The sequence below is a fragment of the Uloborus diversus genome, chromosome 6, assembly GCF_026930045.1.
Source record: "Uloborus diversus isolate 005 chromosome 6, Udiv.v.3.1, whole genome shotgun sequence".
In the NCBI taxonomy this organism is placed as follows: domain Eukaryota; kingdom Metazoa; phylum Arthropoda; class Arachnida; order Araneae; family Uloboridae; genus Uloborus; species Uloborus diversus.
Window position 1 is genome coordinate 48448372 of NC_072736.1, and position 72089 is coordinate 48520460.

Consider the following 72089-nt stretch of genomic DNA (forward strand, 5'->3'; position numbering starts at 1 on the left):
GCGTGGGGCTATTAGTCAAACGGAAAACAGGTTACGCATTTTGCTGTGACTGATGAATCTTTGGAAAAGTATATAAAAAGGATGCGTTTGGACTCTGTTGAGGTTGAGATTTTTTAAATATAAAGGTAAAAAGTGGAAATGTTGCGCTGCATATATTTTCCGGGACTGGGATCAAATCCCGCTCCCCTATGCACAAACAGCTTGCCACATCTCTGACCTCATAAAACTCTCTTCGCCAGGATGCATCCGTCGGTGGTGACTTCTCACACCCAAGCGGGATGGCGATTCTTGAGTCATGCGCCCTAAGTAAAGAGTTATTATTTATTAATGTTTTAAAATGATGATATTGTTGTCGGCATTGAAAAAAGGCAGTTTCAAAAATTTAGTTGGTGAAATGATACAATGAAGAATAATAGGGAAAAAAGAAAACTAATCCCTTAATTTAAAATACTATTGAAATACTACCGATTGTTTACCGCTTATGATTTGCCGGGGCAGAGGTGCAAACCTCGCCCGACCATTCACAAACAGCTTGCTACATCTCTGAGCTCATAAAACTCTCTTCGCCAGGATGCAACCGTTGCTGGTGACTTCTCACACCCAAGCGGGGTGGTGATTCTTGAGTCATGCGCCGTAAGTAAAGAGTTCTTAATTATTAATGTTCTAAAATGATGATCTCGTTTTCGGCATTGAAGAAAGGTCGTTTCAAAATTTTAGTTGGTGAAATGTTACATTGAAGAATAATAGGGAAAAGGAAAACTAATCCCTGAATATGAAATGCTCTTGAAATGCTACTGGTTGTTTACCTGTTATGATATCCCTGCGCAGTCAACGCTTTCAGAAAAGGCCACAATGAACAATTTTGATCATGTTAAAAAATCTTTCAAGGTTTGTTTTGCCAATCACCAATGTGGCACAAGAATAACCAATATTTCCGGTACTGAAATTCTGAAGGTGTTATAGATTATGATGAAAGTTATTATTCATGATAAAAAATTAAACAATTTTGCAGAGTGAGTGATCAGACTGTCATATTGTTTATAAATTAAGTATGTCAGGAAGCATTCAATAATTAGCACTAAATTTCATACGATGTAGATTGTTCTTTTATGTTTTAGTCGGTAGAGTGAAGTAGCAAAAAAGTCTTGCCCTCTTGCAACTCAATTTGCGGGATCAAAACAGGACCAAGTTCAAATATTTCCAAAATGCTAATAATCTTTATCATTTACATCGCATAATTATTTGGCATGCCAAGGATTATATCAGCACGTTGACTGTGAAACCACAGTACAGAATGGTTGCCGTGGAATGCAACAGCTCGGCAACAGGCTTGTAGCCCACACGCAACATACAACAACCATTTGGTTACACATATGTGCTAAATGATTTAAGTAATAGCTGCTTACTCATGATTACTGACCATTCCTTGCTGGCACGAACTATCATCAAGTAATAAAATGCATTTTCTCACCACAAAACATTCTCCTAAGCTGGCAATACCCACAACGTTAAGTGGGATCCAAACCAGTAGGATATCCTCGAAGAAATTACATCTTTCTTTTTTTCTTTTCGAACCAGTAGCATTACACTCAGTTCTTCAGCAATTTTGAATTTTGAAATATCAAAAAATTCAATGTAAAAATATGATAGATAAGCCCAGTAGTTTAGAATGCTATAAAGGAATTTTGAATTACTACACCATTGAAATAGTTTTATAATCGACACATACATAAGAAAAATCTTAAATTCAAAAGCAGAAAAGAAGGATCAGCAGTCGGGGCCCGTTGAAATTTTACGGAGTTCTTTGCTTTTTCAAAAAAAAAAAAAGGCCTGGACTGTTTATCCTTATTTTCTGCATTTAAATGTATGATTTGTCTTATGTGTGTATCGATTATTAAACTGTTTCAATGGTGTAGTTATTCAGTAGTACTTTATAACATTTTAAACTTCCGGGCTTATTTTTTCCCTTTTTTTAGTTTTTCCTCAGTCGTTTTTTTTTTCAATATTTAATTTTTACTCTACACTGTTTAGTTAATTGTCATTAACTTAGTTATTATGATTATAAGACGGTAAATTTCGCAACCTTGTCATTTCATTGAGATCTTTTATATCGTTATTAGTCCTTCTACGGAGCTAATTTGACTCAAAGCTAGAAATGCTTGACCTTTAGCAAAAGTGCGCGAACTTCAGTCAATCACATATCGTTCCAAAGTTGTTCCTTGGAGCTTGTGTACAGTTACACTCCAGCACAATATCAATGGCAACATTGTTGGTTCTATTTTACGCTGACCACGAAGTGCATCGAATTCTGTTGCTGATGGTTCATTCAGACTCGAAATTTAGGAACATTGTTTTTAACTGCTTTGTCATCAAACTCCATATAAACAGCCTGTATAACTCATGATGACGAGAGCTCGGAAACGTCGTTAGTCAAATCTTTCTCGTAAATTTAAAATGTCCATCAAGAAAGTACACGTCGCGAAACTCAGTCCCCTTAATCACGACAAAAATAAAATCAAAATTCACTTAATTATAATAGTCTTTCACCCGCGATAAAGAAAAAAGTGTTGCATAGCAGTGCGGAAAGAATGGTTGACTATCGAAAAAGTCTTTAATCTAAAATAACCAAATTGATAATATAGCAACGATTTGTTGTTACGGTGAATTTTGATTGCTGTCGTGTAAAATTGTCTTGCCACATTATACGAAATCGATTGACGCAAGAATAATCAAAATTGGCCAAGTCGTTTTGTCTGTACGACGCCACATATCAACATACATACATACAACATACATACATACATATACTCATAAACACATTACCCTTGGCTGCGTCACGCACGCACAGTCGGCAGCAATGGAATTACATCTTTTAACACATGTACATGAGAACGCAAAGTATTTTTTTTTTACAAAATTGGTTTACATTTTCACTCGAAAAAGAAAATTTATTTCAATTGTAGTTTTTCTTAGGTATTGACATTTTTATTTGACAGTGACAAGTTTCTGAAGTTCCGTTACTGTGATTAAGAGGCGTGGACATTCCTTTTCTGCAGAAAACTCTCAAGTAACGTAAACAAGCACATGCACAAACACGTTTATACGTCTTTTTTTAATACACTCATATTTCTGAAAATGGCAACAACATGAAAGACTCACTGGAAAAGAATACAATTTATTGCACATGTTATTCATAATACAACAAATGAACGGTCATAATTACTGATCAGTGAAATAAAAATAACAGGCGTAAATTATTATCGAATGTAGCTACTTGAAAATAGCATCCGATATGGCTTCAATCTGAAGCCTAAGTTCATCCGTAACAACTTCTAGATGAAACACATGGGTGAGTCTCCGGCCAACGCAATCCAAGAAATGGTCGATGGGCGTCATATCCGGAGAACGGGCTGGTCAAGGAAGTAGCGTAACCTGTCGTGCACCAAAGAACACTTGTACGTTACGTACGACATGTGGACGTGCATTGTCCTGCTGGATCACTGCACCAGGAGTGCTTTGAAAAAGGGTAGTACCTCCGGCGTCACAGCGTACCTGAATTAGCTCTCACTATTAAGGTTACCCGTTATTCGATCGGGATGGGAATGCCCTTGATATTGAATAGCGCTCCAGACGATGACGCCTGGCGTTATGCCGGTATAAATTCGGATTACGCACTCTGGGTGGTAACGTTCCTATTTGTACCGTAGGACGCGTACACGTCTATCGTTATAACGCAGATTAAATCTGGGCTAATCCGAGAAGACAACCTTTTGCTATTCTGCACGCCATTAGGCATGTTGGTGTGCCCATCGGAGCTCGAAGTAACGATGGTTGAGGGTGAAGGGAAGTCTGTGTAGGGAAATCCTTGCATATAAGCCCTGAAGTAGCAGACGTTGACGAATCGTGGATGCAGCAAGTGTGATACCAGTAGCCATACTCCAACGATGTGTTAGCGTACAAGAGGACGCTATACGATCCATCACAGCTAGGTGGGTGAGGTGTCGATAATTCCATGGCGTCTTTGGGCTGCGTGTGCTGGGGTGAGCCTTTCGGCTAATTTCATCGTCCTCTGTCCATCTTTTACAAATGCGCAACACAGTTGATGCATTAAGTCCCGTGCGAGCACTGATTTCACCATATGTAAGTTCACCCTCACGCATGCCGATCATGCGGCCCCATTTGAACTGCGTTACTCTTTCGTATCACGCTCTGTGCTCTGGACGAGGCATATTGAGTACTAGAGAAAACTCTACCATCGGCATTTAATCATACATTGATTTTGAATAACCTTTACAGCCCTCTATATACAAATTCTACGCTGCAGTTCAGAGGACGTTTCTCGGTCCACGCATGCGCGACGACTCTAAATTCTAATCATTGGCATATCTTATCCTGCTCTACATTTTCTGTGAATTTCGGTTCCTTTGCATAATTCCGTCTTGATGTTACAGTTTTCACAAACATAAGTGTATGTATTTAGATAATAAAAAATATGTGTATTTAAAGCCCGTTCGATTGTTGAGTTATTTTTCTTTAATCGATGTTTTACACATCCTTTTACCTGAACCATTTTAATTACTGCATTTTTGTTTTTAATATTTTCACTAAACCGTTTTCTTCAACAACTTTTTTTTTCCTTGGACGATAGGTGCACATTTTTTCAAACACTGGTTTTATACATTTTGTTCTTAAATATGCAAGTTCATTGCAGTAAAGTCTGTCCGGTATTATTAGCATTATTTTTTCCCTTTCTTTCATTTGAACAGATATTATGCAACTTATAAGATATTACTTACGGACATTAACTTTTGCAGAAATTGTTGCATTTTGTTTGTGCTGTTACCTTATTTAGATTTTTGTATGCATAAAAAACACAAATGGACAACTGTTATCGATTTTAGAAGTACTGAGTAAAAATATATATAAATATCTAATGCTGACAGATGTAGTTATGCTTAGAAAGATGGATGATAATCTTTGAACTAGTCTTTAGGAGACGCTATACATCAGAACATTCTTTCCTTATTCGTCTCTAACTCATTTCTGATGCATCACTCTTCATGAAGTGTATGAATAAATAGCGTCAATAGTTTTCACAATGCAGCTCATAAAGTAAAAAAATTAAATATTTGCAGTGTTTTTCCAACGTAAAAAAACAATAATAATATGTTTCATTCAATGTTTCAGAAGTAATTTACATAATTATTTCCAACGAAGATAAAAGATACGTTAATTATTAAACAGGATTTTTTTCTTTTTTACACACATATAATTTATCTGAAATTTAAATAGTTGAATAAGTTATTGTAAAAATTAATCAATGTGTGTAAATATGTATCAGCCATGACGTTTACGAAAAAAAAGAAATAAATTAGAGGTACGAACTTTCGGGCACCTAAAGAAGTCACAAAAGTATTTTTTTTTTCCTTTGGTGTGTGTTTGTTGCTTGTCACTATGAACCAGTGGGCAGATTCTGTTTTACTCAATTCTTTCTGAAAAACATTATCATAAATCTCCTTTTTTTGCCTCCTCATAAACTATCGTCTCGTCCTCCCAAATCAGAAATACTCTGCTTTCAACACATTTGCGCATCATGCTATTAATATTTGTTCTACATCAGATTTTCTTAAAGCTGATCTTAGCTATCTTAAAGATGTGGCAATTGATAGAGAATATCCACCTACTTTGATTAATTCTATTTATAAAAAACTTTTAAAAGAATCCTGAAGTTTTGTTTTTAACAAAGCTTTTATTACAAAGAACTTGGTTGTTTTGCCATTATTTAAATCTGTAGGCTATTAATTTGCTAAGATTCTTAAATGTTTCCAATTCCAAGAAGTGTTTTCTCCTATGAAAAAACCTTTCTCTTCAAGATTCCGTTCATCCTCTTAATTTTTTGAAGTATATTAAATTTCTTACAAGTGCAAAAATGCCTCAACTCATCAGATCTTGATTTTTTTTAGAATCTCTCCTAATCTTGAGGAATACTTCTAACTTAAGATTTGACCTCAAATACATTTCGTCTTTTTCTGCTGTTTGAATTCCATTTCGATTAACTGTCTTTTTTTTAGTATTTCTCCGATTAATTTTTATCCTGCACATATTTTTTTCATTTTCCATTTGTTTTATGTATTCTGCTTATTTTATTTTAAACTTAGTTCCGTTTTTGGAAGGCAGTTGGTATATTTTCTCTTTCTTTTATTTGTATTTATTCTTCTTTTTCCAAAATTTTCGTTTTATTAATTTCCCGAAGTTTTTTTTATTTTTCATTCTGTCTTTATCCTTGTTTTGAGCTTTACGGTTACTGAAAATGTGTTTTGTTGTAGCTTTAGACGCCTAACCTTCCGTCAATCAAACTACTTCTTGGTCAGGTTTCGTACCTTAAGAGTTCACAGTACATTTTAAACATTTTTTTTTTTTTTGGTTTAGGCAAATCCTATTTTTTGTTGAAATCATAACATGTTTACTTTTTTTGTAATTAATAATTTATTTAAAAAAATTAAAATATTGCATACTTTTTTAAAAATTCAAAAAAATTAGGAAATTTTCAACTTTTTAAAATTCCTAAGGTTGTTTTTAATTTAAAATTAAAAAAAGCTTTTTGCTAAACGATCACAACCATCATCCCTAAAAATCTGTGCATTCATTTGCTTTTGTTTTTATTATTTAAATTTTCTGTGATTAATTATGTAAAAAATTGTTTTTTTTATTCAAAAATGTTTTGTTTTTCAAGGTATAACATGTTCTAAACAATTGAGTAATTTATGAAATGCTTATCCAATGCACAGTTTTGTGAAATATAGTATCCTAATTGCAAAAAATATTACTTTAAAGCTGTATCTTTATTAGAAAAAAATCCTTAGGAATTCTTATGACATGGAAACACAACAAAACGATCATCGAGAAAATCAATTTAAAGTTTTTCTTTTGCGTAAGAACACATAGCGAGCATGACCTAAAATTACTCATAAGTTTTTAAATATTTGAACTAAAGCAATAAAATTTCTCCGCTGTGTTTGGACTAGAGTTTAGTTTTGAAATAAGCAAAGATTTTTTTTGATCGCTTGATCATTTTTGAGATACTGTAACCCTTTAAACAATCAGTGTAAATTATTGCCTCAATTCGTTAAACTATTAAATTCTTTAAACAACTTGTATTTGAAATCGAGTTTGGGACCTAAAACTAGAAAAAAAAAACTGTATTAAAAATTTCAGGAGAATGTAAAACATTCATTTTTCTATCAAAGTTTCAGATTTATTCCAAACTTTCTTCATTAAACATTAATAGATATCTCTTTTTTCTATTACTTTTCTGTTACTTTTATCAAAACTACTGTCATTCATAAAAAAAAACAGATTTAAATTTATTGGTTTCATTTTTCTACTGACGTTTAAATTTTCTTTTTCAAAAAAAAAAAAAAAAAAGCTAAATGTTTCATCAAAACAAAAATACACGGTTGATTTATCAGCTTTAAAGAAATTACTTCTGCTTTTTAGCTTTATACACTGGAGTGATGCTCGACTTCGTTCTGTCTTCTGCAATAGTTGTTTAGTTTATATTTTAATCAAATTATTTTATTGTCTGTTCCAGTTTATCTCAAACTTGTGCGATTTCATTCTGCTGATGTGTTGGTTTACAAGAAAAGCAAAGAAACGGAAGGATTATGATGACTTTATCACTTTTGAAAATTGGTTTTCTTTTGTCTTTACTTCCTCGGAAATCCTTTGCATTTGATGTGATTTTTCCGCATTCCATAAGTCTTTCAAGTTTTATCGTGCTCGCAAATACGATTATTTTTCATTGTGTTTTTTTTTCCTTCAGCTTCAAGGATTTTTTTTTAAACCTTAAATTTAGTTCGTAACAATAATGTTTCAATAAAGTATATAAAGTGTAATACAAATAAAATATATCTCTTTATTTGCCTACTTGGTTTAAAATCAGTCCTATGAATATATATTCATGACACACCTATGCCCATTTATGTACTTCACGTTTATGCAACGTTACGTTCACGTGATGTCTGACGTATAGTACTAGAGTAATTTTATCAGTTTGAATGCAACACTTATTTTGCGGTAAAATTTGGACTAATTACTAAAAGTACATAGACACTTATATCGAGTATATTTTTTTTTCTCAGAATGTTTCATCGATTCGCTTTTTTAGGTTTTAAACTTATACATTTGGATGGCGTTTAAAATATTTACTGTGGTAGTTGACATTTATTTTGTCTTCTAATTAGCGTTTAAAAAACATTTATGGATGAAAAGCCTTTATGTTGCATTTTAAACATAAATACTAATTTATCAACGGAGGTGTAAAACTTGGACCGAGTTAAAATTTAACAGCATTTAAAATTTGTATGCAAAATGTACACTGAAAGCTGTTTAACTGCAGTTTACGGCAAATATAGTGTTTATTAATGAGCAATGCGAATAACCGTATCAAAGAAGGATGTTTCTGCATTAAAAAAAAAATTATTATTGTTCTTTTAACAGTAATAATGTATCATAAATACATACATGATTGGGCAGAACAAAATATTTAATCAAGCATAAAGAAGAGAATATTTTGTTTTTCAATAACCCAATAAGTAATGGAAGGAAAGATAAAAAAAAAAAGATCTTATGTAAGTTAAATTCCCAGTTAATGTTTGTAATACAGCAGGCAGCTACAAATGTAAACTATGCCTATTTTCATTTTTAAGTAATTTATTTCTACAGAATTGATGTGATTGTGTTAAGTGATAATTATAAAATATAGTTGTCATGTATCGAGTTGAAATTTTACTCGCTCATAGAAATACAGCCTTGCTTTAACAAATAATCATCCTAATTTAAACATACATGCTTTTACAAACATAGACATCGTTTTGTTTTTTGAACATGTTTCAAACTCTGTTTTTTAAGTTGTTTATGGCTATTTTCAAAACAATTGCTTTTTAATAAAATGTTTTGAGTAAATAAGTTGAATTCTAAATTTTTCTTACTTTGTGAAGTAATCCATGTATTCAAATGATTATTTCAGTTGCTTGATAGTATTTTCTTTAAAAAAAATTGGTACAAACTTCCGTTTTTTATCAGTTCACTATTGGCTGAATATCGTCGTTTATTAATCAATAATTAAATACCTTTGTGCTGAGGAAAAACACGAAACATCCAACGTTGTTCAGCACAAATAAACAGATAACAGAAAACGCTTGTTTCGAAGTTTCCAGGAACCAATTTTTCAATTCAAAGTTCTGATTTTTTAGATGCTCACGCCTTCTTTTACTGGATGTCTTTACATCTAGAAGCTCTCACCTTTGAATTGAAAAAGGGTTCCTGGAAATCCCAAAACACGTGTATTCTGGAATCTGTTTATTTGTGCTAAACAGCGTTGGATATTTCCTGTTTATCGTCGCTTAGGTGTCTACTCTATTTTTTACTTTTAAATTTTCAAATTTTCCTCAGAAACTGTTTATTTTTTCAAATTATCTGGTTTTAAGAATTTTTCTATTAGTTAAACATCTCTATGAACTTGTCCAAAGTTAAACCCTCTTTCGTTTTACCCTAGTTACGAAACTATTCCGTATTAAATATGTTTTAACACATGAAATATATTTTTGCTGTATCTACTTGTCTATTTTAGACATATGCTTTTCCATTCTAAAAAATAAATAAATAAAAAACAATAAATAAAGAAATAAAGGGAAATAATTAACTTATTATTATTTTTTAATAATCCTAATTGTCTATACCAAGGGATCACGTTTCTGTTTACTATTTTCACTTTAAAAAATTATTTTTGAGAAATAATGGTTTAAGCGAAAGTATGAGCTAGTTGTGTTTAGCATTTTCCTTCCAATTCTAAAATTAATTCCGGTATACTACATTTATTTCTTTTGAGAAAGACAATGAAAAAAGCATCTTTAATTGAGTTTTTCTTGTTTGATAATATTTTTGAAGAAAAAATAGTTGAAGTAAATTAACCCCAGAGGCAAAGAAATAGGACACGAGTTTGGTATTTTGTGGATTTTTTAAAGCAATTGGTGTGTTACTTATTTTTTTATTTATGTGAAACTCTGAAGAAAATAAGGTTGAAGTTTCTTAGAAAGAGATTAAAATATCTTAGAGTTTCTAACTGTTGTAATTGCCACTTTTATTGGTCGTATAACTTGGAAAGAAATTAAACAGACCACTGGGATATAGCTTACGTCAGACTAGATGGGAAAACATCGAAAATACATTTTAGGAAAATTAGTTTCTGTACTACGAGAAATGTCTTGGGACAAATATATTCAAATATTTATAAAGATATGAGTTTTAAGGATTTTAAAGTTGAGAAAGTAATTATTTTTCCCAAGATCGATGCAAAATTGTTAACGCTCAAAACATCATTTCTTGTTCCCTACGGATGAAAAAAAGTTAGCAAATAAAATAAATATAGTATATATGTATGTATGTATGTATGTATGCATGTGTTTGTGGGTGTGAGTTTAGCTAACCATTATGCGTCTTATGTAAAAGGATGTATCAGTTTTGTGTAGCATAATAAAAAAAAAAGGCTCAAAACCGTCAAAACTGTGATTTGAAAATAGAGTATGTTTTATTATGCCAATGAGAAAACGCATTATGTTACATTATGTTACCTTTCAGGCGTCAGTAACGGTACAAACGCTTTTGTTACTTTGCTTTTAAAAAGCCTATCGAATCCCAAAGCATTTTTACTGGACTCATGGAGAGAAGTATTCATATGCGATTTTAAATGTTAAATATTTACAAGAAAGTGAACTTTATATAAGGACTATTAAGAGCTTTCCCATCCTTTTTTAGGCATTTATTTTAATACATATTCTTAATTAAAAAGAACATGAATTTATAGCTGCATTCCAGTTTTAATTCTTTGAAAAAGAAATGTTTATTTTAAAGTCATGTTTAGTAGAAAATTACTCCCTTTCTTGACGGATCAAATAATGTAAATGGGTCATCTTCTATACATATAATAAAATAAGATGTTTGTGTGTGTGTGTGTGGCGCGCATCCCGGGAAAACGGTAAGGCCTAGAAAGATGAAATTTGGTGTACAGGTGTAGTTTTTGCTGAAATTGTGCACCTCGGGCTTCGATTTTTGATATTTTAATTAGAAAAAAAGTTATTTCATGTTTTATGGGATTTTTAGCACTTTTTAGTACTTTCAACCTCACAGACCCCGAAACAATCGCGCCAGACAAATAGTTTTTATACTATAGGGTCGGAAATTTAATTTTAAATATGATGAACAAAAAAATTTTGAAAATAGAGCAATTTTTGTATTTTTTATAAATTTTTGAAAAAACCTTTATTTTGCATTTTTTTCTGGGTTTTATATTTTTCTAATATCATCCTGCGAGAAGTATCAAAGCCTCATTTCTAAAATTTAAGTTGGTAATAGTAAAAACATTTCGCCCTCTTCAAAAAAAAATAGTTCTTAAAAATACGCAATAGTTTTTTTTTTACAATTTTTTTAATGCTGAACACATCATGTCTTTCCACGCATCAGTCGAAAAAAGCGTTCTTCAATCTTCTATGGCTCTGACGTCACTACTTGGATTTCGATTCGATATTTACGACGGAATCTTAATCGCAAACAATGTTAACTGGCGGTGTATTTAATGTTAATCCTTTTTTTTTCTATATAGCTTACTTCTAATTTTATGACGTAATGACCACGTGTTTTTTCCGGCAGCGCTTGCTTTTTTTCTTTCCTTTTTTTTATATTTAGGGATTGCATTTATTTCTTTTTTCATTCTCCCCCCCCCCCAAGCTGGACGTTTTGTTGCATCTATATTACGTTACATTTCATAGTTGTGCGCATTTAAGTCACTAAAAACAGCGAGATTTTTCTTTCTTTGTCTCTTACTTTACTTTGTTACTTTTGGCCCACTACGGGGAATTTTGGAGATAACTTTTTTTTTGTTTTGCTCTACTTAAATAAAAAAGCGGTTTTTTGAGTGATCTTTGTTTTTATTAGGAAATGAGCTGGGAGGTTAAAATAAATACAGATGGATAAGAAATTTTAGAGATAGATCGTAAAGGTAGATAGCCGCCGAAGGCGTCAATCTTGGCGTAAAAATGTGAATGGCACAAAAAAAGATAGAGATGGATTGATTAATACTGCAGCCAAATTTATTTAAACAGCCGCCAAAGGCGGCAAACTTGAATTAAAATGGTAAATGACAAGTTAGCCAAACAGCCGCCGTAGGTGGCTGCTTGCATAGAAAGGTGAATAGCGTAAGAAGGCGAAACAGCTGGTCGCCGCAGGCGGCTAGTTCCATATAAAATCATCAAATTTTCAGAAATTTTCGTGCCGCACCATTTTGGTTTTGATGAATATTGGATGGTAATATGTACCAATATTCTGTATCTCCAAACTGTTATTCTTTTTCTTGGAAAAGTTTTATTCCTGAGATATAGCTTTTTTTTTTGCTCCGCGAATTTGGCATTTTTGATTCTTTTTTCAAAAAACTCTAGTATTTTTTTTAATCAGTAGGAGGATCAAACACATCTTATTTTAATGGTAAATGAATTAATTTTTATTTGTATATAAAAATTAAATATTTAAGTTAAGCCTAATCAGAAATTTTCAGTTGTCAAATCATGGTTGAAAAAATGCGTTTTCGTTATTTTGAGCCAAAAAAAGTCGATGAGGGACTTTCAGCCGGAATCTAATTGTTTTTTCATGTTGTAGTTAGTTATACATACTAGAAGTGCAGAAAAATTAGGTTGATACTAGTAGTCCTTCAGGACGAAATAAGTGCTTAAGTTTAAGAAAAAATGAAAAATTTGCATTTTCACTGCGCAAAAACGAGATGCTTGTTAGATATTTAAAATTTGAAAATGCTAGAATAAGAAGGTGTTACACATTGCCCTTTAAAACGAAACGAAAAATGTCTCTTTTATTAATTTGTAGAAGAGATATAAATCCTTAAATTAATTATTTGTTGTTCGTAAAAAAATTATGTTTTGTAAATACCTATAGTTAATGAAAATAGAAAGCTATGTATTTTTTAAACATTACGTTTTGCAAATATATTTGAATAAAACATGGTTATATGGTTTTTTCAAAGGTATTTATCCAGTCTACTTCTCATCTTTTAAGTAATGTGCAAAAGTTATTGTTGTATTACTTTACTGGCTTATATCTCTTCTATGTCCTAGAAAAACAAGACAGTTTCTGTTTTGTTTTAAGGGGCAATAAAACGGCTTCCTACCCTAGCATTTTCACAATTGTATCACTTGGCCCACAGGTCGCTTTTGGGGAGTGAAAGCCCATTTTTCACTTTCTCTTATATTTAAGCAAATTTTTCATAACAAAGGACTGCCAGTATCGAATTATTTTTTTTCTGTTCTTCTAGTATGCACAATCAACTGCAACAGGAATAAAAAAAATTGTTTCCAGTAGTAAGTTCATCATTGGCTTTTTCAGGCTCAAAATGACAAAAACGGCTTGATTAGAAAATTTCCGTTGTCAAATCCTGTTTTTCGATTCCTGTGATTCGTTTCCTTTGTTCCGATTTTTTTTTTTCATTTTTTCTTAAGTTTAAGCAATTTTTTCGTCATGAAGGACTACTAGTATAAACCTATTTTTTCTGTGTTTCTAATATGCATAACTAGCTATAAAAGGAAAAAAATCAGTTTCCTTCTGAAAGTCCCTCATCGACTTTTTTAGGCTCAAAATTACGAAAACGGCACTTTTTTAACCATGATTTGACAACCAAATTTTTTTTAAATAGGCTTTACTCTAATCTTTTCTTTTTATGCACAAATAAAAGTTCATTCATTATCCTTTAAAATAAGACGTGTTTAATATTCTAATTTACTACAGCCTTTTAGAGAAAGGGTAAAAAATGCCAAATTTTACTTCTCCGCTGAGCAAAAAAATAGCTATATCTCAGGAATAAAATTTTCCTAGAAAAGAAAAAAAAAACAGTTAGATAATGCAGAATATTGGTACATTTTACTTATCAAATTTCATCAAAATCAAAAATAGTGCGTCACGGCCCATTTGGAATGACCCAAAAAGATTTCTTTGTGCTTTTATATAGTTTTTTTTTTTTTTTTGATACGTTTGTTCGTTTTTCCTTTCATGTCAAAATTTAAACTAAATGTTCATTTGTCACACATATGAGTTTTATGCGCTGTCTTATCCGCTGTCGCGCAGACCAAAGTAACATACTGGTTCCCCAGCAGTTGACTACAAGCCAGTAGTTGATCAACCCAGCACTAAAATGTACAAAACAGGAATAAATAAGTAGATATTTCTAATTTGATTGCTAGAACTAATTTCTAGCATTCCATGGTGGTCATAACTCAAGTTTTTCATCGGAGGTTAAGACGGTTCACCTGCAAATCTTCACTTTTCTTTTTTAAGAGAATTGTCATGAGAGGAAATGTTCAATCGCATTGCTCGAGGTTAGATTTGATTTGACAGTTTAATTTACTGAACTATGTTTATCACCCATATGTATTCTAAGTAAGTAAAAGAAATGCATTTGAAAACTAACCATTTAAGCTACATTTGATGGGTGGTCAATTACTAGTTGTTTAAAATTCTATCAAGGCCAGTAATTGACCAGAACGGTGATGTAATGAACTTAAGATTCTCTTTTTTTCCCCTCTCAAAACCAAAGTCATTATAAACATTCATGAGCCCAAAATTATTTGAAAAAAAATAGAAAATTGACCAAGAATATTTTTAGTTTTAGCAAATTAAAGCAACCCCCCCTTTTTTTGAAAAAAATAAATAAATACATAAAATAAAATAAAATATAATAAAAAAAATTAAGCATTTTTGTCACGATTTTTCTGCTTATTAAATAGATGGTGAATCAGTACAAAAAAGTTCAAAAATCTAAAAAAAAATTTTTTCCCCAAAATGTGTCCCGGATCCCCTTAATAGAAAATAGTGTATCACGTTTGTGATGTATCATCAGAGAAATGTATTGGTTGGACACCATGATACAACTGACAATTAATAGCCAATTGCAACCGCTATCATATAACTTGACAATATTTGTCTAATTTTAACAGGAACGGTAGTTCTAGGATTTCATTATAAACTAGAAAGCTGCCCGTCAAGGTATGACGGGAGAAAATTGCTTTTCTTCTTTTAGATTTTAACGTAGCAATTGCTTGTCTGGTAATAATTCAATAGTTGAAATTTTAACTCTAACTCCAGTTGATTAACCCTAAACTCCAGTAGATAGCGTTCACAGTTGACCACTTTTTCGTTTCGTCATTACCCTGAAATGACACGGTCTTACCAGTAAAACAGTTAAGTTACCGGATTGAGTTCATCCTTGTCACAGTAAATCCTTTTCCTGCATGCTAAACATTACCAAAACATATTGTCAACATGTCATTTTTAATTACTAGAAATTGCCCCCAAAAAATACATTTGCGGTGGGGAGGAAAAATAAGGGCTCTTTTAATGAAAAAAAAAAGATTTCAATACCTGGAAATGTTAACTTCTCTTCTAACTTTTACCAAATTGGTTAAGTGTTACTCTAGGTGCAGTCTTTTTAATGATTTGAAAATGACACAATTATTTCCAAAATATTTCAATTTGTTGTCCCATAACGAATGTTTTTTCTTGGTTACATATACTCCAGTTCTACTATTAGTTTCTAATTATACAAGTCTTTCTCGTTGTTGTAAACATGTTATCCCGACACTGATAAGTAAAACTTTCTCAGATTCCTTGATATGTGCTGTATTATTGAAATAAAATAAACAAGGAAGTAACAAGCAGAGTAAAATATAAATTATCGTATTACTTTTTTCGTTGTCTAAATCTATATTTGTATTATTACTAATAAAAAATATCAGGATGGTATAAGATGATAACGAAACTTCTTTATTTTTTTGCAGGAAAAATGGAACAACAGCTGAAGCAGATCGAAGTGTCAAAACTTCCATGTAATCTCCAAATCTACACACAAGAAAGAAGTTTTGAATTTCTTTACAAAGTTTTGACTAGATATTATCGTGCTGGCAACGTTTTGTATCAATTTATTTTTCCTACAGAAAATTTAGATTTTTTATTTCAAGCCCAAAGTTAGTTTTTTCAAGATATCTTCCGCATAATTTAGATCTATTTGTATATGGAAAAGTTGCCGTCAGTGAAATACACAACATGTTTGACTATTTTTAGAAAGTAGTTCCAAATATATTTTAATTTGACTATAGGAATAATTATTCAGTATATATCTCTTTTGATAAGAATATTTGCTTTTACAAGAATTGTATGAAATAAAATAAAAAATGATGAGAAAGATTTTAGCAACTGGTTAAGTAGGAAAAACATAGAGGGAAAAAACAGTCATGGGACTGATGACAGAACTGAAAACTTAAAACTACAGAATACATTTGGTTTGTTTGTGTTTGTGGTGCGTGTTTAATTTTCATTCAAAAGTAATTCTAGTTTATAAAATTTAAATTTTAGAATTTGTTGATTCAAAATATCAGCTACAGTCTAGTTTTATACGTTTATCAGCAATCTGAGCATAAATTATATACATTTTAGGTGGTCTATTTCAGTTCGTTCATAAAGCAAATATTGATGCAAACATAGGAAATATTTGAAAATACATTCTTAATTTGTGTTATTCAGTTTCTCATGCATACAAATAATAAATGATAAACATACTGAACTTTCCATGCAATCAGTTTACTGCATTACCCCTCTTTAGTCGACATGCCGAAAAGAGCCGACATGCAGTGATATTGAAAAGCATGGTGGAAAATTCGAATTTGAGTCATGTCAGATAATTTGGGGTTCATTAAAAATACAAATTTAATTTTTTTAATGTTATTTAAATTTAAAAATTCCACTTTTTTTTTTCATCTTATGACATTTATTTTCAATATGATTTTTTACGCTCTGATCCTCATCACTTTTATTATTATGTTCCAAAACTGATATTATAGCTTTATGGTAACTAAAATAGAAAATAAAACTTTGATCTGAATCTATTTAAATTCCCCATATATAATAGCCAGTGATCGAGCGACGCTCCTTTGGACATCAACATTGAAACTCGCGCCAAGGCATGATAATTTGATAATGTGTTTTTTAATGCTTAAAATACAGGGAAAGGCTTTACAAGACCGAACTGGATCCGGTAACTTAACTAATTTACTGGTAAGAATGTGCCATTTCAGGGGAACGAAGAACCGGAAAAGTGGTCAACAACAAAGGCTATTTACTGGAGTTTAGGGTTAATCCACTGGAGTTAAGAGTTAAAATTTCAACTATCAAAATATCACCGAACTGGCAATGGGTTTATTTCCTTCGTTAAAAAATAATACTTTTAGTCACTGAAATCGATAGAATAAGCAAATAATAATAATAATAATAATAACATGGAGCGAGAAAAAACTTCAATTTTCAAAATGCTTACATTGTAATTATTTTTTTTTTAATATCCGATTTTGAAAATAAGGCGGGATCTTTATGTCGTCACAAATGATGTACTTTGGCGCATCTCTACTGGCACTCTGAATGCTTACACTTGTTGTCTACCGTGTTTTCACGTTATGATAATCAGGAAGCAATTTAGATATTGTGCTCTACGCTTGCTATCAACCTTATCGTTGCCAGTACAGGTGAGTAAAGATGCGAATTAAATATTGTGCTTTGTGCTAATAGCGTCAGTAAATGGTACTTAATTTATGATGTAATGTGCAGAAGCGTAAACAATGAAAATGCACCTTTTAAAATAGTTTAAAATATTAAACATTGTCAAATTGTTTAAAAAATGGTTAAATCCTAAGTTTCGAAGCATGCTCTTGAAAAAAAAAATGTATTCCTTATCTCATCAAAAACAACCCTGTTGTAAAAATTTCCCCGCCAAGAAAACCTTTAACTTTTCCGCACAAAGAAGAAAACCTGCATCCTAAACCCAAAAACCCTCAGCCATAAAAAGTTATGATATCTAGTTTGCCCGCCAAGTATCTGCCAAACTATCCTCCTCCCTCTTCTCCTTTTTCATCACAGCTACTTCCATTAGAACCTCCTCCCACTTTTAACTCCTCAGAAATATGGATAGATCTTTTAAACTGTTTATTTTGTTTGGCGGGTAGCTTTTTGCTCACCAAGCAACCACTTCACTTTGAAAAACTTCCCGCCAAACAAGATAAACAACTCAATTAAAAAGTTATATGTGCCGTATTCATATGCGTACAGTTTCATATAATTTGTCACGTAAAATATTGTAATGATTTAACCCCAGTTTCGCGTCGACATTTAGAATTTCTTCCCTTCATAAATATATCAAAACTTAAAAACAGGGGGAAGGAAATTTCGTATCGGCAAAACTTGGGGGGGGGGGGGGAGGACAGCATTCTAATCTCATTCATTAATTTGTTTATCTGCTTAAGTATAAACAAACAACATAGAATCTAAAAACAAAAAGCCCAATGAGCTAAGTCTGCGCGCATGCGCAGTCGCTGTGGCAAATTTGTGATATCCGCGATTTCACGTCTACTTGCAACTGTTGGATATGTTTTTGTCTTGATTGAATTTCATTTCCTAAGACAACTTTGGAATAACTGTTAGATCTGTTCTAACCTTGCAATTGCAGTCTGAGATAAACAAACCCTATGAGCTGAGAGTAAGTACATAAGAATTTAGGGAAAATTAGTGATTTTCAACCTTTAATTACTCCGGCCCATGATATCCCTGGGGGTTGAATTTTTGTATATGTACTCAATGGCCCCCCAAGAATATGTATACAAAAAATCATTACCGTAGCCCTCCGGGGGGCTGTGATAGAACCCGGGAAGGTTCAATTTGGGGGGTAAAAACGAGGGGGAAGGGAAGGGGCTTCAAATGGCACAAAAGGCACATCAGTAGGGCACAAGGAATGTGTGTGCGAAATTTCAGCTTGATTCCTTTTTTCGTCTGGGCTGTAGCCCTGTCAAAGAAAGCGAAAACTTTTTTGAACAGCGATTTTATAACTTTAATACCTCCTCCCCCTAAATGTCTAGGGAATTGTATTTTGGTTTACGGCGTCAGGGGCCACTAGAGATTGAGTGTACCAAAAATCAACTATGGGGGGTCTTCATTGGGCTGAGATACAGAGGGGTGAAAAACCCAAAAAACCCCAACTTGTTCTCTCGTGTAATCTTGTTCTTGGTCGCTTTTATTTTCTTTCGTCTTTGGCGGTGGATTTGTTTTTGTTGGCTGCTGACGTTTGGTTTCCTTGGCGGGACGGGACGCTCCCGCGTCCCGTGAACACAGTAACGCTATAGACATTATCCGAATCTGTATACAAGAATTAAGTATTAAGTATATATAAGGTAAATATATGAAGCTAAAACGTTTAATTTTAAGACACATGGCGTCAATAAAATTTCACTTTTAGATCATTTTAAAGTTTTTGAATTACGAACTGACAAGTCTTTTCTTGTGACAAAAAATATCGTTTATGATCTTGCAAGAATTGAAAAAAAAAATCCAATACTTTTAAAAGAAAAAAAAATGTAGTTATAGGTACTACTCGAATACATAAATATCTTTATTCCTGTTGCGTAGATTGAAAATACCAAGCTAAAATTATTCCCTGCATGCATTGCAAAAACCAAGTACTTCAAGAAACTAATCAACGCTTTAATTTTCAAAGAGAACTGGAGAAATAAATTTTCTGTTTTTGTCTTTTAATAATGATTTAGACTGATTTTTTTCATCTGCTTAATCTGCTTTCTTTTGCAGAAAGCTATAAACTATTTAATTATGGATGCTCAAGATATCTAACTATTTTATTAATTTTTTTGGTAATATAAAGGTCATAAATAGGTAATGATAAATCTTTGCAGCATCGTTTTGCTCCAAACATGATTCATCTTTTGATAAAATACTATTTCGTTTTAGATACAGAATAATTCTGTGCTGAATATATAAAATTAAATAGTCAGCACTACCGTCATGTTTCAGATTGTGTTTATTATTTTTACGAATACATATATATGATGCAAGCTAGATTTTTTTTTTAAATAAAAATTAAGCTTTCGAGATTTTTTTCAAATATACAATTTTTGAAAACGTTTCGGAGTTGGCTTTTAGTATGAATTATGGAAAATCTTCGCAGTTTATTTATTTGTCAGTCAGTTAAGCTGAGCTAACTATAAATTTAAAGTACACACTATTTTCTTGATTCATCAAAAAAAGGCCCTGTGGATAGTAGAGTGGTTTTACTAATATTTTAAAGTCAGTTTATATTTTTTTAATGAGAATTCGAAATTTAGTAAGCCTAACATCTGCATCATATAATTTTTCTAGTTTGAAAAAACCGAGTTCTTAGTGTATTCAATAAATAGATGAGTGCTTTTGGTTGTTTTGAAAGTAAAAAGAGAAAGTTTGTTTTGCATCAAATTTACTTCTTAACCAAGTTTTATATTGCTTTTGATTTTAACTTCACAAAAAACCAATTCTATATAATTTAGGGAGGTTATTTTGGCGAACTGAAGTGTATTTTAAAATCTCCTTTAAATTTTTGGAAAAAAAGGATAAAAGTTCTAGTGTTCCCATGTTTTGATATAAAGGAAATGTGCTCATCTGTCATTTTTGATAGGACCTCTACATCAACTGAAACACATGGAAGTAAACTAAACTTTCTGCAATTTAGAAAAAAAAAATACAATCAAACTTTTTATTTAGTTAAGAAATATGAAATGCTGTTGGTATAGGCATGATTTTGATAGACAAAAATTATACGTCGTCCACCAAGACGGGAGGAGAGGTTCATTTACCATTTTTACTGGTTACCTCCATTTTTTTTTATAATTTTGCCGCTTAGTACATCCCTTTGCTTTTTATTGCCTCACATGACTTTTAATCCTAAATCAATAAAAATATTAACGATATCTAGGTACGTTTCGCGCATCAAACGTTACTTACTAATATCCCATTATAAAAATATTAACATAAAAAATATAGCATAGGTCCAAATTCTTTTTTTTTGTTTTGTGCATTTTTGGGCAAAAAAAGAGAATTTGTATTATTATGCTTTTGTGGCATCTTAGGAAAAGTATTAGCGCTGATCAATAATATATATATATACATATATATATATATATATATATATATATATATATATATATATATATATATATATATATATATATATATATATATATATATATATATATATATATATATATATATAAAAGCTAACTAATACTTCATAACTTTCATAAGTAAAATATTACTGCAAAAGGTTTAAGCTAGATATTTTCAAGAAAACAAAAGGTCGTTTTTTTTTTTACTTTGCTTTCTGTTTTAAAAATGTTGCAAAAACTCGGAAAACTAAATTGCACTATAAAGTAAAAACACTTTAAGTAAATTCACTTAAATGAATTCTGTTCAGACACTTTTATTTCTCTTTTGCAGTGAAGGCAAAATAGGAAAAAAAAACCATTGCGTTAAATTTCAGAACTTCATTACATTTTAGTTTCTACTACATTGAAGGCTTTCGTGTTCCTAAAGCATTGTAAAAACAAATATGCTGTAAGCTTCTATGTTTTGTTCTTCATTAAATTGCGTTACCCATTAGGTAGATTACTTTTTGTTTAAAATTCTCAGTGAAAGAAAATTTAAATAGACTCCGTGTTAAATAAAATGTCTACGTGATCCCTTGTTGTTTTAAAAAAGCATTTTATTTTTTTTCTTGTACGTTACACATGGACTTTAAACTCCATTTTTACGCTGTTGAGACTAGCACAAGTAGTTAAAAAAATGAGGTTACTAAATTCGCCTCGTATACTGTGCGACCTCTTGCGCTTGATTAAAGTTTTAAAATGCATAAGAATATTTAAATACGTAGCTACATATTTAAATTTTTTACAGAATATACTTTTATGAGGCTTACTGCAATAAATATTTTAGAATTAGTTATGATGAAAAACTAAATTTAAAAAATTGCGCTTGGGTTACTCTATACTTACATCAAGTTTATCTTCATATCCTTCAAAACTCAATCAAACCGTAGCTTGCTTAGTTAAGATTTATTTTATTTTTTAAAAAATTGTATTTTTATAACGCATTGTGAAGTACAATGCGTTCTTTAAAGTTATGACAAATCGTATAGTAAAAAAAAAAGTTTTTATTTTTACATTTGTCTCTCCGTGCAAGAAATTTAATTCATCCCATTTCTTTTGTTACAATATTATTGACTCTAGCCACTTAACAAACACACTTTCTTTGAATTCTTTGAATCTTTGAAGACGTAGAATAAGTGATGCTTCCTGGAAATTTTTAGTATTTCTTTTCATTTCTGAATGCGATATATAGATATAAATAAATATATATATAGTGGTGGACATAATTATAAGACACCTATCTCATTTGGCAGATAATGAAAGAAACAAGAGCAATGAGATGAAGAATTAGGAGACACTATTGTTGTAAAAGAAGATCATCCAACATGATTATACGATATTTCCTAGAAGTCGCGATTGTTTTTTATAACATGAAATTTACGATTCGAAATTGAATCTTTCAATTGTAACAAAATATCGCAAGACAGTCAGTATCGATCAGTCCAAATCAACAGACAGATTTCCTAAGAACATTTTATAGCATTATTTAGGTCTTCGACACATATAATCTGCCTCTCATATCAGTAAACCGCCCGAGCTAGGACACACAATAAAATTTCGAAGGGATTTAAGTCTGGGGAGCGAGAAGGCCATGGGAGAACATTGGTACTTTTCTCTGAAAGTCACTTTATTTGTTTCGTGTGATGGATGAATCGGCACGTTTTCGTTCTGGAAAGCATTTTTTGTCACAAAGAAGATTCTTATACTTTTTGGAAGTTGTTCTTGAATACACAAAAACAGTATATGTTTTCCCTTGAGCCAAAAACCAGCTCAAACCATTATTGATTCTCCACCCATTCGGCGGCTCATTTTAGTACATGAAGAGACTTCCGTAAATCATGCCAATAATATTGAAACCCGCCAAGACCTTCCATGTTAAACTTTTTCTTCATCAGAAAATAACACAGAGTACTATTTGGAGATGCCCGGGCCATACATTGTTTAGCGAATTTTAGACGATCTGCTTTGTGCCAGTTTAGAAGAAGTAGTTTTTTTCTTCTAATTTTTTATATTTTACATAGAAAGCATTATGCAACACCCTGCGAATTGTTCTCTTTGAACCATTCAGTTTCAAAGCATTTTTAATGCCTGTAGTGGTCATCTTCTTCAGTGTAGCGAGCGAAAGCACACGGCGTCTGTCTCTCGAGGAAAAGCAAGGATTACTTCCAGACTTACTTCTATAATCATCGATCGATTAATTCCTCTTTTCAAAACATTTCTAGTTGCACACCTATAGCGTTTAATAACTTTTGAAAAATTATAATTGAAGCACCCGTTTCATTTAATCTCCAAATTTCGCGAATTTCACTTTCTTTTAATTCTGTACCTCGTGTCATGTTTGTAGATGCGTGAAGTTGGTTATCGTCAACTTTAGTTTACCGCTGAAGACATTACAGCGTGAAGAAAATTTGCATATTGCACATTATTTTCGAAAAAAAAAAGCAGGTATTTTTATTAAAATATTAGGATCTTTTATAATTTTGTTCATGGTATTCTTAAGTTTTTTTATTAAACTATAAAAGTATCATTTCTGTGAAACAATTACGCGAGATAAATTAATAAATTTAAGTTTTTGACGTATTTGATAAAACATTTTTAGACTCTGGCTCTTTTCTTTCACTCTTTGCCAAAATAAATAGGTGTCTTATAATTATGTCCACTTCTCTATATATATGCTCCTTTGATTGCAGCCTTTTTTTCTGTCTCTCTCTCTTTTAACTTGGTACAATTAATATGGTTCTTGGGTGAGCAAAATATCGCAAACCTAGTTATAACTATTTTCTTGCTCGCTTTATGTCCAAAACATTTAGTATAGCTTTAAATATATATTTTTTAATCAAAATTTAGCGCAACAATGAATCGAAAAAAAAAATCTTTACCCATAGTTAAAGTTACTCTATACTTCACATCACAGCATAAATGAGGCGAAATTACTTCAAGTAACAACTTGTACAATCATGTTCATGATAAACTTCTTTATTATTTTTCTGCATGCGAGTTGGATAAAAAATCACCATAATGTTTTTTACGTTTTCTATGTTTTTATTGAATTTCCTTAAAAGGTTCTGTGTTTCCAATCTAATATCGTAAAGAAGGAAAATTCAATTATAACTTCTTGTTCCATTAAACCACTGATAACTACTTCTAGTTCAGCGATGGGGAACGTAATGTCACAAACAGTTTAAATTATTCTGATTTAGATTGATAAGAAAAAAAAGTATCCACTTTAACTACCACACCATCTACCTAAAAAATAAATGAATAATAAGGTTTTTTTTTTCCTGCATCCCAACAATTTTTCGATAATGAGTTTTATCAGAACTTCCAACTAAAATGTCATCTGAGGAGTTTCTTAAACTGCTCTTTCAATGCTGACTTTTTTCAATTTGCATTTTATTGATTTCGCTGAAAGAAATTGCTACTCCTTATTATACTTTTTCTTGATTAAAGTAAAGTGTAATAGCACCCATCGCTGAGCTCATACGGAAATTTAAAATAAAATATGTAATAAATGCAATTCAAAATAGTCACTTTATTTATTGTCTTTATTTTTTAATAATTTTTTATAAATATTACAATTATTAAGCATGTTTTACAATTATTATAACAAAATAATTTTTAGATAAGACACATTTTTTTTTTTAAATTTCCTGTGACTAGTAGTTATTTGAGCTCCAATCAACTAATACATTCATTTCAAAGAACCGCTATTAAATTATGATTTATAATAAATGTTTCACTCCTAAGAGTTCTGAAATAATTTAATCATTTTTCACGCTGAAAAAATAACATTTACCATTACTTGACAAGTTTTACATTTTTTGGTACTGGCAATACAATATTTTAAGGTTTGAACTGATAGATAAGGCAGTAAGAAGCAAAGGAATCCACTACAATATTAAAATCTGTTCGCGTCCGTCTGTCTGTATGCCTGTCTAAAGATCGATCTTCTCGAGAACCGCTGCGAATCGAGAGTCAAGCGAGATACGGATCAATTCGAAATTTTCCAAAGAAAAAACAATAGGATCAATCTCGTAATTGTGCGACTTTAATTAGCGCAGATATTAATTAAAACGTCAATTAACATAACGTTATTGAGGAATTTATATTTTTTTCCTGTTGCCATTTTGCATATGGGTGAGTAAGTAAAATTCTAATAATTGTTTTAAAAGATATTTTTTTGGCTGCTGTCCAAATCTTAAAACAACGTTTCCATCTAGAATTTCATTTTGAATTAGTTTAAAAATGATTGCTCTATTCGGCGTGTCCTTTATTTTATCGTCTGTCCTTCTTTCATTTTTTTACATTCAGCGTTCTTAACTCTTTTCAGCATATGAAAGTTGTTTCTTTAGCTATGTTTTATTGATTGTAGTGTAAGTTTATCATTCACCGACCTCATATTTTGGTACATTTAGGATGTGTGACTAATTATATCAATTTTATTGGACTTTTTCCCGTCACATGGGTGAGTTTTCGAATTGTAATAGCTCTCTTTTTCTTTCCTGTTTCTATTTTTGAAATACAGTTTGTATCATTAAAAAGAACATGTTAAAATTAAGATTGTTTGGATTTCTGGACAGAGTTGGACAAGAAAGATTGTTTTTAAGGGTTTTAACTAAAGCTAAATTGGAATCTGATGACTTTTTATTAACCCATTCAATGATCAGCTGAAACCCCTTAACGCGCATGCCGCAGATAACGAACGGAGTTGCTTTTTGCTACGTTGTAATAACGCTTTTCTCCCCATTTTGCTCTCGGGATTTTAATGTTGTTTTTGCTGTTCAGCTTGCATTCGAAAATCGCTTCGCTTTATTAGTTTTTTGGCACTGAATTAAATAGTTCAATAAAATACCAGGTTGCTAATATGTGCTGAAATATTCATTAAATTTACACAGTACATAACGGGAAAATAATAAACAATGGAGGATAGGACGAAAAGCAATTCTTTTTATAACACTAATTATTTTATTGATTTATTCTTCTTTTTGCTTTTATCTCAGTATAGCATTCTTTTCTTTTTATACACTTAAGAAATCAAAACTGTTAAATGTAAGATGATCTACCTTTAAAAAGGGCTCAACAAAACATTCTTCAAACAATTGACTGATCGATCCCACCTGTGAGCAAGGGGTTTGAATTGACAAAAACGCTTTAACTGTGTGAATGATTTTCTAAGCGGATAAAAAGTATTCTTCGGTGCTTTTTGATACATTGTGACCATTCACAACGACCAATAAACACAAAGACATCTCTTTGCTTTTCGGTTCTTTCATCGTAATTGCGATGACTTTTTAATCCTTTCTGAGTGTCCAGATATCAGTTGCTCAAGCGTGGGAAGTATTTTAAAGATAAATGATTACAAAAGATCAAAACTTGCGGCTAATCCCCTATTTCCCTAAAGGATACTTTTGTGCATGCAACTAAAAGCCCCCAGCTGAGAGAGGAATAACAACTGCCTGGGTGGATTCCCTAAGGAGATGTCCCCCCTTGGTGTCTTGCGGTCAACCCTTCCACATTATTTTCTTACAACAAAACGGTTTGAATCAGGAAGGAATTTCAAAGCAAGCTTTACTGCTTGTATTTGAGAACATGTATTCAGAAGAAAAAAAAGAAAAATCTTGGTTGAAATCGAGTCGGATTATTTTTCTTATTTTAAAAAATATTTGGATAAATTTTAGTTAGTTTCATAGGATTATTTACTAATTAAAGCAACTTGATTATTGAAAAGAAACCAAATATTTTATTTCTATTTTTAAAATCTCATTAAAGAAGGTGCAATTAAAACATTGGACCTATTTTAAAACAATAAATAAAATCTGTAAAAGAAAGGAAGAAAAGGAATGTTTCGTTTCGTATGAGTAAAGCGAAAAGAACTCAAGATATTATAATTTCATTTGTACTGTAGTATATATTTTATGTTTTGCATGGTCAACTATTACGTATAATCAATGCGGTTGTCATAATTTTTGTTTGTGAAATTAAAAATATTCAAAACTATATCAATAAAAATCCATCAAAGGATGCCGCGAATATAAAAAGTTAAATTTTAAGTTTGAAAATATCACGATTTAAAAATAAATAAAAAATAAAAAATAATAATAGTATACAAATAAATAAAAAGCGTAGTAAACACGTTATAATTAAAAAAAAACATACTCGTATAAAATTAAGATGTGTAAGATAATTTTTAAAAAATTTTGTGTAAAATAAATTATAAAATTTGAGGATCTTGAACAATTTAGTGAAGGTTGTTTGTGTAAGAAGGTGGATTTTTGATAACAAGAAAAAAAAATCTGTTTATTTGCTTTATTCAGGCATAGAAATATTGTTAAATGTGTAAGGAAATATTTCCACACTTGTTCATCAGGAGTTCAAATGTCAGAATGCTAAGAAACAAAGCTTCCACGAAAAGATAAAAATATAATGCCTGATTATTTGAAGCATTATACTTGTCCCATCCAGGAGTACTTGAAAGGTTAATATCTTAGTAAAATAAAATAAATTACAACAAGTTTCGTGAAATACTGTAAGTTACATCCCTTTTGTCTAAGGAAAAGAACTTGATTACCGCTCCCCTAAAAGCACCAGAACCCAACAGAGAAGCGCAATAACAGGGTTCTGCCCCTGGAAGGATCGCCGACACATGTTCGGCCGAGGCAAAAACTGCTAGAAACGCCGTGATGACACAGGTTCGTCGTAGGCAGTTAGGAACCATTTTCTTGCGACGAGCCTGAATCGGCCGGGGCAGTATTAACACAAACTGCGCGGCCGATCCTGTATCGGCCGGGGCAAAGAATGGGTTAAATTAATGCTTATTGATATTTATTTAGTCTTGGTGCTTTAGTTTCACGTAATCAACCAAAAAGTGTGTGTCTCTTTCATGCAAAAAGCTGATTATAATTGTACATAAATATTTCAGATATAGTATATCAGATGTGTTTCATTTTAACGTGAGCAAAGATTATAGTTGATAATGCATATATTTTCATCTTTTGTGCTTATTGAGAATACTCATAACTTGTATCATTGATAATTATGATTAACGTTAAAGAGATTTTTACCAAAAATATGCTCTACTGGTGTTTTGAAAACCTTGCATTACGCGTATTTATTTACTCCTTAGCGCTTTAGAAACTGATGTCAGAGCAATACGAAAGCATCAATTGGACATCTCTTTGATTTTTTAAGTAGCCCGTGCAACGCCGGGCACGCAGCTAGTGTAAGTTATAAAACTTAACACTTAAGGATAAGCAGCACAAATGGTAGGAGAATTTCTCCTCTGTTTTGCGGCTAGATGTTGTACTTGTAGTTCTGGTAGTAAAGCTATACAGCATGGTTTGGAAAAAAAATCAATGAAAGCCTACCTAGGATCTGAATTTTAAACGCATTTTAAAAAGTTTAGAAAATTCCACTTACATCCCTGTGCTTCTCACGGCCTCATATGTTCAAGTAGGGTAAAGAGAGTCCTTTAAACTTACTGAGCAGTTAGATCAAAATAATATTTCAGTTCTGCAATTTGTACATTGTCATACATCTATAAGCAATAAAAAACACTGATTTTAAAAGGTATCGGAAAGCAAATATGTTGCAAAATATTTGGACTGTAAAATGTATCATTTGAAATTTTCTTTAACTGAAATGAATGTGACAGATAATTGAAGCCACCTGGAGAACATGACTTAAATAATAACGACTTTAATAACTAACACACATCACATTCTTCACAATGCATGTTTCATATCTGCTTTTTTCCTGTAAGAGTAATAGAAGATCAGTTGTAAGCAACATAGGGCATTTCGAACGATTGCCTTCCACCAATAGCGTATTGTGTAAGATAATATTTTTGTTATTTGAGGATAATTTTTGATATTTTTCATGTAATATTTTTCGTTTATTTGTACGTATAACTATTAAAAGATATTTCTTTTAAGATGAGACAATGTGTCATAGCAAAGTTAACCTATTTGGTTTTCAATTCGAACTCAGAAACGCGAAAAAAAAAAAAACTCTCAGTGTTTTCATGTCCCTGCTCATTATGTTGCTAACTCACGATTAATTAAACAAAATCCTTTAAGTGAAATCATAAAATCTGAGAAAAACCATTAAATTACGTTAGTGCTGAGTAGATCAAGTTTTTATCTATTACGAAGAGAATGTAGATTAAAACAATACTGAAGATTACTTAAGTGTTAAAAGTTTGACGGATTCATCACGATCTACAGCTGCCTCTCGTTCTAGTAATCCTAGTTGGTTTGTTTTTCGATAAGTGACGCCTACCTTGCTATCACTAGGAAATCAACTCCTCAGGTACCTAGTCAGTAGTAGGGATCCATAAATAGGCGTCCATACGAGATGGTTGTTTCAGAACTGTTTTAATTGTTTGCTCTTTTAGGGTAAATCCAGCCTACATGCTCTAAAAAAACCAGAAACGTTTCCAAAAATAATGGCCAACAAGTGGGCTTAATTTTTGTCTGACGAAAAATAGAAAAAATTCGCGCTAAAACGTGCCAACAATCATGGGTGTATTCAGATAGTTTTACTGATATATTAGTTAATAAATGCTACTTTTATCAATATGCTTTTCTGCCGTTTTCAAGTTCGATTCATAACATAATGGAGTGGGACAAATTGCCTGACTATTAGGGCATTATGCCCTAAAGCTACATTTTTTTTTCTTTTGATGCGTATTTTTTTCATAGTTGTTAATACTGATTGCTTTGACTGTTGACCGCACGTAAACAAAAACATTCAGGGGGTAATATCTTTTATTTTTCCTTAACATCACATTTTTAATAGATGTTTCTTCTTATTCAATAGATGAAACTTCGACTTACTTTATCTATTGTTTCGTGTTTCAAAAGATCTAACGATGAGCTTAGTCCTAACGAATAAATGCATCATCGTAAATTCCAAGCTGAAGGGGACAATATTAGCGAAAAAGCACTACTTTATTTTGTTAAATAGCACTGGTAATGATTGGTTTGAAGAATATTAAATTTTCTAATTTTGAAAGTTTGTGCGTAGTAATATAAGAGGAATCCTGCTGTGTTCTTAAATGTCCCTAAAGCTAGACGTGAGCTTGACCTTCTATATAGTAGTTTAGGGGTCCCAAAATACTGTTTCGTTGTGTGACAACAAAGTTCAAGAGACTAAACGTAACTGTAAAAAGGTAACTATAAAAATGTAAAAAAAGCTAGAAAGTAACCCTTTTATATTTTTTTCACATTCGCAGATTTAAAAAAAAAAATGAATTTTTGAAAAATTAATGTATTTTTATTTTTATATTTCAGAATTCTGCGAAGAACTGAGGTTTTACTTCAAATCTAGGCAAAGTTCCCGAATGCCATTGTAATGCATTATACATTGACATCAGTTAAATAAGGATAATGTCTTAGATTTCACTACGATCCTTGCTCTTTTAAAGATTTTTTGCTCTTGCATGAAAGGTTTGTTAGATTGATGCAACTGCTGATGCATAAAAGTGCAACTCCTCTGTTAACATCTCACTAATAATTTAAAAACTCAATCTGAGGAAGATTAGCGAGTAGGAATAGAGTAATTAATCCTTTACTAATAGTTGTTTTTATAATAATGTCATTTTTTCTTTAGAGCAATCTTTGCTCTGGTACAGTAGATGACTGTTGATGGCTGAGGATTAAAGGACGCCATTTGTTGAAATATGGGTTAGAAAAACCAATTTGCGTTGCAAATAACGGCTTTTCACTTGGCTCCTATATAAGCATATACGTGAGCTTCTAACAAGCGTCCATTTAGGAGCCAGACTAAAGCTGCTCTGTGTGAATTGGCTTTCATGTGTTTGTCTATAAAAAAACTTAGTCTGATTCATGCTTTCTTATCCATGCAGCAATTTCGTATAGAGTAAAGAAAACAAATCTGTAAAGAGTAGAGTTAAATATATCTACACACAAAACTTGAAATTGATTTTAAGAGGAATAATTTTATAAAAATATAGAAAGCACCATGTATGGAAGTTTTGATGCATTTTAAGCAGACTGTAGAAGTTATTTAAAAATCGATTTTTCTATGAGCTGCTACTGAAGTAATATTATGTGATACTATTTGAACAGTTTATAGAGTAATTAGTTTCTTAAGTATTTTTACCTAGATCATATGATTTATGCCCTTGATTCACACGAAATGATCATTTAAGTTTTTAAATTTTGATGTATCTTATGCAGTCATTTTTCCTATAGTAACAATGCGCTACAAATAATATCAAAAAACTATAAACCAAGCAGTACTTTACTTTTAGATGGAAAGTTATCGTTTATATGTTTTATATGTTTTTATATGTTGTATATATATGTTTTTTTAAAAAAATATATATCCACAAGCAAACACATCTTCGCAACACTGATTTGAATCACGATCCAAATACATGAAGGTAAATTCAAAATCTTCGACGGATTATTCCCCAATTAACTAATGTAATTGCTAATTAAAATCAAGAAGCCACCATTGCTTTACTTTTGAATTCAACGAGCAAATTTTCATAGATGAGCTTTGAGTGGAACCAATCTTAGCATGAAATCCTATTAGCGTAATCCCAAATGTAGTATAGATTCTTAAGACTGGAAGTGGGTTTTGAGAAACGAAGGTCATTCTATACGACATTCATTACGCTATTCTATTTTTGCCATGATAGCGTAAGTAATCTTCATAAGAAGTAAATTCGTTAGGCTTAATCATGTACTTTCGTAAGGATTAAAAAAAAAACTGATTATTAAAAGAGCACCAGGTTTCTTATTTGGCTTAAAATTAAAGCAACTATTTATAAGATGACTACCGTATTTTTTTTCTAAACGTTTTCTTTTGAATAAGAAAAAAAAATAATATTTTTACGTACTTAAAATAATGTATTTTCGTTCTTTATTTGTTGATGTAATTTTATTAAATATTGGCGTTATTCTTTGATTGGCATCAGATGTTCCAAGGAAGGACGCCATTTGATATTTTTTAAACATGTAAAACTGATATAACGTTTAAAAGAATTTTAAAAGAATTTTAAAGCATCATATAGGGTCAGTTGAAATAAAAGAAATCATGATGTTAATGTTGCACCCCTTTTGAATTACTTCCTTTTGATCTGAATAACATATACAATTTTGTGCGTTCTCTCCAAGACTTCAAAAGACTGAGAGTAACTGGATAAGAAAATTTCGACTTTATACCTCACCCGCCACAGTGGTGACAGGTTAGTTTGGACCCAACGTAGTTATTAGCTGACGTATCGTACATTTAGTGACACATTACAGATTCAATATAGATTTTAGTCCTCTGCTGACTATTAAAACTCTAGGCATTGTGTCCCATGTTCAAGAAAGAAAAAAACTGAACACCTTACCCGATTCATAAAAAGTAGAAAGAAGAAACATTAGAAATATACCAAGAAAATAATTACAGTTTTGTGAACTGTTTAATAACAAAAAATGGTAAAAAGAAAAAGGATGATAAATATATGATATTATGTAATTCGCACAAATTTAACATTTTTCGTATTTTTAATTTAAAAGGTTTTTTTTTTTAAATCTGTGCTGTGTTTTAATATCTATAAATAAAAAATTACTGTAGAAGAAGTAAAAAGAAGGAGGTGGCATGCCTGCTCCCAGTAGACCTCATTGAAGCTGCAGCCTTAAAAGTTGGCAGAAAATGAATTCAAACTTCGTTGTATTGCTCAGAAAATATTTTATTTATTTTTATTTTTAAATTTTCGTACTATTTTTTAAATCATTTTTTAAAATATGTTGATGGAAACCGGGGTAGAATATAATGTTATCGGAGCAGCCTTTATAAAACATTTTGGACGTTTTGCAACGGTCCGATCAATATGGACTTTCAGACTTTACGTTTCTGACAAAACATTATAATAATAATACTTAATCAAGTACGTGGTTTTATCAAGCATGAAATGATTACTTCCCATTCTTTGAGTATATGACTATACAGCGGTGTTTAGTTTAATATTTGTTTTAGTACAACGTTTTGAAAAATATTATTTAAAGTATGTTAGCTTCGGATCAGATGATGTTTTCCTTCTGCAAGTATGAATAGCATTGCGGTTTATTAGTGCGCTAGTTTTTACCCTTATTTCTAAAAAAGAATTATGTTTTAAAAGTGGGAAAAATTCGTTTTCGAACTGAATTTCAACTTAAAAATGAATTGATACAGAAAAAAAGGAAGCGCTGGTAAAAGCCAGAGTTAAACTAAAATGAGCGAAGAATATTTTTAAAAATGGGACCATACTTAGATCTTGGGAAAATGATAAAAGTATTCTCAGGTGATAATGCATGTATTCTTCTGTGAAGATTTTCCTCTGTTATGGTTCGTTATGCAAGTCTGTAGACAATGCTATTCCGCAAGGTCTTTTTCTAAACCTAAAGGGGATTCGCGTTATAACCACGTGTTGTTGAAGAGTCACTTAAAGAAGTATGATTTGAAATAATTTTTTACCGCATTGGACTGACTAATACAAACATTTCCACATTTTACAGCATCATAATATGGTGCAATTTCAACAAATTTTTTTTTGTAACATTAAAGATGCTTCAAAGCAACAAGTGAATCGTTCTAGCACTGAGAGTTTGAAATATTTGCTTGGTAAAAATTTCCTTGCTAAATAGGTTGGGAATTAATTATTATTGAAATTAATTATAGAACTTATTTTTAGTCATAACACCAACAACTCCTGTATAGTCATGAAATTCAATAATGTTGTAATATGAAACTGCTTTTTATTCTTTGTAACGAAAAAAAAATCTGTACCAGTATGCTTTAAAATTAATAATTAATAGCATGTTTCCAATTGAAAGATATATTTCCAATAGAAATTCTGTTGAAATAAAAAATGAGCTTTCAGAAATTACTCAATTCCTAGAAATTCTACATTTTGGATGTGTGATATTGTATCAAATAATAATAATAATAATAATAATCTGAATTTTGACGACTTGAATTCAAATTATGTCTTTCGCAATCACGAGTGTGTGTGTTTGTGTCTAGGCATGAGTTTGTGTGTGTGTTTGTGTCTGTGTGCAGGCATAAGTGTGTCTGTTTAGTTGTGTGTATGTGTGCATGTGTTTGTGTATGCGTGTGTGTTTGTTTCTGTGTGCAGGCATGAGTGTGTGTATGTGTGTATGTGAGTGTATACGTGCGTGTGTGGGATATGGAAGAAATCCTTGAGACGCTGCTCGCTAGAGCAGTAGCATCGGGAGGGGCCGGTCGACGGTGGTTCTGCTGAGGAAGGCCGGAGCAAATATAGAATTATATAGGACATTAAAACAGTCAAATGAGATCAATAAGCAATGTGATTGCTCAAAAAAAACTAATATATTTTAAAGAAAAGTATAAGTCATTGCAATGTTGTAAACATCTAAATGCACAATTTGTCTAGCTTTTAAATTATAATTAAACGTAATCTATATAACTAAAATAGAGAATATCTATATATATATATAAATGGATGGACGTTTGTGGGTATGTGTGTATGTTCCTTATACAAATCCAGTTTTCGTCAGATTTCTTCCAAATTTGGCACAAAGGTAAATTGTTGCTCAGGAATTCATATAGGCGGGTTTTTGGAATTTTAAAAACACCCAAAGAGGTCTAATTTCATATTTTGTGTCATAAAATTGCTCTTTTCTGCACGAACTAATTTTTGTATAGTTATGAATTTAGTCTAAATGAAAAGCCCGTAAAAAACTGCCATAGATGAAGTTTCTTCAAAGATTGACTTTAATCGTTAAATTTGTGAACCTTGGTTCAAAGAAAATGAAAACGGTTATCAACATGTAACCACCAGGAGCTATTTTATGTGCAATCAACACAAAACGTATCCTAAACGATGGCCGTCAATGCCGTTTAGCGATGAGCGTTGAAGCATGTTTGGCGAGAAAGCCGTAAATATAATAAATGATGCTGTACATCGTTTCTTAAACTGCGACCTACGAGGTCCCAGGGGTCCATTAATGCTACTCATGGTGCTACTTAATTTGAATGCTACTGTTTAATTATAATTTTTAAATATTGTTTAATTATAAAATCCACAACAGTAAGGCTTCGTGTGATTTTTGATCAGTGTTTATCTCGTAAATAGCAGGAAAATACAAACATGAGTAAGGTAATAGTATTGCATTCAATATTGACGTACAATCTTCGACTGTTTCAACATTAGACTACTTTTATTAAAACCACATCTATTTCATCCTTGCAACAGAAATTTTATTTAATGGTCTATGATCCTTATCAAACCATCTTGCAATTTGTAAATTTTCTTTATACTATTGCTTGATTTACGTCGAATCTTTAAGTAATTCGGTTCAACTATACCTTGATTCAAAGTAAATGAAAATGGTTAACAACATCTAACCACCAGGAGATATTTTAAATGCAATCAACACAAAAAGTATCCTCAACAATGGCTGTTAATGTCGGTTAGCGACAAACGTATAGCATGTTTGGCAAGAAAGCCGAACGAAAAATAAATGCTGTCTTTCAGTAGTTCTTAAATTGCATGCTGCAAAGACACAGGGATGCATTGAAATCACCATCGGTGGTTCTTCTTCAATTTGCTTGCGCATGTTGCTAATAAGTTTTCAAGTAATAATACCGTATCAGTAAACGAAATTTAGATCTGTATTTTCTATACATAAACAGCACAGAAAATACCGAAATGAGATAGGTATTATCGGAGTACAATCTTCAACAGTTTTACAATTAGAATACTAAATTTATATTAAAACGACATCATTGCATCGGAAATATAATTTAGTATTGTATTATCCTTAAACAAATCAATATGTATATGTTATTTATACTATTCCATGATTTACCTAATTCAGTTCACCTAAGTTTCACAGAAATCGCTCCAGGTTATCAAAGACCAGGGGTAAAAATACTAATATGGCTAATGAATTGCAAAATAATCATTTTTGTGCATAGTAGCGTAGTAGATTGAATTTATCTTTCAAGGGGGAGGGGGTTCATTACATGTACATAAACTATCATACTAAAATTGCTAATGTGTGGTATTGTAAAAGGCTGTGCATCTTTAGACTCGAAACCACACGAAAATGTAATACGGCGGAATTCATAGTTTTAGAAGGGTAAAAGTTTAAAGTTTGAAAAATGTAAAGAAATATTAAATTACATTTAAACTTTTAAAATGCATAAAATGTTTCCATTTTTTACGTAAACAAATTTCTTAATTGTTTGAAATTTTATATTACTTTAATGCTCGAAGCAATAGTACACCTGAAGGAGCTACTTCGCTGACTAGCAATAATTTTAAACCAGTTAGCGGGTATGAGGCAACTTTTGCACGAAGAGATTGATACTGAAATGGGCATGATGAAATATTACGCCATATTATAAATTTTTTTCGTTTTAGTCTTCATCGTGAAATTAGTTGAGCAAAGCTCCATTTCCAGTTACAAGACTCTCAGTTCGATAACTTTTATTGTAAACAATCGAAAAATATTACTGTTTGTAACTACCACTAAGTAATTCAACCGTCATTGAAAAAATGCTGTACGATAAAAATGGATACGTATCAGTGTTATAGAAGCAACTCTGTTTACAGTGGAGGGATAAGGTGAAACAATTTGTATCTCACGTATATCTGCTAATCGCAATATATCACTTTAAACTTCAAGAAATTAAAATCTCCAGTGAGACTTAAGTTCTGTATCACGATCAATAAATCAGAAGGGCAAGCGATTAAGTACTTTAAATGCATGTGAAATTTACCTATTTCCCATACAGATTATTTTATGTGGCATGCTTAAGGTTGGGTTCATTCAAAAATGCATTTCATTTTGCTGCTGGAAAGGGGACTAAGAATTGTATTTAGGAGCAAGATTTGAGATAAATTTAAGAATTAGAAAATTTTGAACAATTTAACTTTTTAGTACTTACGTTTCTAAACATGGAAATACATTTCCTTCGTTTTGAAGCTGCGGATATGGGGAACAGAATGTGCAACAAGCTTTTGTAAAACATAAACAAAAGAATTGTTTATTATATAGTTGTAAGCAGAAACAAGACGGTTTTTTTCTTTCTTTTAAATTCTTGGCCTGCAAATAATTAAAAAAAAAAAAAAAAAACGACGCGGATAGTGACCAAAATGTGCACGCCTATTTCTTTTCTATAAGGCAGTTCAATTGACGGGTTTTATATAATTCGTTCCATAAGTTCGCGTCACGTACTCCATTTTTAATGCTTTATGTATCGTAAAATAATAACTGTAACTGTTTCTATAGCAATTATTATTCAGTGGAACCATTCCTACACCTAATGACGACTGTGCCTCTGCAAATTAAAATTTCAATATTCTCAAAGCAATGCTTCAGAACAGCAAACTTAAATAAGTGATCTTACTACCTGCATCAGTTTGAGTTATCATGTACAACATTTCCGGCAAGTGTGAGGTTTTAAAAATTTGAAATAAAATTTTAATCTAGACAAATTTTGAATCGTTGCAAGACACAAATATTAATATCTAACTGTCATTTTTACCTACGAAAATAGAAATTTGACACAAATATAGGAAATAAAATGTAGTTGACGTACGTCTTTTTATGCAATTTACACTTACCTAATATTACTCCATGGCATGCTACTAAATCGCCACGGAAAGGGCAAACAGACACATTTTGTGAAGTTATTTATACTAAGTGAACGTTTTCTATGGAATGTGCTTACATCCCTGAACACTTACAAAAAATTATAAAATGAGTCTATCTAACACTGAAACCTTGAAAGTAAAAACACCGCCAGTTATCCGTAAAACGAAATGTTAACGGCTATTAATAACAATGACCGAATTCCTTATTTTCTGTACAGTGGCCTATCTGTTTAGCTTTTGGGGCCATTGAGGATGATTTCATATCTGAAAATAGTGTAAAAGTGGCATATTTTGCATATATTTGTAACTGATAAAAGCCATTGAATTTATTCACGACTCTTTCTAGGAAAACACTCCAAGATTTTTTTTTCCAGATTAAAATGTATGTGAAGAGTACTATAGCATGCTTTAATGTCTTGAGGTATACAAAACCGTCAAAGGCAGCACAACGGTTTTCGTATTCGAAGCACCATGCAAAAGGTTGCCCCACAAGATATGCAACATAATCATTTGTCTCTGCATTAAGACATTGGATGTCACCGCAGATTCAACCGCAGACAATGGACACGGCAGAACCAAAGAATATCGTTGACAGAACCCCCATAACAGGTCTCATGCTTTTTCGTTTTTACTTGATGCTATTTTTCCTGCAAATGCTCAACTTTCTATGCTATTTACAGTGCTTTGAAAATTTGAGCCTAGAGTGGTGTGAATGCAGTTTTTTACTGTCATTTAGATAGAATTCATCCATTTAATTATCAAAATGATATGTTGCATTGAGAAGCACCATGGCAACGCCGGGTAATAAGCTAGTAAACATATAATATGGGTGTGTGTGTGTATGTGTGTATGTTCTCTATACAAATCCACAGTTCACGTCAGATCTCGACCAAATTTCGCAGGGAGGTACTTGGGCACCCAAGAATGAACGTAGGGGGGTTTTCGAACGCCAAAAAGAGCCCAACCGTTCGAATTTTACCTTTAGGACCCGAAAATGGCATTAAATGGCTCTTTCCACCCGAAATAGTTATGCGACCAGTTCGATTTCGGCGCCATTCGAAAGCCCGTGAAAAAATCCCGGAATTCATTCACTTTTTTCAAATTAAAAAAAAAAAAAGAAAAGAAAAGAAAAACGCTGTATAATCACCGGAAAAATAAATAAAAAGCACTTTTAAGCGTAATGGAATTCTATTTGCATATCGGAAAATTATCGTTTGTGCGATCTCATTTTAGATTTGCGTTCAGAAGGTTGCCACATTTTTTTTCTCGTCTGTGATTTAAAAAAATTTTGTTTTTGCTTTGAGGTAAAAATTTCCTTTTTTGATTATCATTTGGTGTAGTAGGTTGCATTGCATTTTGCTCTTTAAAAATTTCAGTGGAAGAACATTATAAAGAAGAATCGAAAAAAGTTAACGGGTTAAAGTAAACAGTAAAAAGTAAACGCACCAAAAAAGGCATGTAATTTGAAGACATCAGCAACAAAAACTCGTTAAATACAACGTTGTTATAATGTGATCATCGCTCACCTTTTGATTGTACGTATTTTTAATGCAAATATAGGGGAAGGTTGCCGTCAATGAACCGGTTCCATGACTAGACCAGGAAGATACTTTCCGTACCAGAGTTTTGCGCAGACGCGTAATCAGTTTTAGTAACTTCATGTGTCTGGAAATTGTCTACTGTAGAGTCGTCGGTTAGCTGAAATTACTTCATCATATTGTTATTCGGTCAGAAAAGTTTTCTACCATTATGTTACTATTTATTGAGATTTCAATTAGTTGAAACATGCTTTGAAATTTACTAATCAATTAAATGTTAATATTGACTTAAAATAGCGCCTTTTCAAGTACAATTCACCACACTTCATGTTTCATCATGATTCGTCAGAGCAGTAAAACCTTTGGAATGACGCAGTTGCTATCATTAGACCATTAGGTGTTTCCACGAATGGACCACCTGTCTCAGTGATCCAATTCATGGAAAATCGCAAATATTGTTGTAACTTTAGCTCAACTACCTTTGAGAATTGCTCAATTGTTTTGAAATAATTATGATACTAACAAAATCACAATAATTCATGAAAACTCGTATACTTCATTATAATTTCAAGCCATTTTTTTATAAAGTTGATTAAAAAAAAACATGATAATACAGTTTCAGATACTTTTGTTGCTCCTGAAACATGCAAAAACTAGTAAAATATGGCTAGTGGATAAGTGAGATCATGTAAAGTGCTACACCGAAAACATAAAGTCCTGAAAGCAACTTTAAACAGTCGCATGGGAGATAAAAACATGCTTGTTGTTACCTTAGTCGCTTATTAGAAATTTAGGAAATAAGCCTTCTGAAATAGAAATATGATAAGTGAATCATATTTCAGAACTAGAAAAGACGTTTTTGGAATTACTTTATGGAATTGGCCTTTCAAGAGGTTAAGAAAAATAACCGATCCCATATATTTAATTAAGAGAAAAAGTCTGTTAGTACTATATTCTCTGGTAGTTTGAGACTTAAGCTTCTGGTTTCAGTAATAAAATTGTCAATACGTTCCCTGAAATTTTAGAGATCTTGCGCCGAAAGAAAATTTTCAAATTCGATTTAAAAAAATTCCCAACAGTTTAAAAGTGATTGAAAAGATATTAGCTAAAAACAGTGTAGCACAGGCTGGGAAAATATCAAATGGTGAACAAGGTGTGATGACAGCTGTGTGTTGTGTGAGTGCTGGGGCGTTTTTATGTTCCTCTAATCCAAAAGTAAAACATTTTATAAAATAAATCTATTTTTCTATAACTTATAACTTATTGTTATTTGTAGTGTTTATTGATCACCTGTTACAAATATTTGTAAGTTACTCCTTGATTTTTTTTTTTTTTTTAATTTGAGAAGTGGCCCATCGATGGAAAATCTAGTGTCCATCCATAGCAACCGGTAGCCATGAATGGACCACATGGTAAAATATTTATATTTAATTTTTATTCTTTATTGTGTATATTTATCATGAAAGTGAATATTATTATTAAAAGAGAAATACAATGAGAAATTGTTACTATAATTAACGTGAAATTTGAGTTGGATTTCCTTTCTAAAAAATCGAAAACTGTTATCCGGTTCATTGACGGCAACCTTCCCCTAAAGATCATTAAAAATGTGACTGAGTGACTCGAGAAAAAGCAGTAATTGCGCATGTGAAAAAACGGGTTGTAGCAAATACAAATTGGATTTGAATTGTCGCCATTCTGATTAACAGCACGACACTCCAACCAACCGATCAGTTGCGCTTTCGTTTTCGAATGCTATTCATTAAACCAATGTGTAATAAAAAAACAGCAAATAGAGCAAAAAGACCATGCGTCTATGTTTTGTCATTAGCCAACTCAATACGCTCTAAAATTTTTCATAAAAACGGAATTTGATTAAGGAATGAGGAAGATCTCGCGTAGCGATAGAAACAAACATTTTAGAGAAATAATAAATTAGATTGAAAATAAGTGTTTTATTTGTTGAAAAATGATACAATTTCGCATAGCAGGCTGCTTTAACCGTTATGGCTTGAATGCCAGCACATGTTTTTCTTTTAATCGAGCATTTTAAATTCAAAACCAAAACCAATTGAACTGAGTCCAGTTTTTAAGTGAATTTTTTTGAATGTAGACAAAACGCCCCCCCCCCCCCTCGAAAGCATAGGAGTAGAAAATGATTTCTTACTAATGAAGTTGATGATACTTTTAATGTTTTACGTCGTATTCGAATAAATAGTTAAAGGTTTACCGGGTGAAACTTGTAATTTTAATTTTTCATAGTATTTTTTCATTTACACCGAAGGTGAAAAATTATTTAAAAAATAATAAATAAAAAATGGGTTAAAGGTTTTTTTTCCGCCGAGAGCGACGCAAAAAATTGGAAAATTGTATTAAAATTTTGCTTTAAAAAGTATGTATAAAAACTACAGGCTGTATAATGTTTTGCAGCAGCAAGTGGCGCTTCCGAAAAATTGACATTTAGACCGTAAGTCTATTTTTCGTCATTAGCCTGCCCGATACGTTTTAAATGAATTGCGTTTTAACTGTTCCGACAGAAAAGTAATCCATAGAAATAATATATAAGATAAGATATTGAAGAGCAGTTTTTTTTTTTTTTTTTTTTTTACAATTTATTATCGCAGGCTGTTTGAACCGTTATGGCTTAGATGGCAGCACGTGCTCGTCATTTAACCGAACAGTTAAAATACAAAATCATTTTAACCCATTAAGCGCCGTCTCCCATTTTGGGAACCTTCAATCAAGATTTTTTTCTTCATCAAGTAATTAAGATATCATTTTGAAATTTTTTAAAATGAATGATAGAGAACCAAACTTTACTGGTAATTTTTTCAAAAAGGTTTGGAATGTAAATTCTTTTTTGAAAAATTTTTAAATTTTGCGAAAATTTTTTGTTTTTGCATTACACGGGGAAAAAAATCCCTAAAAATAATAAATGCAAATGCAGAAATTAGGAACATGGAATAAGAAGTTTAATATACCTTTTTTCAAATCACAACAAACAGGGGCTAAGAAAAATAATTTAAAGTAGTTTTAGAGGACTTTATTTACTGAAGTCCCAAAATGGGAGACTTGGCGTGTTCTGATTAGCAGAGCAATTCATGCCCAGTAGAAATCGTCTTCACCCATTTTGCATGATTGAACTCTCCCCTTTTTTCCCACAGTCCCCTTTGTAGTTTCTCATTGTAAACACTCTTTTGTTGTTCAAGGTCAAGAGCAGGTGCTTTTATCAAAACAAGTAACATTACATTCGTTTAGAAGAAAGTTCTGGAAAAACAGGGGTGCCTATCCTCCCTAAGGAGGATGACGCATCTCTAGGAATTTCTACAGATCACGAAAGAGATTTCTATAAAAGGAGTTCAAATTCCCTTTAAAACTAGTCCTGCCCTCTCCATTAAAATATTTTGTAGCTCAGTCAGCTCCATGCTCCCCTCCCCCTTGAGGACGCTCCCCCGTCAATTAGGGAGGTTGAATTTCAATAGAGAAATTTATTCACCTTTTTTTTTTTTTGAAATCAAAAATGTAGTAAGAATTTTTGACTTTGCTACGAGCTTCAAACACTATTAAAATAATATATTTTAGCTTAAAACAAGATGAGTGCAGTATCACTTGTTTGTGAATCGCCAAATTCTTTTCAGATAGTTGAGGAAAAAAACTTTAATCGAAATCGTTTTGATCACAGATAATGCGATAACTGTCTCACTTTATATTTTTACCATTTATCGTAACTTGTTGGATGAAATCGGAGAAACTGTGACCGTTGATAATTCCTCAATGCGAAGCATGCTAGACATTTATCTCTAAAAACATTATGATGATGAATAAATCATGTCATCAAACATGTTGTGAAGCAACCTAAATGTTGACTGCAAAAAAACCCTTGCCTATAATAACACAATTGCACCATCAAGGAGCCCAAAAATATCTTAGTTCCATTTTATAAGATACATTTTATCTAGTGCTTCATGTCATTGTCATTTACCATTGCTCGATCAACCTACATGGTTAATAGAAAAAAGCTACCTCTTCTCTTTTTGTGTATGAAAATCCTAAGACTTTTTGATAAAAGGTAGTAAAATGTGTGGGAAAAGTTCCGTTTTGTACAAAAATGTATAAGAAGAAGGAATGCAACAAGAATGAAAACCAGTTACGGAGTGATGTACGGGCAGAGGGAGGGGGGGTAGAGACGTTCTTAAGGGCCCCAACGGCTCAAGAAATTGAAAATAACTAGCATACTAATACTTATTAATGTTGCAAATATACACTGCTGAATTGCGTTTTAACTGTTACGACAGAAAAGTAATCCATAGAAATAATATATAAGATAAGATATTGAAGATAAGTTTTTTTTTTTTTTTTTTTTTTATACAATTTATTATCGCAGGCTGTTTGAACCGTTATGGCTTAGATGGCAGCACGTGCTCGTCATTTAACCGAACAGTTAAAATACAAAATCATTTTAACTAATTTCGTTTTTTAAGCGTAGCTTTTTGAATGTAGTAAAAATGTGACTGACTATTTGTTTTTTGACGAAAGAAGGAAAAAAATGGTATTTTACGCATCAAGTTGTTAGTAATTTTAATATTTTGCTTCGTATCCTAATAAATATTCATAGTTCAACTAAATGAAAAGTGTCATTTCAATTTGTGGTAGAAATTTTTTTATTTGTACAAAGGGTCAAAAACTGTCATTAGAAGAATCTACATTTCAGAGTACGATTTATTTATTTTTTCTGAACAAAAAACTATTCCACTGTAGTCTGAAATCTTATACCTGATATTTATATTTTCACTCACATTATGCTTTAGTTTTCTGACCTGGGCCAAAGCTTTAAAAAAAGAAATAAATAAAAACAAAACAAAAATAATAATAAAAAAAGACATACAATAAACAGCTAATTTCGCTACAGGTTGCATCAAGTTTTCAATCCAGCAAGGAGCTTTTCCAGCACATTTATTACCTCATTTGTGTTATTTATTATTTTCATGTAACGCGCGATATTTTTCTAATTTTATCGGATTTTTAGCAGATCGTCCGGACCGGGGCCGAACACTCGTTCTTCTGGTTGCCATTCGAACGCTCTGCCGATTGAGCTATTCAGCTCTGTCGGTCACGCAGCGCAAATTTAACTTATAAATTTACACGAAAATCTCAGCCCAGTGCTTTCAAACAGGTTTTTTTTTGACAGAAAAAACAATTTTTAGATTTCGGGTCTATTTTTCGTCATTAGCCTGCACGATAAGTTTTTAAATGAGGTGTAAATCAAAGAAACCAATCAAAAATTAAGGAAATTCTCGCGTAGGAGCAAAAAACAGGCTACAGAAATAATATATGAGGATTATTTTGTGGGAAAATTTCACTTTTTTGATCTAATTGAAGCCTGATTGTTGAACATGCGTCACTTGACATAACTTTTGTTTTCGAGGTAGACTGTGCAAAGCCGGGCGATGCAGCTAGCATGCATAAATAAATTTTGTTTTAACGTTGCAGTAATATACACATTTTGGCTGAATTCCCCTAAGTTTCTGTTTTCATCCAATGTAACATGCAAAAAAAAGTAAGACAAAAAATAAGACTGACCATTTGTGCATTAATGTTTATTTGAAAAAACACCAATATCAGCAAAACCTTAAAAAGACACGTTTTATATTCAAGTCACAATGCATTCTAAGTATTTATAAGTTAACAAGTGTGGGGAAACGACAACTCATACGTTAGCACTTCGCTTTTATTTCGTTACTCTACTTGATTTTCCGATATATTTTTTAAAAATTCGAGGAAGTCTCAAAAAATATTCTTGAACTATAAGTTTCATTTCATCCTGAGAAAATTGGGGCGTGTATTTTTTAAGAGCTGTGTAAATTAAATATGGAAGTTTTTGAATGATATTACGCATTTTGTCATTTTTATAAGCAGTTTCGTTTCCAGACGTGAAATTGTCGTTGGATATTTCCACCTTCATCTGCACAATAAGCTGATTTTGGGTACTTGTAATATTTTCGTTGTTATTATAGTAAGCGTTAGCGTTATTATGTTCCAAAATACCACGGGAATTATTTCCATTTGAGACTTCATTTTCATAACTGTTTGTATTTTCAACATAATTGATTTCTTTCGAACTCGTTTCAAACGGACTTTTTGTTGTCTTCAATTTATTATAATCATTTTCACTTTCGAAAATCTCCGAAGTAGGTTCGGATTTACTTTCATCTGTATTCCAGTCATTATTTTCATTATCATTATTATCTTTCGCCGAAGTAGTTTCATTGGTGTTTACATTATCATCTTCATTTTTCACAAAAGTGTATAATCTTGTATTTTCCGGCATGAAAGTGCTAATTTTTATGTCGTCATTTGTAGTATCAGAGGTAACGGCTCTAGTTGCTTCAGGCAGTAGAGTTGATTCAGGAAGCACATCATTGATATCAGAAATAACTGTTCTGGTTGCTTCAGGCAGCAAAGTTGTTTCAGAAAGGCCATCATTGATATCTGAAATGATTTTTCGAGTTGCTTCAGGCAGTAGTGTTGATTCAGGAACATCTTCGATATCAGAAATAACTGTTCTAGTTGATTCAGGCAGTAAAGTTGATTCAGGATGGACGTCATTGAAATCAGAAATAACTCTCCTGGTTGCTTCAGGCATCAGAGTTGATTCAGGGAGGACATTATTGATATCAGAAATAACAGTTCTAGTTGCTTCAGGCAGCAGAGTTGACTCAGAGAGGTTATCATTGGTTGAAAACGTATTGTTGTAAGCTTTGATGTTGTTATCCAATTGCCGCTTTAAGTTCCCCGAAGAAGATAATTCCAGCTTTGGTCTTGTGTTACTCTTCAGGTAGTTTCGAAGCAGTGCGGTACCATTGGTATTACTGTCTGAATTAAAAGTTTTGCCGTTAGCTAATTTTGTTGAATTCCCGTCTTTAAACTGGTTTGCATATTTCATTTTTAAATAGCTTTCAAAATCATTTAGTAATAGTTTCTCGAATGTAGACTGCAATGTTGTACTAACAAATACGTCTTCCACATTCGCATTGGAATGCTTCGAAACGCCATCATTCTTCATTTTACTTGTAATTTTATTCTTTCTAGGGCTATTTTTAGAATAAATATTTCGATTTCGTTTTGGTTTCTGAGATGTCGATTCAGCGTCAAACTTTCTTGATCCAAAGTTGGCTTTATTAAAAGATGCTGATTGTAAGTCCTGCTTATTCGGAACATTCATTTTACTTTGGTTTCCATTTGTATCCATATCATCAAACAAATCTTCTGGTAATGTAAAGTTAATTTTCAGAAATGCATTATCATCTGTGTTGTTCCTGTTGCTAGATAAATTTTTTGGCAAAATAGCTTCTAAATTAATTTTTACCACTGATAGCGGCATTCGAGTTGAATTATTAAATTTTAACTTACTGCTTAGGTCATTGTTATGATGATTTTGCTTTGATTGTTTTTTTATTTTGGTTTGGTTACTTCCTTTTTGATTTCCTGTGGTGGTGCTCATTTTAGTGTACTCGTGATTTTGTTTCCTTAATGGCATGGTTGCTTCACTGCTGAGTTTTTCAAACTTTCTTTTTCGAGTCAGGAACAAATTTGGCTCCACTAGTTTCTGAGCCAAAATCTGATGTTTTAAATGTAAAGTATCTGCTTTTTTGTTTCTTCGAGACCTAAAATCATAGACATTGGTTACATGCTTATTATTTGTAAACTTTTATACAATGATCTATTACGCATTTATAACACATGATAACATGATAACAACAAATTTAAATATTTAAGTGTTTATATTGAGAACGGCGTAAGTCTCTTTTTAGCGGAACGTAAACCGACCTAGGTAGTCAAGCAATAAAAGCCTTCGCTTTGCGAGTCTTTGAGATTCCCGTTTTGGTTCAGACCTGAGTCAGGTCATTTCCCCTCTTAGTGCAATAAAAATGTCTTGTTTGTATATTACAACTAATAAATAAATATTGTATATTAAAATGATATTGGTTGTTAAAAAAGCATGAACTTGATATATCGCTCAAGAACGTCAGATGAAAGCTTAATTTTTGGTAATGTGTAACTTTCAAGCAGTTTCTCTGTGAACAGAACATTCTGGTGTAACCTTACGCCGAATTGAGTGAGACGTTACGCTACATTTGCACAACCATGGTGTAATCTTCCACTAACGATGTGTATCTTTACACCAGTTATATCAGTTAAGTTACTCCATAATTAAGGTGATTTTGTAGTCTCCTATTTTATGGAGTAAGGTTGCACTATTTTTTTTTACGTTGTACGTTTACTATTGGTTTATTGAAAACAGCAAATGCATGTAGGAATGCATGATTCTGAAAATGCCACAATAAGAAGAAATTCATAACTGCTGATCCTGCGGCAGTTCAGGTAAGTTAACAGTTTTTTACCTCACATTTTGACCTATACGTTTCATTACTTATTTGTTACTTTCAGAACCGGTAAGCTTTGACGAATAGGCGGTTCACTGCAAGCGCTGTGAAAACAATGAACTATCCAAAAAGGGGCAAAATGGCGGATCATGCAGTTAGAATTTATTACGTACTCCTTACTCGGTGCAAGCAGGACGGTTTGGTTCAGCAGGATTGTATTGGTAAACTGCACGTTGTTACTCGCGCTATCAAGCATCCATATTAACGGAAATAAGTCGGTTTATCGCATTTTCTTTGTAAACAAAAAAATGCATGCTTTAATGTTACTGTTTTTTTTTTTTTTTTTTTAAACTCTACTACTTTTCTAGCCTATCTTCCATAAGAGTTCAGCAACTTTCCCTATAAAATCTGTCACATTTCTGAAATAAATCAAGAAGTTTCCAATATAATTCAGACGCGTTCATATTGATATCTTATCACCTTCCTGGTTTTTCAATAAGGCTTCTAAATCATTTAAGCAAATACGGCAGAAGCTTGAGCACAATTTCAAGAAAATACCGAAAAGCAAATTTGCCTGTTATTTAAAAAAGCTATAGTATTTACAAAGAACACTTTGTACTTGTCAGGGAATCAGTAAATCTGGAGAGGTCATAACAGGACTCTAAGTGAAACACCTGATTGAAAAGATGATCATATCTTCACACTGGTACCAAAAACACTCTTATTACCATGAGAAGACGGTAGTCATTAAACTTTTTCCAATTCAGGAAACAAGTCCTTCTGAGTATGAGTAAATGTCTTTTTAGAAGAAAACTAATAAAATATTTTGCCCGAAATCTAGGATAAAACATTATATTAAATCATGAACCAATCTTTTAGTGGTAAAAAGATGAAAAGATAAAGTAGGTTTATATATTGTTTATAAGCATAATTTTACACTTTATCTATTGAACAGTTAAAGAAGTATTTTTATTCGCATTTTCAACAGGACTATCATTTGAAATTGAAGAAGTAGAGTTAGTTTCTGTACACAAACTCAGTTATTTTATTTATTATATTACGAAGATTATTAGTAGTATATTTGTATTCATGATGCTATCAATATCATTATTTGATACTTGTAAATTTTCAATGTAAATCTGTGTCATTTTGGTTTTATACAAAAAATAATGAAACACAATGAAATTATTGCAATTTTTTCCCTTTGTTTAAAGTGTAAATTGTTTGCACTCAAAACTAAAAATGCCTTAATGACTATCGCAAAAAAAGCTTTGTTACATAATTTCTCCAAAAATTTAAATAAAAAAAATGTGATAATGGACTACGACGTACTTTTCCAATTATTGCAGGACTGGTATTTAAAGCCAGTACCACTACATGGGCTTTTTAAGTCAGATAAATATTTCAAATATAATTAGTAAAAAAAAATAAATTATGACATCTATTGTTTGCAATTTCGAATTTTAAAAACCCTAATTCGATGGACTCCCGCATGATATTTAGACGAGACTCACGAGATCGCACACACTCCTGTATAGCGCGATAGTATCGCGAGTGCAATTAAAATAAGTGCATAATATGTTTCTCTGAAGAATAAATTAATGAAAAATTGGCTAATTTGAAATGTGCTATTCGAAAACTTTGTATAGCTGTGTTCAATATTAATATTAAACCGCACGGAACTCAACAAAGAGCAAAATATGGTGTGAATGTACGAAAAATGTCTGCTTGTACTTCCAACAGACTGTTTATTTGCACTGTTTTAGGCAGTAAAAGTTTTTTTTTTTTTTTTTTGAATTGAATTTCTGCATTTTAGCGCTTTTACTTCTGTTACAGTATTGCTACAATGAAAGCATCTTTTCCTTCGTGACTATCTGCAAATTCCATGCTATTTCAGTAATATTTCTATTTACTGCACACTGCTGGCGCAGGACTTCAGATTCTAAAATTGTTTCGAATATGTTACTTCCAATTCCTTGTGACGAAGAACGTTTCTTGATTTGAAAATGGCTGATATAGGTTGAGAGCCAAACCGAAGCATATCTTCGTATTCAGATAACATGAATTTCAATTTTGGAACCTTAAACCTCAAACACTCGAATTTCTCGATCCTTTTTTTTCTTTTAATTGCTAGCTCTTTATTCAATTAATATTTATCACAGTGTTTTGATACCTTGGTTTTCGTCAGTTTCCATTGCTGTGGTAGCATTGTTGTGACTTCTTAGGATGACCATGTTATTTACTTTTTAAAATTCCTTTTGCGTACCCTGGTCGTCTTTTTAGGCGTATCATATGTGCAAATCAATTAATATTACGAACGGTGCGAGACATAGTAAGGCATCTTTGGGTTTCGAGGTACTTAAGTGCAAGCAAATAGTTCTGTAGGTAGCTGTGAGCCACCTAGACTACGTAATAGACTCCCTGGTTGTCTGTCTTAAAACTCTGGAGAGCACAGTCCAGTTGAAACAGTTGCCAAACTATCAATTACGTGTTTTTGGATCTGTGCTCAAATTTTCAGTATTTTCCTTTTCTTTTGCCAATGTAGAAATATATAACAGAGGTAACCTAAAATGATAGCATAAATAGATTTTCGCATGCCATCAGCTTGGGTTTGATTGGCCCAGAAAGTTCTTTAGTTCAGTACTTTCTCTGTCTTATTTATTAGGTGCAAGATCGGGAGTTCGTTCATATGAAAAATGTACACCAAATGTTACAGTTCTTTATTTCTTTCCTTCTTTTTTTAAACACCTGCAATGACACCATTGTTTTTACTTCCTTTTACAAAAAAAAATTGTATTGTATTCGCGAAAAAAAAAATCACTCAAAATTTGACCTTAATTCAAATTTTGCTCATCCCCGAATTGATGTTGAGGGGTTTTTTTTTTTTTTTTTTTAACCTGACCACACGCGGAAAAGTGCCTTAAAACGTATAGACACCCGAAATATCCATTTTGACGTCCGCCGAGTTAATTACAACGACTTTTCTTGTGACGTCCGTATGTACGTATGTATGTGCATATGTGCGGATGTGCTTTTGAGCTATGTGCGTATGTATGTCGCATAACTCAAGAACGGTACGTCATAGAAAGTTGAAATTTGGTACTTAGACTCCTAGTGGGGTCTAGTTGTGCACCTCCTTTTTTGGTTGAATTCGGATGTTCCAAAGGGGGTCTTTTACACCGTTTTTGGGGTCAATCAATGTTAATTTCCATGCAAACTCAAGTTGTGTTATAACCTATGCAAACACTTGGCAATATATCGCGAAGCTTTTGGTTGCCAACTTTTGTCGAAAATTTGGCGACAAATTTGGCTTTTTCTTCTTTTTTTTTTAAATCTGGTCTCAATTTGGCCATTGTTGGCGATACTTAGAGAATGAACTACTGAATCGCAATAAAATTGCCTATAATGGGGAAATAATTTTAAATGGTGTATATGGAAGTCATGTGATGCACACATCAGCTCGTTTGTTATTCTTTTCATGTTATTACGGGAGTGCCATTTCACATGACTATTTTTATTTAAGAGACAATAATTTTATTCTTATTAAAAAAAATTACCAGTTATTAAGAGTGAATTCTGTGTAACTCCCGTTGGTTTTGAACGCAAATTAAACAGAGAGATACACTAGTTTTTCTAAAAGCATATTTTAAATTTAAACTAGTATGTTGTGGCCATCACAAAACTTTCTTCTATATTTTTCCTTTTTCTGATCCCTCCCCATGCAAGAGCGACAATTGAAAGTTACTTTAAAAGCCTTACTTGAATTAATTACAAATATTTTATTTATTAAAAAACATAAGATGGCAACAGTTAAAAATTTTAATTCATTGAGATAATATTTCCGATTATTTCCATACAATTAAAATCACGAGAAATACGCAGACGACAATCAAAAAAAATCAACACCTCTTGGAGCGATTGGAGTCAAAATTGAACCAAAGCCTGTTTACGCATGAATTCACATATATTCCAAATTTCAAACAGAACGTAGCATTACTTTTTGAGATAGGGCACTCACAATGGAAAAAAATAACGGGCGATTGCTCTACCCCCTTTTTAGCTGTTGACCCCAAATTAAAATCAGCTCTTATACCCACTAAGGGTTACTTGTCAAAAATTTTTGTTTGATTCCGTTCGTTATTTCTTGAGATACAGCAGTCACAATTCACGACAAAAAAATTTCTATAACTCAACCCCCGTTTGAGCTATTGACACCAAAATTGAATCAGCACCTGTTCCTGTTAATGGCAACATATGGACCAAATTTTGTTTGATTCCGCCAGTTACTTCCTGAGGAATAGCAAGCACGCGTAACTCAAAAAACGTCCCATTGCTCCACCCCCCTTGGAGGAATTCGCGCCAAAAACCAATGGGCACAAGTTCACATACGGGCACATATGTGTACCAAATTTCGTTCGATTTCATGCGGTAGTTTTTGCTGTAGAGCGGCCACAAAAAACTGGTCACACACAGACGTGACACACATACATACACACATACACATACAGACACCTACACACACACACATACATACACACACATACATACACACACACATACATACACACACAGACAGACAGACATTTTCCAAAAATAGTCGAAATGGACTCAGCACACCTCAAAACGTTCGAATCCGTCAAAATTCGAAATTCGAAAATTTGCACGAATCCAATACTTTCTTCTATATATTAGATATAGAAGAAAGTAAAAAATATACGAAATAAATAGCAATTTATAACACAACGCATCTAAAAATGCATCACATTTGATAAAACCATATAATTATGGCAAATAAATATGGCAAAAACAAAATTTTTGCTATTTGAGAAAATTTATTCAAAACGTTAAAAAATGAAAATTGCCAAAACTTCTACTCATTTGTGGCAAAGGAAAGAATTATACCACACATCTCAAATTTTTTACGGAAGTTTAGTGCCATCATAGGCACATTTTCATAGCAACTCATCATCAAAAATGGAAACATGCTATTTTTTCTAATTTTGGCTAAAAACATGAAAAAACTGCATTTTTCCGAAACATCATCTCAATTGAGGCTGATCAAGAAATTGAGCACAAAATAAAAAATTTTCATGTTCACTCTGCTCCACCAAAGGCACCTTTTCCGTAATACCCATCATAGAAATAAAAAAAAAAAACTTTGTTTTTCGGCCAACCCTATTACACAATACTTTCATTTATGCTTCCAGTGAAATTGCTTGAAAGGTTACACATTAGCAAAAATTAAGGTTGAAATTTTGTTATAACTGTATTAAAAAAATAATGCTATAAACTCGTTGTCTTTTGTCCGATTTAGAGCTTTGGCTTTTAACCATTCATTTATTTAATAATTATTAGGTTCATATTTTTTCACATCCAGTATACACTAAGCAACTTTAAATCAATTCTTAATTTATCTTAATATACAAACAAGACACTCTGTAGCACTAAAAGGGAAAATAAAAACAAGGACACTAATTGAGATCGAACTAACACAGCAAGTCTCACAGACAGGTTACAAAGAAAAAGTGCATTACCACTCGGCCACCAAATCCTTTCTTTGTTTCGCTAATAGGAGTTAACAGTTTGGCGCCGATTATGATTTTTATTCATGCGCTTTGAATTTTACTAATTGCCAGGTGGAACTTTACTCAAACCATAGCGGAAGGTTCTTTAAACAACTTTGACTTTTTTCAGAAATGATGCTACACACTACAGAATTCGTGTAACGTTACACGATTATTTTTACAATGCTGCTGTAATGAATTACTTGCACTGGTACAATGGTCAACAATAATCAAACTACATAGGGATTTTCAATGCAAGTTATGTTGTATACAACAACACACAACTTAAAAAAACATCTTTTTTGTCTGAAATTCGCAGTTTTTGAGCAAAAACCAAGCATGGCCTCACAAGAAAAGAAAAATTTATTTCAGAAAGTTAGAAACTTTTGTGAATCTTTGGCTAAACGTCCACTATTATTGAGTTTCAGTAAAGCCAACTGAAGCGAAGTCACAGCACGCGTTTCATCAAGCGCATTATTTTTTGTGTAAAAATCCTTTTCCATCTCGTATGAGAAATGCTTTGTTAAGACGCATTACATTTTTTAGGGGCACACTTTTGCGTACCAAACACTAGTTGCTAATTAGGATGTAACTTTGTAGCACTCTTATGTTGGCGCGCGGAATTCGAGAAAACTACTAGTTCAAGTTACAACTGACAACGCTCAACTCGATTTCGAAAATATATGTACGTGTATTATTTATAAATATACTGCTTCAAAGTTAGTTGCCATTAAAACGAATTTGTACGAGGATGATTTTTTAGCTCGCAAAAAATGATCCATTTTTTCCTTGCTAAAGATATATTTCTCATGTAAATCAAGAAGATAGTTTTTTTCAGAAAACATATTCTATTAGTTTCATAGAAAATAAGAAAAGTACTTACATGTATTTTTTGGTTAACAGTAGATTTGTGGGAGTAACTATAAACGAAGCATTGACATTTGCTTCAACACCTGATTTATTTTCTTCCCCTAGAGAAGTATTGATTGCGGTATTAGTAAGGTTCACTAAATAATTAACTAGTATTTTTGGCGAAGAAACAATACCATTTTCACTTTTCGTTAAACTTCCGTTTTCTGTGGTATTGAGGTTATCCTTTTTTGGGTCAGCTAGATTTGATGTTACACTTTCGTTATTTTTCACTTGAGTAATAGCTTCATCGTTAAAGTGTGATACAGTTGGCACATTGACTGTGGAATGTCCATCTTCAATAGAAATGTTTTGCTTTATTTTTGTAGCAGCGTTTGAGGAATCTGTAAGATTTGTCTTAGATTTGTATGGTATTTCTGAGCTTTTGAAATGTTCCGTATTTCGAGCAGAAGTAAAAGACGAATTCAGAGAAATATAATTGTTTTCTAAGACAGGAGCCGATGTAGTTTTGCTTACGATTTTGGATCCACTTTTTTCTTCTATTGTCACTTGATGGGCTGCTTCTGAATTCGTTCCATTCTTTGCATGAGTTAAAGATTGAACATAACTTTTTTCGTAGTTGTAAGAAATAGTTGTAGCCGGGTATGAAGAGAAATTATTTAATTTCTCTGTTTGGTGGCCTGCTTTGTTTTGTGTTCGACGTTTTCTATGAATATTTTTACTGTTCCTTTGATTTCTTTTGTAAGTTCTTACTTTATGCCTTAAAGAAGATGGCTCCATCGAGTCAGACGATATTGGGTTTCTGATTTGCACATCCTCGTCGTAACTGTCACCTTGACTAAAATAAGGAGCATCGGAAACTTTCGAACGCTTTCTTTTTGCAATAAATTTACTTAAGTCACAATTACGTTTATTTAAGCAGAGGTTTTGTTGATGGTGACGTCGTAATCTAAGTTCAAAGGGTTGTCGTTGAAATATATCACCATTCTTATATTTAATGTCACTTTTCAATAAGGAATGTTTCGTTGAATGATGAAAACTGATTTTTCCGAAGTAATTATGTGTGACATCTGTTAAAGCTGCAGAATATGATTCAGTGGCATCATGTCCAAAGAAGCATGATAGTAAATTCAATAATACCAGTAAGGAAATCAAGAGCATATCCAAATCTGAAAATAGAAATTATAACTCAGTTGGACCTTTTTTTTTAAGTCAGTGGCTTGATCTGCAAATCAGCTAACTCCAAAATAAATTACTTTACGGGAAGTAATAAAACACGTTAGATTAATAGTACATCATTTGGTTAGCGGGTTTAATGTTTGAGGTTTAACCACTTTCAATTTCTGCCAATTTTATTTTTCAGTTTGAATTAACCAATTAAAGGAATAAAAATAGGAACCAATTAAAGAAATAATACCTTATTTTTGACAGTATGTGGATTGAGCTATTTTACGGTCTAAGCCTAAGTCATTGATATGTTTAAGTCAAATATTTTGGAGAACAACTTATATGTTTAAAAAAATATGATTATGAACAATTAAAAAAAATCATTAGTGATAATAACTAGCGTGACAAGATTTCTGAATTTACTGATATGAATTCTGAAGTATAACATTAAATTATCTATCCCGAAGTAATTTATAATCTGCATGCAACCTTATGTTATAGTTTAAAGTAAAGTTCAAATTTTACACACAACAAAAAACGAGATTAAAGTTCAGTTACAAATAAGAAGCAACACAAAATCTGATTTAATATTGCTCGCTTTTTGTTTCTGTTAGAATATAGCTTCCCCCCCCCCCCTTTGTTTGGTGTGATACCTTACACACAAAAATAGTTTTTGTAGATCTGCTTCAGTAGAGTTTAGTTTCCATCGGACTGATTTATAACAGTAGTAACTAGAAATTTAAGGCGGTAAGATTGACAGCAGCTCACTGGGACTTACTCTAAGTCATAATGCAAACCTTATTGGCAACGGATTGTCAATGTATAGTAGGTTGATAAAGGTACCGTTGAATATATGAATATACGGAGAAAGTTATTCCGTTTTGTCTCATTCCTCTAAACTTTACGAGCCAGGTGTCTGAATGGAGAAATATATCATAAAAGTCATCTGTTACACGGGTAGGTGCCAATTCGGCGACATATAACCGATTCGGTCAGCAATCTTGACGATAAATCTCTACTTTTTTTCGCCAAATTTGGCAAAATGTTGCTAAGTTTAAGACGCCGTAGGAGGTAAACGGTTGTTGTCAAAAAAAGCGAACAGAGGGTGTCACCCCGTAATGTAGTATGGAACTCAGTATGGCACAAATTAAAAGTAAAATGTCGTTTCTTAAGTACTAATATTACTTTCGTTAGGAAATCGTCAATCCATATGCACGGGTGTGATATTTTTACTTACATTTGCATTGTAGTCTCGAAATTTTAAATTTTTGCCTTTGACTTTTATATATTATAGTATAGAAAACATAATGTATCGTAATATAAACTATAAGCTTTCTAAATTGATTTGTAGTACTTAAAAAAAAATTGTAGGTTTTGCTGATATGACTGCACGGCCGCACTCACAGTGTAATTAAGTTAGGTTTGCAGTTTAAAATTTTATTTAGAATTGAATTTCTTTCTAGTAACCAATTTTGCTTTAAAAAATCGGTTTACCAGAAAACATAATGCTACCTACAACTTACTTGCATACAGCTATTGTCTTTCTGTATATCTTTTTAAAAAAATTCGACTACACAAGAATATTTTCGTTAAAGTTTTAAATTAAATATAAAGCGTGCATTGTTTTTCTTTAAATATTTGAGGACCAGGAAAAATGTCTTTTACAGAGTTTAAGGTTTTGCTAGTCACACTTTGCTCGTCACATTTTTTTTTCACTCTAAGAAGTATTTTATAATGCGGCTCAAAAATTCGCCGTCCCCTAAGATTTTGCAATTTTTGTCAGGTTCTGCCTATTAGATATGCAAATATTTTACTGAAGTGAAATCTTGGTACCAAAATCACCTTTTCCTGAGTTATTTTACTGCTTTAGGTACCATAACTTATTAACAAAATATGCATCAAATTGTGGACAGTAAAACAACGTAATTTCGCTTTGTAAGTTAAAGAAAGCTAAAGCAGATGCATTACACAGACCTACATTTCCTTTTTCATGAAAATCTGTTTTAAGTTTAATAGATGCTCTATAGTAAATGGGGTGTACTGATCCCGAATCTGAGCTTAGTTTTTCCAGCACGTCAGATTTTCAAGAAAAGTGTGTTTGAAATTTTTATATAAACTCAAAAATACTAAGAGAATATTTTTTAAAGCTATGTTTAATAGAAAATTCCAACAAAAATGAGCCGTTCATTAAAAAATACAATGAAGTTTTATCTACGTTAGACAATCGTTGTTTTTTTTTTTTTTTTGAATAAAATCGGTTTTTCACTTTTTTTTCATCCGTTTTGTCGTCTGAACTTTCATCTGATGATTGTTGTTGGATGGTTGGAAAAGGTGGAGGAATGGGAATTCCTGGTCTATGAGGTACGTGTCGTGTAGTAGACGGTCAATCAGGAGACTGGTATGTTTATTTTTCGAATTGAAACCCTTGACATCGCAGGAGCAATTTCTCAGTAGCTAAGTACACCCTGTGTGGAGCCCAACGTGTTTCCTGCTTACCAAGCTTTACACTGAAGTAAGTGTGATAAGCTTTCTTGAGAAATACTGTTATGTTTCAATGATGCTTTGTTATCGTTAAATGCCCACACACGTAACAAAATATATCAGCACTGTTTTCACACTTTTTTGATGACATTATGATGCACGAAACACTCAAAAAACAAAACAGAAATCAATGCTACAAACAATTGACGCTAACTATTTCGTAAACGATTGCCGATGCATTCAAGTTGACTTCGACAGATGCGAAAATGAAAAAAGTGTTGCTGCTGAAATAAAATAAACATAACATTAAACTAAAATATTTCTAATCGATGTATCAAGGCTTTGTAAGGGTCACTGGAGATTGAGTATACCAAAAATCAACTCCGGGGGTCATCAAGGAGCTGAGATACAGAGGGTGAAGAACTCAACTTGTAAACTGTTCTTAGTCGCATGTTTAATTTATTTCGTCTTTCTGGGTGGTGGATATTTGGTTTTGTTTTGGGCTGACATTTAGCGTTCTTGTCGGTAGAACATCTTAAAGATTTGATTTCAATGCAATTTAGGAAGTATCAATAAGGTAATTTTAATTTAACAGAAAATATTGCGTAGGGTTTTTTTAAATTTGTGAAAAAACTTGACGTGATGGGCTCAATTCAAATTTATATTCAGAATCAGCGTACTCGTCTTAGCTAAGGACACTTATCAAATTCAAAACACCAAAAAACATGTAGGCCTGTAATTTAATAGAAATTGAAACCATCGTTTCATAAGCAAAATTACATCAAGAGAAATATTGTAAATGATAGTCAGAAGAGAAAGTTGTTATTAAAAAAGGTTCTATACAAAAAAAGTCACACTTATTTCAGATATGTCCATCAGCTGTCGGAAAAAAATAAATCCCAAATGGAAACTTTTCCTGAACATTGTATGCTCTAGTAACCATGTCAGCACTCGTAATCAATAAAGCAAAAGTAGGGAAATAATGGTCGCAGGAGAATAATGTTCGATCCTGGTTCTGAGAATTGATCCCGATTCTTGGAAATGATTGGAACTAACTTTCTGGTATCTACTCTCTTTTGAGACATTTTTCTGCACCTTTGAGACTTTTATGTTCAAAATGCGTGGCATAAAGTTTCGCTAGTTGTTTTGTTCTACAAACTTTAGTATGAAAGACAGAGAAAAGTTAACTCGAAAGGAATAAAAACTTGACAGGGATTGTAATGTTATATCAGTTGTTTTATAGTTTTCTTCCTAAATGTTTTTTAAAAATATTTTTATGAATTATTTTTTTGTTATAAAATCTTGATGATAAGTAGTTTACGCGAGTGAATTAATATCATTTAACATTATCATTTATCAATTTATAATTTATTATTTCCATAGTTTTTTTTAATTGTTTAGGTTATTCTTGCCAAAAAAAAGTAATGAACGTTATCACTCGAGATATTTATTTTGACTTAACAAGTCTAAGTTTAAGTTTCAGATAACTTAGTATAACTGCGTGGTGTTAAATTTAAATAACTCATAGAGAAAACGCGTTTTATTTAAACTCCCCAGCTTGTATGAAATTGTATTTCAAACAGTTATTTTTTATACGTTTACTAATATGCAGTCGTGTTTAAGAAAAAATGGTTTTTACAATTTTGAAGTAAAATTATCCAATTCTATGTGTTCTGCTGTTAAAAGTTTTACCAAATATAAAACTTAATATTAATAATAGTGTCAATAAAGACACTAATAGAGAATACATTAGCTGTTAGTACTCACACATAATGTAGTCGCGTATTTGTTCTATTTGCTAAAAAAGAAAAAGAAAAATCCACATTTAGTTCACGGGGGAATTTTATAATATTTTACTCTGTAAATCTGCCTTAAATTTTGCGATTTTTTTTTAATTTTATATTTTGGCTTCATTGTATCATTTTCCTTAAAAGTTCCACACTTTTTTTCTTCTGTTGTTGTTTTGGGAACCCTTTTTAAGAAGTCTTCAGATTAGCTATTTCTATCCCATTTGCATGCCTTTTTTGAGTGGCGGATGGTAAGGTGATTCTTGCTCATCTAAGGCAAACGTGCGCCTTAGATGAGCAAGCCTTAGCGCCTTAGATGGCTCCATCAAAAATGTGTGCTGTAGAAAAATCACTTTATACAGCTTATATTACACAGTATCTGGTCGTTTTTATCCAGTTCGTTTTTTTATGAAAAAAAGACATGACTCTCATTAAAATAAATCATGTTTCATTTCTAACAATTGCAAAACTTAATTGTGTCTCAATTACGTGCCCAAAAGTACGTTAATCCTTGAACTCGAATAAAATTTTAAATACCATAGTTAGTGGCAGTTTATTCAACGTGGAGTTTTTGTATAATAATCCTCAAGCCTTACCCCAAGATCTGCATTTCTTAAAGGCCTAGGTGATGAATACTTAGGTGAGTAAGGTGTAGTTTTTTAACCTATATGGCGATAAATGTATTTTCGAAAAGTATACGCTAACGATTTCCAATTAACGAAATAATAAATCATGAAGAACTAGATTAAGTTGTGCCATTTAAAAACATGAGTTATCCATTTAAAGTCGCTAAGTAAATAAATAAAAACAATAAATAACAATAAAAGTTCTCTTAAAATTGAAAATAAATTAGCGAACTAAATAAAGCAAATGTGAAATATGCTGAAAAAGGAAAATAAGTCACATAACTAATATTTCAAACCGTTAAATAATTAAAAATATTTATAAAAACGCGAACTTAAAGCATTAGTAGTATAAAAGTGTGCGACGTGCACGATTCTTAAACGTTCGACACAAGTAAGTTAGCAAGCAGGTGGTAGTTACCAGGTATTAATGTATTCGTAGTTGACACTGTTACGCAGTACTTATGCAATCTAAAACGTACGAACAAGAAAATTGAAAAAACTTCCTTTCGCGTAATTGTATGATGATAAGTAAAACTTGTGCATTTAAATATTTTTAAAATTATCTCAAGTGAAATGTATTTTTGTATAATAAAGAATAATAAAATATAAACTGATTTGAAATAGGCTGATTTAACAACCAATTTATAAGCTAATGAGAGGCCGGGTAAGCGTTTTTTTTTTTAATGCAGACAAAGCACTAAATTATAACTTATTTCTCACATATTTACAACTTACTTGGAAATTCTTTTCGCACATGACTATTCTGCTATTTTCTACACTACAACTAACTGGTGATGTGAATATGTAGAAAGCACAGCTTTGATAAAATTGTACAATAATAACATTTTAAAGTAATTGTTATGACAAGAAAAAAATTTATAGTTCATTGTTGCAAAATGCACTTTTTCTTTTCAGACTTTCCAATAATGTGATATAAGAAAGCTGCAGAGTATTGTTGAACTTATCAAAAAAATGGCTTTTTGTTTTTTAATAATCAAGCAACTACGCGAACGATTAAATGACGACCACAGGGCGCTAAAAAAAAACACGTATTCAGTAATGCGTAAAAATACGGAAAAGTATGCGTTCGAAACATCCATTTTACTCACATTTGGATGAAACATTCACAATTTAGGAAAAAAATAACCCGAATACGAAGGAAAATGCAGACGAAATCGAAGCGGATTCGAAACCAACACTTGTGTGTTCTTCAAAAATCATGCTGAATCAATTTTATGTTTTTTCTTGATTTGTATCTGAATTTTTCTTTTCGATAAGTAAAATATATCAAAGATTTTGCGAAGTAAGACTTGTAACTGCTTATTTTTGCTGTTACTTAGCAATTTAAATTTTAAGATTTTTCTAAGCTAGTGAAAGATTAATATTTTGCTAAGCTTGATTTTTTCTTTTTTAAAATTGACTAACTTGCTACAAATGTTATTGTTTGTAATAACAATAGGTGCGTTTGAAAAATCGTTTATCTTTAAAATGCACTTTTTGTACAAATGTATAATTTCTTACTTTTAACTTTTGTTTTCAAAACCATTCTACAACAAAATGGTTAGAAGCATTTAATGGTAATGAATTTTTTAACCTAATCACATATTTCTGAAATGACCATTTGAAGTTACTGTTAATTGCTTGTTTAAAGCTGTGGATATTATAATTTCAATGCAACAGTAAAATTAATATCCCAGTAAATTTAGGCCGAAAATAGGGTTTTTTCACCACAAATTTATAATTAAAGGAATTTTTCAGGATTAGTTCCTGAACATATGTAGAACAAATCCTGAAAAATACCCTAAGTTCTCATGTGAGCTTCTATCCAAAATGGCGGATCAAAGATGGCCGCTTAGTACTTTTTTGTTTCCTTATAACTCGGTCAAAAATGAAAAATGTTCACCGAGTTATAAGGAAAATGAAAAATTTTCACCGAGTTATAAGGGAAATGAAAATTTATAAGGAAGAGTTATAAGGGAAAGGAAATTTTTTGACCAAGTGAAAAAAAAAAAAAAAAAAAAAATAGGCACTGGAAGTAATATTTTTTCTACACATAACCTAAAATAACCAAAAGAAATTTTCTAACATTTGTTCTGACACCAAAAACTGAAATTTCTGTGTTCTATGTAATATGCAGCTGACCACATAAGCTACTAAAATGACTATACAGTGAAGCATCGTTTATACGTTTTTCTCTTATCCGTTCTTATAAATAATATGTTTTTTAAATTGGTCCCTGCGAAGTCTAATACACATTAACCTATACCTATTATACGTTTTTTCATTTGTACGCTTTTTTTTATACAGTCCCTTCAAAATCGTATAAACGGTGCTTCACTGTATTTTTTAAATTTTTTGGGGTATTTTTAAAAAAAATGTCTTTTCCTTAATATATTAGACAACAGTTGTTATTTATCAGTTTAAAAAATGCTATGTATGTTTGAATTGGTGCTTGTGCTCTACTGAAATTTCCCCATAAAGAGCTTTAATATATATGATCTGCAAATTGTCTTTTTTGTCTGAAATGCAAAATCTTCGGTGTGAAAATTCAGTGCTTATCTGTTTAGCTCTTTGAATTTACCATAAATCGTAAAGGGGCTCAAAATTCCTGTAATATTAAGTGACAATTTAAAAAAACACTCACAGTAACGATATAAACTCGTCAAAAATCATTAAAAACTTTTTTTAAATAAAAAGATCACTGTTATCTCAAAATGGTATTTTCGTGCATTTTAGGTAGCAAATAGTTACTCAAGAAATTTTTTTTTTTAAATTATGTTTCCATATAAGTATGTCTTTTTACTTTATTATGTCCCATTTGCTTCACTATTAGAAATTATCATCTAAGAAACATCTGTTGCCCTCCGTGATATAAACACATTAAAAGAATTCTTTAAAAAATTGGTTTCAAATCCTAACGTCATAAAATATTTATGGCAAAAAATTACAGTTATAATTACTGTATATGTTTTCGAAAACTATGCTAAAGCAAAAATACATTTCAAAACATTTAATCATGCGAGATTGTTACGTATTGGCTTCGAATAAATTTCAGCATGCTGAACATGCCCTCAAAACACTAAAACTTTAGAGGTCGTAATTTCATATCAGAATAGTGTAATTATGCAGCAATTTAAGTGTTTTTCTTTATTTTACGACTGTAGATTCAAAATTGCTTTTTAAAAAAATGGCGTTTAAAAAAAAAATAGATTTAGTTTAAATGACTACAGTCAAAAGCGTAAATAATCATGCCGATATACCATATTTAAGGATACCTAAATTAAATTCAAGAACTCAGATGATACCATTTGGGAAAAGATGATGCTAAATTATTTTCCTAAGACGCAATGGGATGCTTTCTTGAATTACAATGTAACTCTTCTTGCTGAATGGATCTTCATATTCCTGAAATATCAGTGGACTCGTAACGAATATTCGCTAATTATGAATTCACAAAGGTGTGATTACGGCTGAGCATTTCTCATTCATCAATTGCAGTTATATTGCTCATTTGTTACTTTACTGGAAAGAACGGGAACTAGTATCAAACGTCATCATGCGAGCTAATGTTTGATACTAACCCTGGGGGAGACTGCGATGCGTCCCACTGTATCCCGAATTCTCCTCGAGCTGCTGCTGTGGCTGCTTTCAGACTTTTAACAGGACACGATTGTCTCAATGCCTATTTGTTCCGCGTTCACCTGAAGGACTCCCCGACCTGCACTTTACGCAACTCTGGACAAGTCATGGACGCTGCTCATCTGGGCGACTGCTCTGCACTAACTAATTTTAATTGTGTTGCCGAGAAATATTGGAGAACCCGCGGTTTTATGGCCTAATGGCCAATGTACCCGGCATTTGTGAGATAAAATTGTTTGATACTAACTAGCACAAAATTAATCCTATTCCATAGTTTCATCATTAGCTTCAAACTGATGAATCAGTACAAAAAAGACACACAAACTGTACTTAATATGAAATTTGAGCAAAGGTCGTTATAAAATGTGTTGGTGCCAAATTAAACAATAAAACTCAATTGTATTTGGAAACCACACGATTTTCTGTTTTATGAGAACGCTTAGAATGAGAATAGTATATTAGAATTGGTAATCAGAAATGAAACGAAAAACTTAAAGCACATTTTATGTAATAATTTTACAATATTATAATCATGTAGTAAAAGCATTCTACCTTAAAAATGCAAAATAAACATTATTGTCTCTTCAGCTTTTTGATTTTACTGTTTGGTCAAGTAGACCCGGTATGTGAGACAGTGTGCGTTTATCTTACTAATTAAATAAATCAGTTATGATGTCATCGGGCTTGTTGTTTAAATGCTTGGTTATTTATCTCTGTTTTACGCAGTTACAATTGGGTATTGACGCAACTCAAAAATAATAATAATAATAATAATTGCACTAATACCTTCCAGGTAAGTTAGCAGCTGCGGCGAAGAAATACAATAAAAACTTGCTGTTAAAAATTACAGATTTTTTTTTCATGGTATACATACACTATATTGTATTACAAGCAACCAAAAAATTATCTAGCCATCATTGTTGTATTAAAGAAAGCAGTGATTACACAAGTGCTCTCAAATGTTCACGCAATGTATTTTTAAATTTATTCCTAAACTTAATAAAGATCCTCAGCAAAACAGATTGAGTTTTACTTCTTAAGACAGTATGAGGAAAACATTTTGGTTAATTTATTGATTACAGAATACATTCGAAGTACACTTTAGTACACATTTAGATTAGTAAGACACGCTTAGGGCACCAAATGGGTTAATAATGTGTGCCGATTTTTTGCAGTGCAGTCATAATATGACAGGTAGGAATCTGTCTACATTCCATTCAATTAGTAGAAACAATTAAACCGACAAGTGGGGTCATGTCGCAGTGTCGCAATTGGTGATTGCGAAAAACATATTTTGAACTTAGGACGTCAAAATCTAAATAAATGCCACAGGCTGAATGTGGGATGTTTGTATTTTTTTTTAACTAATAATTTCACTCTTTTTAGCTTTTACATACATATGGAAAATAAATTTGAAGTAAACATTTTTCTTTCTTTTTTTTTTTTTTTTTACATTAGAAAATATGCCGCTGGTTGCGTGATGGTTAGGCTGTGGCCTTCTACGCCTGAGGACTCTGGGTGGTCAGTCGGTGGATTTTCGAGATGCAGAAAATCTTCAGCGCCCAAGTCGTATGATTACACGGCATGTAAAAGATCCCTTGGTAGTCGTTTGGCTTAGAATATCCCTCGACTAAATTTAATTCCTAGTGCAATTTCGCATTAAATGAGAGTCCAGGTGCCTTCATCTGGTGGAAACTGAGCGTCAAAAACACTACTGTGTCAAGCCTCAATGGTGACACCCGAAAGAATGATGCATTGTTGGCGAGGACACTAGGTATGGTTAGGGCCCAGACGACTCTTGAGCGGGGTCTCTTATACAGCCCCATTGGAAAGAAAAAAAAAACATTACAAAATATAGCTACTTCAACGAACTAACACAAAAAAAGCGAATTAGCTGAGGAATACTATTCTATTATATTTGTACAAAAGGAAGATGTGTTTGTAAAAAAATATCGGTCAAACTGTTTCTTCGGACAAAATAGTTGTTCCGTGATCTTTTGCTTCACGTTTCTGTCTGAGCGACATTTTGACCTGACAAGTCAATTATTCTATTGAAACATCCTTACTCTCCCAGAAAAGTCATTATGTATGTTTTTCTTTCGTAGAGAACAAAGAATGATTCAGCAGAACATCAATCCCTCAACGTTTATTTTCGGAAACTCAAGCCCGTTGTAATTTTCAAAGGTACAACATAATTAGAAGCTTTTTGTCTTATTCAATCTATCTCACATAAGGTTTCAATCTTTTTTTTTTTTTTCTTGAGCAAAAATCTGTTTTAGTTTTGTCCCCCGGAATATATCTGCTTGATCAAGTTCAATGGTAATGCGAAGTTTTAACTTTAAATTAAAAAGTAACTTTAATAAATGGAATGAATTTAAATTTGTAATTATTAAAAAATGCGAAGGCTTTCTTTTAAAAAAATGATGGAAATCAATAAATGTAGCAATTATTACAAATATTATAAATTAGTTCTGAAATGACTATAATGGTTGCAGAAAACATGTCAGCTAAATAGTTACATGACAGAGAACTGATTTAATTTCTAATGTCTCTAAGAGGTGAATTTTTTCCTCAAGTAGCTTTTTATTTTTTATTTTTTTTTTTAATTCATGTTAATCAAGTAATACGTACTCTTTTAAAGAAAGAAAGCATTAATCTACAAAAAGAACGTAACATCGTGATCGAAAGACACACTTCAAGCCCGATGAGCTTTAGGTTTAATAAATAAATAAATATCTTTGTGCATACAAGTAAAAAGAAATAACCAACGTTTTGCAGCATGCAACTAATGATTACTGCTGACACGTGTTTCGGGGTCTCAAGAAACCCCTTTTCAATGCGAAATATTGAGTTTTTGGATGTAAAGAAATCCAGTAAAACCAAACAAAAAAGTAATAGTCTTTTTAATGCTGACCAGGAGCCGCATTATTCCTGTTCCAGTACCTCCAGAGGCATAGATTTGGAATGGGAACTGGAAGAAATTTGTGACCGTGTACAGACTTAACTTGCATCATTGACCATTTCCGTATACGGAAGATTTTTGACGGATTGGCGTAGATCATGCGACTCTCAAGTTACGTGTCCAACGTATTACCGAGTAGGCCTCTCGGTTGGACTTTAGTCCTGGGGGGAGAGGCAATTTTTAAAGTTCAGACCAGTATATTAAATACTAATGTTACTATATTATCTTTTAAAGTCATCCAATAATGAATGTAGAGATGATGTACACTCTTGCACGATCATAATATATTTAGTACAAAAAATGCATGATAAAAGTAATACGATCACAACTCATAAAACTTATCAAGACCGGTTGTCTTTACATCAAAAAAATCATTCTTAGCCTACTTTCCCAGTAAAAGTCAGAGAAAGACGGACAAAAGCATAAAAGAAGGCTTAATGTATCTTAAAAACATTACAAAAAAAAAAAAAAAAAAAAAACAGAAAAAGTCAAAAATAAAAATAATAATTAAATAAATATCGAAAAATTAAAAATTGGAAAGTTGGGTATTGAGATGGGGAAAAATGCTTGTCGATCTGTCAGTTGGTCTGTCTGTCTGTCCCCCCTAATAACTGTTGAGTGAATAGTCCGATTCGAAAAAATTTTTTTTGTTCGAAAGATTTCGGCGAGGAAACCTCATTCCTATAAAATATTTTTTTGATTTGAACAATTTTCCGTTCAATTTTTAATAGTTCAAATCCCTTAACGTTAGGGGCTTAATGAACGGGGAAACTGAAAGTCAATGCAGATTCCGTACTTGAATTGTGGATTTACTTCAAAAAAATATTTGTTGGAAACAGCTCTTGACGACAAACTCCAGACTCTGACTCTAAGAATTTAGGGGCACCTGACTCCAACTCCGATTCCTGTGCCCGACAATTAGTCAGATTCCGACTCCCCGACTTCGACTCTGACTTCGTAGCTTTGGCAAAAATTTATACACGGAGGAAGAATGACTGACTCCGATTCTTGGATAGTCGACTCCGACTCCTTTATCTCAAAATGATACTGACTCCCACTCCGGCTCCGCAGCTATGGTTTTAACTGTGAAATAATTATTGTAATTATGACTTTTTTTTTATTTTCACGCTAAAGTTTTAATTTAGGTATTCAGTTTTCGGCGGATAAACTCAAAGTCATTTAAGTTTCCACTTAAAGATATGAGCAGACGATATTTTTTTTACAGTAAAAGTTATTTCTTTAAGTTGCCATTTTATTGTTTTTATTTATTTTGGTAAGTGGATTAATTCATTTAAAAAATTATTTTTGGCAACAGAGGAAAAAGAAACGTTTTTTTTTTTTTTTGATATGATGTATTTATTTTAATAAGCTTATTAATTTTAACTATAACTTTTTCGTTTAGAAAGCTGTTAAAGAATTGTTTTAATGGAAAAAAGGTGTATTAGCTGCTTTATTTAAAAGGTGCTGCTATTTTATTTGATCGTTTATTTATTTATTTTTTTTACGCATCTAATTTTTTTAGATGAGTGAGGAATATTTTATTCCTAAAATTCAGCTAAAAGTATTTAAAAAATATGTTTGAAACAATTTGGGATTTTAGATATTTTTTGAGAATATTGATCAGGTACTAGAAAGTAGTATGGGTATACGGGAAAGTAGGCTCGTTTAGTTCTAGACGGAACTTCCTGTTTTTGAAAAAGTGGTTCCTTGAAATCTTGAAACACTTGTCTATATTAATCTCTAATTTTGTGCTAAAAACGTTGGTTATTTTCTTTTACTTTACGTTTATTGTCTTAAAATAACATGAATAACCCCATATACCGGCAGAGGCGATCATAAGTTTTATTTAAAAGCATTATTTATAATTATTAAGTAATACTGTAATTCAGAAAAACACCTCTTTCTCTATTATGCCCGCTTCATGAAATGGTCAATTTCCTAAGCAAAATTAATCAATTTAAGCTTGATGTTATATTATCTGGGACACGCAAAAGCACATCAAAAAGGTTTGGTAGATTAAATATTATTACCATAAGTGGGACAATCTATTGACCGATATTATAATAAGCGAAATCGAATGTATTTTTTTTTTTCAATGTTAATAATTTGAGGTCGCATGAAACAATATAAATTTTGAAATACATCCTTCCATCTTGGTTTTAAACATAAGTTCCCTTAATTAATAATCATTATTTGCTTCTTTAACCTTGTGAATGGTTTAGCTTTTATCTTTTACATTTATCCGTAGCAAAAGAAAGTTAAATGTTTCATTTATCTTCATTATATTTTATCTCAATTTAACTTTGCAATAGTTCTTCGATTCCATAATTCATTGCACCGTATATTAAAGCTTTTTTCAGAAAAAAAAAACTTTATTACTGAATACATGGTAACGCGATTTTATCAATATCTCAAATACCGTTAATGGTCTAAAAGAGTAAAATACTTTTTCTTCAAAATTTGAGAAAGAGAGCGATTACACATTAAAAACATTAAGCAACAAAAAGAAACATCAAATACGATGTTTAATGTAAAATTAGAGCATGAATTTAAAATTAAGTAAATAATTTAAAACTACCCATATGTAAAGCAATACGATTTATCGACTTTAAAAAACAGTCGCTCTTGTTAGAAGAAGGGGAAAGATCTTAATTAGAGAATAATGAGATGTATATAATGTTTTACGATAAATTGGGAAATGCAAAAACTACTAAACCAATTGCAAAGAAAGGTTTTTAATTATTTACACACAGCATTACCACTTCAATAGGCCTGATTACCCAACAGACTTGGGAAGCTTGAGCTTCCTCTCCGAATTTTTAGGGGGCATAAATTTAACTGTAAAACTGTTCTTAACAATTCCAGTTTCTGCTTTTGAATGTGTTTCTTAAAGAGATAGCAAACATATGAACTTGCTACACAAAAATGTTTGAAAGAATTAAAGTATCGAAAGAGAGGCCACATTTGATAAAATGTATCTACAAGCTATAGATTTTCAACTGTGAGATTTGATTCAACTCATTACAATGTAAATTTGTGATATTTAATTACTTTTGTGAAGTCTCAAATATGATTTAAATGTTACAACCCAAATTTGCTGAGAATTCAAGTGCAGCATATGTAATAAACAAAATTTCCGTCAATCGGAAAAAAAAAATGGAACTAGCTTAACTCTAAGTTCTGCTGGGCCGTTTAGCATTGGTTAATTTTGTATTATTGTGCATATAATGTTTAGAAAAAGTTCCCCGAACAAAAATGGGGGGCCCCAAAATCAGGCCATGCTTTCGCCAATTTCAGAGGTTAATCGGGTCCTGACGAAATCTCTTAGGCTTGTCCTTTATTATACGATATCTTAATGGACAGCTCATTAGGAGGTCTTTTGGCGTTAATTGACTCCCATTATTCTGAAAAATTACTGACTTAACATATCTGTGGTCGTGCTTTTCGCTATATGATTTATGTAGAACTCATACCCTTCTACCCTTCCATCTTGAACATTTCGAAATGACAGGCGTTGATATTTTTACCAATAAATTTAGTTACGACACGTAAGTTTTATATTGAGCCTAATACATGGGGATAATATCAGCAACAAACGAACACGCACATAAATAAAGTTATATCCAACTAGTCAAAGGTATGTTTCATATTCTGTAAATGCATTTGGCTTTTAAAAAAATATTAAGTGAACCGCCGACAATTTTATATTTATCGATATATAACTATCCAATTTACTCTCTTTTCTTCCAAATACATAATTAATCGATTTCAGTTATTATGCTTAGATTTAAAAAAAATGGTTGGAAGTATTCCATGAAAGTTACACTCATATTTTGGAATATGCTCGCATAAAAAATAAGTATATTTAAAAGAGTGCACCATCTTCATTGTGCACCTTTCATTTTCGACCCGAGTTCAATTTTCGTTTTAAGCATAACAGCAATCAAATTCGAATAACAATAATTTAAATCACTGGTACAAAACTATCCCCTTAATTTTAGAATAGCACTTTTATTCTGAACATTTATCCACCTTTAATATTAATCTTTTCAGCTATTTTAACACAAGGACAGAGACACATTACAGTATACAGCCCCATCAATCGGAAAAATACTTAATTTAATGTCAAACTATTATAGTTCATGATATCATAGTTCTTAACGTTGTTCCATGCAATTATGTAGATGTTCATGATCTTCAACATTTTAAATTAATGTGTATACATTTTTAGTAAACGACTGACTAAAATATTGAATGTTTGCTTACATATTGTTTAAGTACTTTAAGCATTTTTTAAAGTGTTTCAAAGTTAGCAAAGTGCTAACGTCTATTTTCTGACAGTTCTAAAAATGCAAATGTGTTTATGTTTATGCCCAAAACCTTTTTATAGATTTTTTGAAGATACAGAATTTTTTTTCTTCTTGAAATGAATGTAATAATGCGTCTGAAATATGTTTTTATTTTATGGTTTGCTTGTTTTATTTGGCAATGTTCATGGAGTTTTAACTTGCAAGAATTATAGTAAAACAGCAACTGATAGGATTGACGCTATGCGTTAGAGCTGTTTGAGAGGCCTTAGTTTTTTTTTCAATTATCTAGTGGAAATTACAAGATCTACTTTTTCAAGCATTAGTTGTTACACGATTAAAACATTCATCTTTCTTCTAAAAACTACTTCCCTACAAAACGCTTCCACGCAGAAATGGCAAGTACTTTATCACAGAAATTTGCCGTCTCAACTTAAACTGGGGTTGTTTTTGCTGTTAATGAGATTTTTTGCATAAGAGTTTATTAAAAATACAGATATATAATTTTTAGAATTTGTAGTATTTTAATTTCAATTAATGTCTTTGCAAAAATAAACTGAAATGAGAAAAATTAATGCTAAAATATGTTTTTTTTTAGTAAACACATCTTTCTTATCTATTTTCTTCCTAATTTAGGAAGGGCGCGAAGAAATGATTTGACAATACTTTAAGTATTGGTGTTGTCAAAAAGATTTTTTGAAAAGAGAGGGTAAAAAAATCTATCCATTTTTTGTATCATTTTTTGTTTAAATTTTCTACTATTAAAAGGTTAAAAAAAGGTGAGGGGGGGGGGATTTTTGGATTCTAAAACCTTATTGCAGTATTTTTTTATAATTTTTAGATAAATGTGTTTATTTAACTTAAATATGCCACCGCCACATGCGGGATAAAACGAAAATTAATTTCCATTAAAAATTACCAATTAAAAATAAATTAATTTTCATTAACATTTTGTCTTATATCTTAATACTTTAATCGAACAGGGGTAAGCACATATTTTAAT

General features: G+C 31.8%; 1 protein-coding gene across 1 annotated transcript; it reads right to left on the reverse strand.

Moving 5' to 3' along the window:
* Window positions 1–13911: 13911 nt before the first annotated feature.
* LOC129224746 (uncharacterized protein DDB_G0288805-like) lies at window positions 13912–46362 on the reverse strand. Its single transcript, XM_054859295.1, has 2 exons — window positions 45192–46362; window positions 13912–13928 (listed from the first exon to the last, which is right to left on the reverse strand). Exons 1-2 carry the CDS (start codon window positions 46360–46362, stop codon window positions 13912–13914), a joined length of 1188 nt encoding a protein of 395 aa, XP_054715270.1.
* Window positions 46363–72089: the final 25727 nt, after the last annotated feature.

What these genes read in the sequence shown, in the direction of transcription:
- LOC129224746 (XM_054859295.1), bottom strand. Translation starts at nt 46,362, where the DNA reads ATGAAGAATGATGGCGTTTCGAAGCATTCCAATGCGAATGTGGAAGAC.